The following is a 72,089-nucleotide window of genomic DNA, read 5'->3' as shown; positions in this document are numbered from 1 at the left end:
GAGGGAGAGGATAATCAAACTTCTCGTTGATGTACGAGTTGACGCGACACATCAAAGCACTGCACTCGATATATTTCAATAATTTGCATTTACCGATGCATTAATTACAACGCATGGATGCATGTCGTGACTCTCCTTTTGATACTTGCATGTGTTGATTTAATGCACCTTGAAGTAGTATAAAATATGTGACGGTAAAGCTTTGTAATACCCCGGCCCAAGTCGAGAGATGGTTGTGCACGAGGAGGGCGAGATCATGCAGACCGAACAGGACTCGACGATGGAGCTCTCTAAGGTCTCGATGGACCTCACCGTGCTCCACTGCCCCTTGTGCCTCCGCCCCTTGACGCCTCCAGTGTATGAGGTTCGAATACACCTCGTCCGTTCGGCTGATTGAGCAAGGTGCAGGTTTCTTGATTGATGTGATGTTCGATTGTTTTCTGAAGTGCAAGGGAGGGCACCTGGCCTGTGCGGACTGCCGCATCAAGCGCCCCGGGAACCAGCGGCAGTGCCAGAAGTGCTAGCGCGGCGGTGGCTTCGACGTGCGGAACACGGCGGTGGACTCCGTCCTTTCGTCGGTGAGGGTGGAGTGCCCGCACGAAGGCTATGGGCTCTACGTCACTTACCACAAGCTCCACTACAAAAAATACACTTCCGTGATGATACGTGTTTGTCACAGTAGGTCGCGCTTTTTGTCATGCATGTACATCCATGACAAATTTATGATAGAATCAAGATAGTCATACCTGTGCTGTCGTAGAAGTGTTCCATGACATTACCAAAATTATCATCACGAAAGTGTCCACTTCCATGAAGATAAATCGCGCGTCACAGAAGTGCTTTCGTCAAGGGTGATCGACACGTGGCATCCACCGTAACGGAACGCCGTTAAGCTATCGGGTCGGGTTTTGGATCCGATAACCCGTTAACAGCCCCGACCAATGGGGATTTTCCACGTGTAAAATCATCATTGGCTAGAGGAAACACGTGTCGGCTCATCTTTGGGACAGATGTCATCCACTCACTGGACAGAAGGCGCCTATGATACGTCAACACATGGCACGGCCCAACAGTGGCCCATTCCTGTGAAAAGGCCGGCCCGTTTGACTTGGTCAAAAGCTGGCGGGCCGGCCCATGGAAATCCTATTAACGGCTTGTTCGCATATAGCCCATTTACAGCCTACTAACCCAAGGCCCGTTACGCCCTATCCGAATTAGGCCCAGTAGCGTCATTTGGGCCATCCAATATGATTCCAACCCGTTTTCACTTCTGGCCCATGTATAGCCCATGACGTCTTTCGGCCCATATGAGGCCCTTTGTAACTCTTGGCCCATTAGCGGCCCGTGCTGAAACTGGCCCGTAATGAACATTGTATTACTTTACACCCATTAACGGCCCGTGCTGAAACGGGCCTGTAATAAACAGTGTATCACTTTATACCCATTAACGGCCCGTTATTCCGTTGGGCCGTTTCCAGCCCAAGTTAACTTTCGGCCTTCTGAGGGCCCATTTATTCTTGGGCTCATTTGCAGCATTCGGTTACTTACGGCCCGTTACTGTTATTTTCTGCTTATGGGCCATATTCAGCCCGTCGTTACAGTCGGCCCATTTGTGGACCGTTAGTCTGTTGGGCCATTTTCATAGCATCACCAAATACGGCCTATTAACGGCCCGTTATGGTCAGCCCATAAAACGTATGATTTCCATTAAAGGCCCGTCTACGGCCCATTAAAGGCCCGTACAAGACCCATAAATGAGTCGGCGGCCCATGGATCCTATGAGACGTTGAAGGCTCATGGATCCTACGAGATGTAGAAGGCCCATGGATCCTACGACACGTAGAAGGCCCATGGATCCTACGAGACGTAGAAGGCCCATGGAACCGACGGCCCGTGAAGGGCCATGGTCGGGCGAGTTGGCCCCCGTTTGAACGATATAGCATATTCAAAAAATTATCCTACTCAATACTATCACCTCTAAAAAGCATACACTATACAACAAAGATATCAAGGCATAGAAAGGTAGAATAATCCTACACTATACAATAAAGAAATTACAGCCGATTATACCCACTGGGTATTATGGTTCGGCACAGGTGATAATAAAGCATACAGAAACAGCAAATTACATACACTGGGCAAATACAGCTCATACATCATGGACGCGCATCAACTTAACTCCATTTGAACTATAATCTCTTCAGAAAATAGGATTGGCCGGATTCAGATAGCACAAATTTCAGTTTGCAAAATCTCTAATTCCTTCATGGTTACCTCAGTGTCTTGTTTCATTTTTTTGACTCCTGCATCTAATACCTGCATGTCCAGTCTCAACTTGTTGATTATACGTTGACAATCATGTACACGTTGTCTTGCCACCTCTAGTTGACGCTCGAGAACATCAGCACATTCCAATTCCAATCCATAATCATTTGGCAACGGCCATGCTGCACTGCTCGTAGATCTTTGTGTTGATGTCACTTCATCCTGAAATGTTTCTGTAAGTACACATGACTAGGGCAAAAATATAGTTACAACAGTGAAGTGAACAAGACACTATTTTGTACTACATGGCAAAACAGGACTAACAATAATGTTACACGTCACTTTCAAAAAAAATGTTACACTTCATGAAGCATAAGTAGGCGATATTTTAAAAATTATAAAAAAGATAGTCTGTGCAGCCTGCATAAAGAAATCCCTCTTAGCTCACCAGAGGAGCATGATTTTGGGGCCCAATCGAAAACACAGACAAGTTACAAATTTAGACAACACGTTGCGTATAAGTAAGCAAGCAGTTGGCCATTCTGTGCCTCAATTAAAGTCTTAGGGAGCATAATGAACAACAGAGGGTTTCATACAAACATACTACAACAGGCAAAACTATGCAATCATTAGCGTAGTATAAACTAGATTGTGAGCCTCATGCAATAATAGTTGGTTAATAGACTTCAAAGCTTCAGGCACACTTCGACAGAGTAATTAAATGGTAAGGCCTTTAATTATGTCAGCTAATAGTGATACAAGTACCGAACATCAGGCATGATTATTTGGGCATCTCATTAACTGAGGACAAATAAAGCAATTGAAAAGAGAAAATTAACTATGCCTGAAACAAACAAGGAATTGAACTGTTGAGTTGCATATAGTGACTTACCTTAGCAGGTTGAAGAGGCTCAACACAGCTCCTACTTCTCTTGCAAGGCTCCTTCCTAACATCTTGTACTTGGAAATCCTCAATCTTATCTTCATTGCACCCCCTCTGCAAGGTGACACAAACTAGTTACTCGTCTCCTCGGAAGATAAATATGCATACTTTCCAGTCTGTGAACACAAAAGGATGAGATTATAACAAGACAACACCACATAATGAAACATGCCACATCTCTTGCACTTGCACACAATGAAATGAGCATTTACTATGTCTGCACTATGTAAAAACTAGGCATACCTTCGAACTGGATCTCCAGGTACTCTTGGAGAGCCTACTGTAGTGTACAGCCAAACCTTTATGTCACCTATGAGTTAGACAAGGCCCCACTACAGCAACCCTTAGTGTTTAAATCATTGACAAGCTCTGTTAGAGTGTTAGGTCAAGAACAACAAGTAATCAAAGCAAACAGTCCTAGTATGGCTGGCTGATGCAAACAAGCAATTGAACAGATGTGTGAGAAAATCTTACATATCAAGAAAAGAAGCAAAGAAGGAGGCTTAAAGACCATCACTTGACTGACCAGATTTAAGGGGCATTTAAACATCATGTGCAACGTCTGAACTAACATAAACATTGCATATTCCAGATTCTACAATGGAATGCACATGTATTAGGTTATGCCATGTATGATGATGCCTAAATGTACAGATAGCAGGCAGGAGTGATTCATCATTGCACGCACAATTGAATTGCAGGTTAAGGGCCAGTTCGATTCCGCCTTTTCAGGGCATATTGTCAAAATAAGCCATAAAAGATGTAAACAAGTCATTTTTGAGTTATGGGCTTGGGCTTAACTAATTTCTCTTTGGAGGGGGGTGTTTCGGGTAGAACCTCACTAAAAATTGAAGGGAAGGGGAATAGTGAAATGACTCTATTGTCTGCCTATTACACAAAATGCAACTGATGACGCCCATGTCACACCTGACCCTCAAGTAAAAATAAACACACAAGCATTCATTGCCCTGCCCGCTTGCATCTCCTCTCCCCTTTCCCTCTACCTTGATCCCCTGCCTGCAGCACTAGGGTTCCTCCAGCGAGCCGTCGCCACTGGTCCCATCTGGCCTGGTCTTGGACGATGCTATGTCCAGCTAGGCTACATGGCCAGCGGGTAGGGGCGAATCTCCCTGTCTGCTCCTCCCTCTGGCGCTGCCCCTCATTCTCATGGTCTCCAGCAGCTGCTCCACTGTGGTTCGTCCAACGCACTACTCCGGCGGGCGCTGCACAACTACGGCTGATGCCACACTATGGCAGAAGGCACCTTATTCCCCCTCCCCTCCTCCCAGGCCATGGCCTTGAGGTGCTGTTGAAGGATGAGCTCATCCAACAAGGTGAGGATCTCCTCTGATTTTTTGCCAAATTTTCATTCTGATCCACTATACGATGAATTGCTATGAGCTGCTTCTGCTGCTGCTATATGATGCATTGCTATGAGCTGCTCCTCCTGCTGCTATATGATGAATTACTATGAGCTGCTGCTGCTGTATGATGAGTTGCTATGAGTTGTTGCTGCTTCTATATGATGAATTGCTATGAGCTGCTGCTGCTATATGATGAGTTGCTACAAGCTGCTCCTGCTGCGGCTATATGATGAATTGCTATGAGCTGCTCCTGCTGCTGCTATATGATGAATTGCTATGAGCTGCTCCTGCTGCTGCTATATGATGAATTGCTATGAGCTGCTGTTGGTATATGATGAATTGCATACTGCTGCTGTATGATGAGTTTCTATGAGCTGCTGCTACTGCTATATGATGCTTTCAGGTGGTGCTGCTATACGATAATAACCAGCCACTTGGACCATCGAATTTCAATAAATAATTGTTCTTCATTTAAATGTGGGTCATGCGTTCTTCGTTTAAATTAGGCAATGGGATCTGTATGGAAAACATTGACCAAAGTAGATTGTGCCAAGTAGATGGTATCTACATATCTAATTTAGCAGCCAGTAGTAGAAATCATTGTCTGCACAAAGGGATTACTGGAAGAAAATCCTAGCAAAGCACGCTGGCAGGCACAGAACAATACAAGAGAGAGAGAGATGCGCTTACAAGATCATAGCAATGCCTCAGTCCAGGATCTTGGTTGGCCAAGCTGTTAGATCCAGAAGAAACATCGTCCTTGTAGTATTTGCTAGCTGCATACCAGGTAACAACGACCGGTTAGTATATTTGAAGTACATCGGGCAGGTGATGCTGGACGGGTTTAAAGGTGACAAGTACCTAGGCCGCGATGGGTGCTTGGCATCTCTCCAGATGGTGGGAATCGGGTTAGAAACGTCGAGGGTGATGACGCTGCGCTGGCTGTCGGGGTCGGGTAAGGAGATCTAGAACCGTCGAGTAGGGTGTTTGTGGAGCGGCTCCGGTAGGGTGGACTACGGTGTGGGTGAAGCGGATCTGTGGCCGTGGACGAGGGCGTAGGTGAAGCTGCTTCGGTGGTTGGGTTAAGGATGGTGTCGACGACGCGGATCTGCGGCTGTGGATGGGGCGTCAGAAGCTGCTCCGGTGGTTGGGTTAAGGATGGTGTCGACGATGTGGATCTGCGGCCATGGACGGGGCGTCAGAAGCTGCTCAGGTGGTTGGGTTAAGGGTGGTGTCGACGATGCGGATCTGCGGCCGTGGATGGGGCGTCAGAAGCTGCTCCGGTAGGTTGGATGAGGGTGCGAGGAAGCGGATCTGAGGCCGTGGACTTGTAAGTTGGCAAAGCGGCCCCGGTAGGGTTGAGAATGGTATAGGCGAAGCTACTCCGGTAGGGTTGACGATGGTGTCGGCGAAGCGGCTCCTGTAGGGTTGAGGAAGGTGTCGGTGAACCGGCTCTGGTAGGGTTGAGGAAGGTGTCGGTGAAGATGATCAGAGGCCGTCGACGGGGGCGTCGGTGGGGCGGCTCCGGGGGGTGTGGACGAAGCGTCTCCGGTGGGGAGTACGAATGAGCCGCTGCAGATGCGCGGCGGTTGACGAGAGTACCGGCAAAGCAGATCCGGCGCCGTGGACAAGGCTGACACTGAATGGGCTGTGGTACAGTGGTGGATGAGCAGTCTACTTGTTTCTAGGAGAGGTGGGAGGGGTAGATGCGGCCGCAGAAGCAGATCCGGCGAGGTGGATGCCGCTGGCAGTGAATGGGCTATGGTACGCCGGTGGATGAGCAGTCTAGGGTTTCGAGAGGGGAGGGGAGAAAGGGCGATGAAGTACGGACGACATGATGTAAGATGCTCTGGTGTTGTGGAGTTAGTCGTTTTTGCGGGAGGGGGAGAGGAAATGGGGGTGCCGTGTAGTGGGGGAGCCGGAAGTTACCAAAGCAGCCCCGACCTATCATGTAGATGAGGGCAGTATTGTAACTGTTGGTCTCCGTGCACCAAGGACAAAAGGGGGATTTCGCATGCTAAAGACTAAGGTGGCGGAAATTTTAGAAGGAGGCGGGAGATTTTGCCGCTCGCGGGATCGTTCGTATCTAGTTTCAACTAATTTTGGACCGTGCTAGCGGGAAGATCATGCTAGACTATGTACACGAGGCACGCGTCAACAGTTAATAACTGGTGTGAAGTCCACCCCAGAAAAAAAGACAATAACTCGGGATGATGCGCCGATAACTTGGACGTTCACACGGGCACGGCCAATCGTACGGGTGTAGTGGCGCGTTCACAAAAAAGGGATCAAACGCTCAGCCTATGTATTTCTCGTGTAAATAGATAATTTAGTGCCATTGGTTATTTACTTTAAACTTAATGCATTGACATGTTAGTGTAGAGGCGCACAAAAAAATGGATATTGTAGTCAGCTACTTAAAAGTGTTACCTCATATTATTACATAGCCTCCATTTCATAAATTGCGTACCCGTTGAATTCATATATGAATATTACATATATTACTTCAAAATAGAAACTTAAATCATCCAAGACTAATGAATTTCAATGCAAGAGTAACAATGGTGCATGTACATGATAGCTACATTGGTTGTTTGAAGAAACATCACTGTAACTTTTGGCATGCACAACTGAAAAGGTTTATTTAAATAGAAAAAATGTGATATGTGACTGTCCAATCTTTATAGCGTTGAATCGATATTGTACCTTTGGCCACGATATGAAGTAGATATTGACTTATGTTCAAGCGATGCATGTCCACGATCACTAGATAGTGATACGTGAATGAATTGTGCAATCTCTCTCACACGCATACATATCTCATTTCCCTGTGGGCATCGGAATCACACACGCGCACTTCGTGTATTTCTCTCCCTCCGTCAGGGTTAAATTCGTCTTTCTACCCCATCCTACAAGTCTCTCACACAGAAACACACACACTCTCTATGTCTAACACGTCCACCCCTTTAATTCCGCCCACCCACAGCCACTAATGTCTCAAAGTATAATAATGTCTCTCGCACATATGCTATCTACCTATCCCTTAATATAGCTAGATACGTGTCACACAAACTCCTTCTCCCTACTAGCAAGATGCCCATGCGTTGCACGGAACATCAGGATGCATTTGTATGAGAAGTTTATCTTGTGGGAGAAAAGGATGAACGAGGGAATGCCTTATTTGCAAATGCGGAGAGGGGTGTGGGTATCTTTTTGCAAAATTGCCATAGTTTCTTTCCTGTCGGATGGCCTATATTGCAGGATGGCAGGAACACCATCATCACCAACTCTGTTTTTTTATAAGAGTAGAGATATGTGAGTGTCACTGCCCCCCCCCCCACACACCCACACTTCCCAACACCGAAGGAGTAGGGTGACTGTAACGCCCTCGATGCGGCTATATCTCCCACGTGTCGAAGCATGACTTAGAGGCATAACCGCATTGAAAGCAATGTCGCAAGTGAGGTAATCTTCACACAACCCATGTAATACAATAAGGGAAAAGATACATAGTTGGCTTACAATCGCCACTTCACACAATACATGAATAAAGCATTACAACATCCAAATACAATCAAGGTCCGACTACGGAACCAAAATAAAAGAAGAACCCCAAATGCGACAAGGTCCCCAATCGACCCCAACTGGGCTCCACTACTGATCAACTAGAACGGAACAACACAAAGGACAAGATCTTCATCGAGCTCCTCCTGAGCTTGGTTGCGTCATCTGCCCAGACTCATCGGCACCTGCAAGCTGGTTTTGGAAGTATCTGTGAGCCACAGGGACTCAGCAATCTCGCACCCTCGCGATCAAGACTATTTAAGCTTATGGGTAAGGTAAAGGTATGAGGTGGAGCTGCAAAAAGCGACTAGCATATATGGTGGCTAACATACGCAAATGAGAGCGAGAAGAGAAGACAAAAGCACGGTCGAAAATCTATGATCAAGAAGTGATCCTAGAGCAACCTACGTCAAGCATAACTCCAACACCGTGTTCACTTCCCGGACTCCGCCGGAAAGAGACCATCACGGTAACACACGCGGTTGATGCATTTTAATTAAGGTCAACTTCAGGTTTTCTACAACCGGACGTTAACAAATTCCCATCTGCCCATAACTGCGGGCACGGCTTCCGAAAGTTCAAATCCCTGCAGGGGTGTCCCAACTTAGCCCATCACAAGCTCTCACGGTCAACGAAGGATATTCCTTCTAGCAGGAAGACCCGATCAGACTCGGAATCCCGGTTACAAGACATCCTCGACAATGGTAAAACAAGTCCAGCAAGACCGCCTGATGCGCCGACATCCTGATAGGAGCTGCACATATCTCGTTCTCAGGGCAACACCGGATGAACACTACGTACAGCTAAAACCAGCCCTCAAGTTTCCCCGAGGTGGCGCCACAAGTGGCTCTGTTTCGGGCCAACACTTAGACAAGCACTGGCCCGGGGGGGGGGGGTTAAAATAAAGATGACCCTTGGGCTGGCCTAACCCAAGGGAAAAAGGCTAGGTGGCGAATGGTAAAACCAAGGTTGGGCCTTGCTGGAGGAGTTTTATTCAAAGCGAACTGTCAAGGGGTTCCCATTATAACCCAACCGCGTAAGGAACGCAAAATCCGGGAACATAACACCGATATGACGGAAACTAGGGCGGCAAGAGTGGAACAAAACACCAGGCATAAGGCCGGGCCTTCCACCCTTTACCAAGTATATAGATGCATTAATTAAATAAGATATAATGTGATATCCCAACAAGTAAACATGTTCCGACAAGGAACAACATCTCCATGTTCCAACAAGGAACAATCTTTAATCTACACCTGCAACTAACAACGCTATAAGAGGGGCTGAGCAAAGCGGTAACATAGCCAAACAACGGTTTGCTAGGACAAGGTGGGTTAGAGGCTTGGTTCAACAATATGGGAGGCATGATAAGCAAGTGGTAGGTATCGCAGCATAGGCATAGCAAAAGAGCGAGCAACTAAGCAAGCAAAGATAGAAGTGATTTCGAGGGTATGATCATCTTTCCTGAAACCCCGCAAGGAAGAAGAACGAGTCCATGAAGAAGACAAACGGACGTAGTCGAACGGATCCTCACACACGCGACGTTAACGAAACTAAACCGGCGAAGCAACACCGGAAAGAAGCAAACAACATAGTAAACAACCATCACATAAACATGGCATGATGCACAATCAAGTATGATGCATGTCCGGTTTAATGAAGCATGGCATGGCAAAGGGCACAAACAAAACTACAAGTTAAGTGGAGCTCAATATGCAACGAGTTGCATATTGATGGAACACCACATCAATTATTTAGTTCTCTCTCGTTTATGTACCCAACAATATTAAATGTTGTTAAACATGGCAAGAGGTGAGGCATAACAAAACTACACCATCTAAACAATTTAAATGGGGCCGGATATAACAAACAACGAATCCGGTAAATCCCCATATGCCTTAGTGATTTATTACAACAACAATTTAAACATTTTAATTGTTGTTATCATGATGCGGATGACATGAACAAGTTTTATGCAATTTTTATTAGAAGTTGATAAGGGCATTATGAAGCATTTTTTCATCGTGGCGGAAACGAAAAGGGGTGCCATGGCAATGATAACAATAACGGTTCCGGTACTTATTTGAGATACCGATGCAAAGGGGAAGTGTGCGGATGCGTGCAAAAGATGGTGGGGCGCTCCTGGATTCTGGGTGTCCCACGAGTTGGCGACAAGGAAAACGAGTGACACTTTGGACACGGTGCAAACACGAGCATCTCAAACATCGCAAGCATACGTTCACGGACGTCGTCTCGGGGTTATACCTTCGAAGTGTGCAAACGGGACGGTTCTCGTTCGGTGCCAGGTAGAGGAAGTAGACGTTCTCGGGACGTTCGTAGTGGAAGTAGGAGTACATGACGACGGTAGTGGTTCTCGTGATCTTGGCGGCGGTAGTCGTTCACGTTCTTAGTTGCACAATTTTCCGTAGATGTTCGGGATCATGACGAGGGACTTGACGTCCACGGAGGCTTCGAGGGTCGACGGTAGTTGTTCTCGTACCATCGCGGAAGTAGTCGTACCCAGCGATAGTGGTACTTGGCGTTTCATCATGTAGCCGTTTGTCATAGTCGGACTTGACAAAAATGCACACCGGCTGTAGTCGTACACGTTCGGAGAAGAACTTGTCGTCTAGGGACTTGGCGGTTCCGGAGACGGCAGAAGACGAACTCAGCGGTCCTCGTTGACCTGGTACTTAGCGTTATTACCTGTTCGGGGGTCGAGCTTGACGTCAACAACAACAACAAATGGAGGTGCAAGACGCGGGGCGTGCACATGAGCCAAAAGTCATCGGAGCCAAACAGATGACCTTGGCAGCCTTCGACGGAGCCAGCAGCAGAATAGGGGCTCGTGGAGACAACGATGATGAACAGGGGTGCGGCACCGTGGCACAACAGGCGGCATGCCCGTTTCGTTTGACACGGGAAAACAGCGGCAATAGCAAGGCATCCCAGGAATCATGGGGCGTGGTGAAGAGCAGCAGCAGCGAGGTAGGGAAGATCCTGTGAGGAGGCAGCAAAAGTGCGGCTCCCGAGCAGAGGAGTCACGGCCATGGGGGGGAGCGGTGAGCTGACGTGGCTCCGGTGGAGCTGCTCGCTGGCGGTGGCCGGAAACAGAGGCGAGGGCACAACGAGGGAGGCGAGACACATAGAGCAGAGGTTAGCGGCGGGGTACGACGCGGCATCTGGTCGTGATCGCCGGCGGAGAAACAAGGCGCGATGGCGAAGCTATGGGCCAGCATGGTGGTCTCCCTGGCTGGCGACCGCGCGGGTCTCGCAAGATGAAGGAGCGCCGCGCGAGGCATCGGCAAGCTTGAGGGCCAGCGACGCGCATGGAGGTGGAGGGGATCGGCGTGAGAGAGAGACCAGGGAGGCTGAGGCGGCGCTGGAGGGAGAGAGAGCGATCGAGGGAAACGGTAGAAAGGAGATGGGGATTGGGCTCCTGGCGGCGCTGGAGGTTAGAGCAGGGGAGCGAGAGAGGTTTTTCGATCGGGCTAGGGTTGCGGTCGGGCTAGGTTTAGCAAAGTGGCGGCTGGGCCTTGGCCTTGGGCCGAATGGGCCGGCCTAGCTACCGGTTGCGGCTGGCGCAACAGGGGAGGCCCAACTAGCTCTCTTCTCTCTCCTCTTTCTTCCGAAAAAAACAGAGAAGTAGAAGAAAGGAAAAAGGAGAGAAGAGAAGGTTGGAAGAGGAATTTGGACATGCGGTTAATTTTCTTGGACTCCCAAAAATAAGTTTGACCCAAGAAAATTAGAAAAGGCAAGATTGAAAGATATAAATTCAAACTCATTTGAATATGATTCAAATGGTTTTGAACTGGGACTCGGTAAGAGGAAGGTCCATAAATGTTGAGAATTTAGGTGGAGCTCCGGAAAATGAAGAAAGGACATATGGCAAAGTTAGAGGCCAAGAGTTGCGATAACAAAGGCATTTGGATTTTTGCAAGTGTGTTCATGGGTGATTTCGAAAATGGAATATTTAATATAACTCCCTAATATCGGGAGGATATGTTATAAAGAGAACTCACCATGTGAATTCCCTCAATTTGAATGGACCGAACATCCATACGATTTATTTAGTTGATTTGAGATGCAAAGATTAATGACATGATGGCATGATGACATGATGCAATGCACATGATGCAATGATGAAAGCAACAAGCAACAAGCTAATCACCCAGCGAATCTCGAAAACCCTGGAAGGCACCTGAAGCTCCGGTCTTGGGGCATCACAGTGACACCTCGATCTTGATACTAATCTATGGACTGGCTTCTCTCTCAAACACACACACACACACACACTACCCGGCACCGAAGGAGTAGGGTGGCACATCGATCTTGATAATAATCTATCTACTCCTCTTTCAAACACACACACAATCGCTAATTGTGCCTCTGTGCCTACCGCGCACACTCTCGATACATCTTTCTCTCCCTCCCCCTTTAACAATGACAGCAGAAGGGTGACAACTTGATCTGATCATAATCTGTCAATTGGTTTCTCTCTCAAACATTGTGTCTCGGTGCGTCGCTCGATAGCCCCCTCGATATGTAGACTTCTCGCGCGCGCACAGCTGTAGTGACGATGACGCTAAACCCAGTGTGCCTTGTTTTTACCGGCCTCATGTGATAGTTTTCACCCTGTTTTCTGTTAATTAACAAGGCAACCTTTTCTTTGTTACTACTAGTGAATCTGAAATCATTCGGGGCAGACATAAAATATATCACTTCAACCCAATTATCGCAGCAACTATTTTAAAAGAAATGAGCTAGTTGCCCGTGCGTTGCACGGAACATCAAGATGCATTTGTATGAGTAGTTTATCTTGTGAGAGAAAAGGTTGAACAAGGTAAGGCCTTATTTGCGAACGTGGAGAGACGCGTGGGTATGTTTTTGCAAAATTGCCATAGTTTCTTTCCTATCCGTTAGATATAAATCCGACGGCCTATATTGCAGGATGGCACGCACACCATCATCACCAACTCTGTTTTCTACTCCCTCCGTCCAAAAATACTTGTCATCAAAATGGATAAAAAGAGATGTATCTAAAACTAAAATACGTCTAGATACATTTCCTTTTATCCATTTTGATGACAAGTATTTCCGGACGGAGGGAGTGTTTGTCTTTTTAGAGATTTCAACAAGTGACTATGACCGGACCTTACCAACATAATCAAAAAAGTAGTCCATAATTTTGATGTTACCCTCTTTTCTTGGCGGTGCAGTGCCATCTAGATACCTCATAAATAAATCAAGGACAAATCTGACCCCTTCCTGAAAAGACATACGGAGCAAAATGAGTGAATCTACACTCTAAAATATGTCTACATACACATCCGTATGTGGTAGTCCATTTGAAATCTGAAAAAGACAAATATTTAGGAACGAATGGAGTATATATAAGAGTAGACATGGAGATATATCTCCAGCATGGTCTACAACAAAAATGTGCTGGGCTGGTTAGCGCCGGATGCTCGCAACGCGATGACATGAGTTCGAATTCTGTCTTTTAACTTTATATTTTTATATTATATATTAATCTACTTATTTAATATATACTTCTTTCACTACTGTACTGACAGTGGAACCCACAGAGTACTTAGAATACAAGATTAAGGATGGACTCGTTTCTTTTTAACTTTCTGTACGAAGCTGTAGCCACCCTGCAAGTCATGTGTACACTGTACATGCAATCAACTTTTTATAGAGGGACAATCATACAGGCAATTAAGTCAAATGGATTGGATGTCACTCTATTATTTCCAGCATAAAGATCATCTCCAACGGCAGCCGGCAAATTTCCTCCAGCTTCCTTAAGCGGAGGACGACATCAAACGCCAGCGACATACATTTTTACAACTCTAACCAACCAGATGAAATTCATGCAAACACGGACTGATTTCATATAAGCATGAAGGATTTCGTATAAAAAAGCCGGATCTTCATATAAACATGATGGATTTCATTACATTTACATGAACCAAGAGGTGCCAATCCGGCTCTCTTGTATAATTAATACTCCCTCCGTCCGGAAATACTTGTCCTAGAAATGGATGTATCTAGACTTATTTTAGTTCTAAATGGCCGCCCGTGAATCCCTTTGTCTTCCTCATGTCCGTCAGACACTTGCGGGGTCGACGAAGGTCCTCGGAAGAGATGAAGCAGCAAAGAAACCACCTGAATCTGCGGTTGTCGCCTCGGCGGTGGCCTTCATGGGTCCCAAGTGGCGGCGGCCTCCCGTGTTCTACTTCTCCTTGATGATGGCGGCGGACACGGAGAAGCTGGCCACCGACTCGCCGCTCTCCACGCACCATGCTTCTGTCTCTGCCTGCATGGCGCTGCCGCAGGCACGGGAGGCGCGCCCACAGACACGGGAGGCGCGGCCACCGCAGACACTGGTGGCGCGGTATGACGCGGCAGCGACGGCGCTCGTACCGGTGTGCTCGCCGGCAGCAACTCGCCACTCCTCATCAAGCTGAAGTGGAGCGGCGAGTTGCTGAACCACGCGCCTGCTTGGGGCGGCAACTGGCTCCATCGGGCCAAGCGAGGTTGGTGAAGCACCGAGCGGCCTCGCCCATATCCGGAGGGCTCGGCGGGCCACCCAGCTGGGTAATATGCCGGAGAACGGCTCATCGGAAGCCATCGGAAGAGTGGAGAAAATGGTGAAGGAGGAGATGGGGGAGCGATGGAGGGGTGCGATTCTTGCCCGCTATCTGTCTGGCCTCGTGTAAATAGAGGGCGGACGGTAGGAGCTTGGCCGGCGTCTGGCCTCGTTTAAACTGAGGGCGGACGGGAGGAGCTCGGCCGGTGTTGCGTTTAATTCCGGCCCGCTCATGAACGGACGTGTGGCCGGAGTAGGATTCTCGGTTTTCATGCGGGTTTAACGGAGGGGTTTAATGGAGGCGGCGGGCGTGCAGCGGGCGGCGCAGTACTATTCGATTTGACAGTAGTAATGAGCCGTCAAATCACAAAGGCCCTCGCCTCTCGTGAAATCGGTCGAGCTAGACTGCCCCGCCCTCTAGCCTTTTAAAAAATATATATACTCCACTTTTGTACAGTAGTAGTATCGATGGATTGCGCCATGGAGCAAAACTTGAAATTAAAAAAAAGGTGGTACATATAGAGAGGGAGTATTTGATTTGACAGCGGGCGGCGCAGTTCCCGATACGACTTTAATGCAGACGAGGGAGGGAGTAGTGGTTCCCGATATGTTGAACGACCAATGCATCCCCCTTCAATTAATGCATGAGGGAAGTAATGGGAGGAGATCCGGGAAAAGAGGCTGCACGATGTGAATGCAACGTAGTTTGCCCTCATATAAAGGCGCCCCTCCATTCCAATGCATCTACCACATCGTATGCACCTAAGCATTTGCCTAAGCACCTACACTAAGCGCAAAAGAGCTCACTCCAGACCCATGGCGGCGATGCGCATGAGCGGCCAGCGGCTGTGCCAGATGGTCCACGACGCCGGCCTGTGGCATGGCGCCGAGGATCGTCTCCAAACGGTGTTGGAGACCGGCTGGTGGATGGCCGCCGTCGACGCCAACTACGACTCTCAGTTGGACCAGATGATCGTTGCCACCAGCAACAAGTTCACTGTCCTCAAGAAGCTCGCGGACGACATCACCGTACTCCTCCAGCCCGCGTGCCCGGGCTCCTCATTGCCTACCACCCTAATCGGCCTCCATGGCTGGAACCTCTTTCAAGCACTGGTGGCCCTGCGACTGCCCGCCGACGCCACGAAGAATGTCCACCTGGAGGTCGCGCTTGCCGCGAGGCGCCTCGCCCTGCAAGAATTCGTCGACCTACACATCCACGTGTATGAGGAAATCGTGTACATAGGTATCTACAAGGCCAGTGAGGACGCTACGACGTTGGCCTTCCTCAACCGGCTGGAAGCCTTGGATGCCTTTGCTGAGAAGCACCTCGACCTCCCCACAAAAGCCGCCGCTCCTTAGCCGCCGGTTGGTGGCCCGGCGCACTAAGTTGAGGAGGAGGAGTTCGTACGTTCGTGGATCCATCTTTCTTCTTGCCTTCTGTAACCACCACTGCGATCGCATCATCGTGGCCTTAATTCTTATTGTGCCGTTGCATTCTCGTTCCAGTCAATACCGACATGTGCGATCCCTTTTGTTAATTATATGCATCACTGTAACTAGTACTCCATCCGTCAATTTATAAGTTGTGCTTACCTTTTCCATCAACTTCGTGCAACGCGCGGGCATCTTGCTAGAAACACTAGAATATGTCTATATAATCCGTATGTGATAGTCCATTTGAAATCTCAAAAAAGACAAATATTTAGGTACGGAGGGAGTAATATATTAGGAGTATATCAAAACAATAGTGATTTCTTTCAAGTTTGTGAACAAATACTACTATTATACTACTTTGGATCCGTCGCAACGCATGGGCACATTGCCGGTAAAAGGAAAAGGCCTGCCGCGTTCGTGTCGCACCCCCACACGCCCGGGAATCGGGAGTACAACACGACCCATCCGGCACGACACATAGCTTAGGGAAGGCATGTTGCCTAGCATTTTCACTTTCATGTGGGACCGCCGTTGAGCAAATCGACACCTCGCCCGCCGCTGGGTTGGAAAATAGAAATGAGGGGAAGATCTAGCTGTAGCACGGAAGCCAAGAAATTTGGTGTCAGACGGGGCTCGTTGATAGAGTAGGAGCATTCCGTACTAGTACTACTCCTACTAGTACCAAGTTTGTACTCCTAATACTATATTACTAGTACTACCACTATACAACTAGTAGGCATGTGCACGGCACAACATCGTAGGAACAAAAAAGGGGAAGATCTTGTTTTGGGTGATTTATCTTTTTTTTCAATCAACGTAGTATGAATAATATGATGTGGGGGGCACCCATGAAGCTTATGTGGCTTGGTTGCATAGCTACGGAAGGTTAGAGAAAAATAAATAGATAATGTGTTTAGAGTGCGGACTTTAAATGCGGCTGGCCCACATGTCATTCTCATGGTGGTGGTGTGGTTCGTGACTCACTCGTTCGAGATGAACCGGCCGGTGGTGGCATGGCCGTGGCGAGGGTGCCACAGCTGGGCGTCGGGGCGTTACGAGGCATAGATGGCCACACCGGCGGGTACTACCTGTAGTACATAAGTACTCCAGCTGAGGATTGATGCCCGGGACGAAATGTGTCACAGCCGCTGGATGAAAATTCGATGGTGCGGGAGTACGGGTCGGAGCACAGCAGTGGAGCAGGCAAACCGCGTCCAATCGGGTGTGTCTGTGGTAGAAAGTTGATGGTCGCTGCAGTTCAGCTGGCCTGCATGTCATGCACACAAAGGCAGAGGAGCAGTGGGGCCGAGAGGGATGAGGGGCACGTCGGGGTGATGAGGATCCCCTGACGCGAACAATCCTACCATTCTGTCACTGATATGTGGGACCCATAAGCGTGGGTCCCACCTGTCAGCGAAGGAAAGGCAGGGCAAGGCAGTGATAGCCACGTCAGAGGATCCATGTCCACGTCGGGGGACGTCGTGCCGTGGGTTGGAGCGGCGTCGTGGGAATTGCGTGTGGGTGTGGTAGTGGTAGAAACAAGAAATGTGATGGTCACTGTGGTTCAACTTCCATGGACAAGTTGTCATGTCTGCTGACACATGTATATCAAAACTAGAGTGTTTATATTTCAAGCACGTGAACAAGTATTATTCTACTACTTTGGATCCATTGCAACGCACGGGCCAGCACATTGGTAGTAGTAGTGTCCATCTCTATCTCTAGAGGCCTTCCCTCATTCATCCTTTTCTCTCACAAGATAAACTACTCATACAAATGCATCTTGATGTTCCGTGGAACGCACGAGGATGTTTCCTTGGGGGTCTCTCTAGCGCGGCGTGGCCGTAGTTGCAAGTTGACGCCCCTTGAGATGCCGACGTTGAGGGGCACTCGGATTTCCTCCGATGAGCAGGTAAGATGAGTTTGATCATGTAGTAAATGCATTCTAAAGACTACTTCCGTGTCCATTTCCTAATTCTCCCCCTGCCCACTGTTTCACAGGTTAGGCTCGGTGCGAGTGGAGATTGGCTTGCATATGTACGGGAGGGTACCAACATCAATTTGCACAACATTTACAACGGTGACACCGTTCTCGTAGAACATTTGTCCCAACATTGGGATCAGCCATGCAACGGGCCATCGCATGAATTGGTACGATCGAACCACGGTGAGATTGAATAAGATAGCATGAACCTTGCACATGGCGGTCAAAGGCGGACCATGCTGTCTATGGCCGATTTGTTGCCGTACGAGTAGGAAGACGTTGTGCTCCTTTCTAACTGCATCTTCGCGGTGACAAACCAGGGGACTTATTTTGTATGGGACACATCCTACGATATACTCCCTCTCTCCCAGTTTATTTGTTTTGAATCTTTCCATTTTATAAGTTTGAAATTCAAATTAAGAGCTCCCCATCACATGTTGAGATTACAATGTCCATTAAATCGTTGCATGCATGTATAGTAAAGAAACAAATCTCGAGTTTGGCACGAGTTCGTGCTGCGGGAGCACCACAAGCCCTGGCGCAGGAGTTACATTTCCCTCTCAGGGCCGTCGGGACTGAACTTCAGCGCCTTACTACACCTGCCTTTGAGTCAATAACATGTGGACCCGATAGGTGACTGGTCCACATGTAATGCTCCCGTAGGCAGAGGGGCAGTGGGGCCAAGAGGGGTGAGCCGCAGGTCGGGGGACGTGTGGTTTCATGGGTTCGAGCGGCGTCGTGGGAATCGCGGGTGGCTGTGGTAGAAACTTGATGCTCGCCACATTTTAGGTGGCCCACATGTCATGCACACAAAGGCAGAGGGGCGGTGTGGCCGAGAGGGGTGAGGCGCACGTCGGGGGCATGGTGTCGTGGTGCCGTGGGTTGGAGAGGTGTCGTGGGAATCGCGAGATGAAACATGATGGTCACCGTAGTTGAACTTCCATGGACAAGCTGTCATGTCTACGGACACATGCACTGCAGTCGATCACTGGAAGGAGTAGCAGAGAAAGCTATATATGCGGATAAATAGTTCCTTATAGTCAAGCAGACCCACGCTACTACTCTGTTCCAAAGACATGCACACCATCGAAATAGTCCATCTATATCAATATACAATGAGAGGGAATAATTTTTTTTACAAGAGAGGAAATAGTTCATCCATCCATAATGCCCTCCTGCTGGTGCAGCCTTTTCTTCTTCTTCTTCTTCTTCTTCTTCTTGTTCTCATTCTCTGTGGGAGACAGCTTCGCAACAAGCTCTTTGGACCTTGCAGCTATCTCGAAACTCATAGGGGCATCGAGGGAAGCATATTTTATCCGCTCGTACGTCAAGGGATAATTCTCCCATCCAGACGACCTTAATGCCACCGTCTCATCACCCTTCTGAAGATTTGTACCGAGCACAAAATTTGCTACGTCGAATAGGGATGGTGTCTGTTTATCACAATATTCTACAGGAATTTTGATTCTGGTTTGTAGGTCAGCGATGCTTTTCAAATCAAGGTTGTACGGTTCCAGCTTCTTTTTGTCCCCTTCGATGGCTGCCCCACAGAAGTATACGTCCTCCCGAGACAAGAAATCGTGAAGCTCACGTGGTATGGAGGGCGAGTGTATGATGTGGTACACCAAAACATCATCTTCGTGGCACAGCTGAAGGACGGCGGCGCGCTGGATCTTCCCAGGGGCACACTCCGTGTACTCTGCGTCGAGACCGATGACCCTCGTCTCTACTTTTTCGAGGGAGTTGGATACATTGTTGATCCACTGCCGAACAACCCTTGGGTGGACGGTGACGGTGGCAACTATGCGCATCAAGCCTTCGATGAGGACATGTTGGACGCTAAAAACCTGCCTCTCGATCTCTTCCGCCATTTGGAACCGCTGGAACGGAGGGCTATGGTTTTGGAGAATTAGGATTAGATGGCTAGTCTAATTGAAGTAGTAGATGATTATTTAAAGAGGTTAAAACAATGTGAACGCAGTGGGGTTTGGATGCAAATGAAGACGAAGGGGAGGTGAAGAAGCCAAGGAGAATCGGTTCCCGATGGAGAAGTAAATGGGAGAAGTGGCGTGCAGGCAGTTGATTAGACGGCTAGGTAGACTAAATGAAAAGGCTATGCGGGTAGACTAATGAGTCGTACATGTTTGTGTATGTGCCCATCCTTCGTGATAGGTGGGACCTATGCAAATAGATAAAAAATGTGTCATAGTTTTTTTTGAGCGCGTGAGTGGGAGACACAACATTCTCTGGTTAAGGAATACTCCCTCCGTTTAGGTGAGTATAAGTCACCTTATGAAAATCTGGTTTTCCCAAAACCTTTAGGCGTGGAGCATTAAATTCCTGCTCGATCCCCTCCCAGCCTCGTTAGCCAACGTTCTCTTCCTCTGCTGTCGCGTTCTACCATTCCATTTTTCCTCTTCTGAAGTGTGGAACGATCTGCATGCCGTCCTTGATTCACCAAAATGACCACTGCATGCATCACGGCAGAGCGTTGATTGGGCATGCGTGAGAATTTGGTTAGTCCTGCTTCGGTCGCTGCGTGCTGTTGCTCAACAGTGGCATGGCGGCGCTTGACGACCAGTTTGCCGGCAAAGTGCTGATGGTAACCATCAACGGTGACCAGCCTCCCGTCTCGCTGGACGACCTTGTCAAAGCTCTTGGCATTGCGCATGACATCCAAATAAGTGACTTGCTCGTCGAAGTCTGTCCGCCACCAGCTGATTTCTTCGTCAGGTTCCGGACAACTTTTGACTGCAGTCGTGTGTTCGAATCTTCCCGGCGTTTGTTTTGTGATGGCGCGCTGGTGAGCTTTGATCGGTGGCACCCAGGATGGGGCTCGGTGCCCTCTGAGCTTGAGTTTTTAACAAAGCTTACCTTCCACGGCATGCCTCGACATGCTTGGAACAGCGAGTCCATGAACGAGCTTATCAACGACCTTGGAGGTGAGCTCGCAAGTATGTTTGTTCCTCCAGACAGCTGGGCTCTGACGGTTATGGCATGGATGAAGAAGCCGTCCACCATACCGAAGGTGATTGGTGTTAAGATACTGGTGCAGGAACCGGGGTTATACTATTCGTCGCCACCAAGGCCGCCGCGGACCACGTTAGGGATGTACCTGTATCGAGTGTTCGTGCATGTCGGAGAAGTGGTCAATCCATCAATCGAAGTCCTGCCGCCACCGCTGGTGCTAGGGTCCATCAACGACGTCCATTACAGGACTCAACGTCAGACTTTCCCCGTGTTGCTCGGAACGATGGATGGCACACGGCCTACTCCATCGCACGGCGGAGGCCACTGCTTCTTTGGGAGAAGAGGCAGGGCTGGCTGCCTAGATGTGCTCTAATTTGAGGTAACAACTGAATCTTGTCAGATACTCCCTCCGTTCTAAATTACTCGTCGCAGAAATGAATGTATTTAGAACTAAAATACATCTAGATACATCCATACCTGCGACAAGTAATTCAGAATGAAGGGAGTACTAGTTAAATCCGAGCTATGGGTGTGAAGCACTGATATGCCAGTACATTTGATTGTGACCTGTTCTAATTTTGTACCTGAACTTTTTTTAGAAAGGGATGTACGTCAACTTAATGTGCTAGCAAAACTTATTGTGTTGTCTGTCTATTTTCTTTGCACAACATTCAAGGTATTTCCCCATCATTGATAAAGACGATGAACCGTTATGTACGACTTCGTTGGTTTCAACATAGCCCTTCCCATAGCGATCCACTGCTTCCATCCTGATTGTGCCGCCTGCTTGAAATTTTTGTATGCAAGTTCAGTGTGCTATGATGTTCTATATGATTGTGTCAACTATATAAGTTTTTACTGAGCATCAGCAATGCATATGGCTGAAAGATGTATTTACGAGCATCGACCGATGGGTCTCTCTCTCTCTCTCTCTCACACACACACGCACACACACACACGCACAAGTGGGACCCGTTGAATTATTTATTTGCTCGTGACAGCTTTTAATTAGGTTCCACTATAATCTAACTTTTTTCTGAAGTTATTAATTGAGCTCAGTGACTTCAAAAAGTTGTACAGAAGCCTTGTTTGGGCCTTTCCGACATCGCTGAATGTGGGCCGAGTAACCATGTTAGGTTGTACTGTACTACACAGGCCTTTTTTTCAACATCAGCAATGCAACTGGGCCGACAGTTGTACACAATATCCGGGTCAACTTGTTATTCTCCGCCCCGCTGGGCTGCAAACTTTCCTAGGAGGTATGCATTAGGCTTAACAAGAAAATGGACTTTAAGAAATAATAAATGGGATGTAATTATAATAACTGGCAGTTACTATGCACCAAACACGTAGTTAGTTTGAAAATATATTATTTTTGGAATTTGAAAATTTTAATTTCATTACTTGTTGCATGCGCAATATTTCATTGGATTTTAACGTAATACAACTTTATTTTCAAATTATATTTAACCTGAATAGAAATTTCGGATAAAAATATTTCGGATCCCATCAAAATGTGGGAATTTTTTTTGAATTCTGTTTTGAGCGGTTGTTTGAAATTATTAATCGTTGTCCTAGCTAGAAGTTGGGCTTTACTTTTAACAAACTGTAAATGGGTTGTAGTAAATTCCATTAGAATTAAAAAATGGGCTGTACATTCTTACAAATCGCAAATGGGCTATATGTTCTCTGCCAAATGCGAGCTATGGGCCTACTAAGTTGACGCGTACCAAGGGCTTTGTCAACTTAGTCAATATAAACGATTCTAGCTGCAGTGATCGTACGATGTCCATCCAACGGCCGTAGTGCTTCTTCAACCTCTAGTCTTCTTGCTCCAGCCGCCCAAAGCAGCGCCGGTCGTGTCGCGTGCTCCTGCCTCCCGTGGCCGGCAGTGATGCCGCGGAGGCCTCACCGCCCCATACTACTCCCACCGCTGGCCAGGCCATCCCTCTACTCACCCACACCCCCTGTTATTCTGCGGCAACGACAGCCTCACACCGCAGCCAAACCAGTGAACCCTCATACTCCTCTCCGCGCGGGCTTCCACTGCTGCGTCTTCCCTGGCTCCGCGTCGTCCCCTTCCTAGGCCTCGCCGTCGTCCAGACCAGCGCCCTGGTGCTCACGGCGCGGCGTGGTCAACCTGGTCAACGACCGACTTCCATCGGAAGAGTACTGTATGTGGAGAGGCTGACAGCTGGGTCCAGGCGGCCGCAAGGAAGTGCCTCCTTATTACACACAAAATAATTATTCCTCCACCTGACAACAGGGACCCACTGGACGTGCCACCTTATTTCGTGAAAAAAATGTTTCCCCTGACTGCTGGGACCCACCGGGCGGGCCTGCGTATTTCGCGAAAAAAACGTTCCCCCCGCTGTCAGCTCGGACCCACCGGAAGTGCCTCCTTATTACGCACAAAAAAATGAATACTCCCCCTGCTAGCTAGGACCCACCATGGTGGGAGGCTGACTTGTGGGCCTACTAAATTGACTGGGACGGGGGCCTTTGTCAACTTTAGTCAATATGAACGATTCTAGCTCCAGTGACCGTACGATGTCCATCCAACGGCCGTAGTGCTTCTTCAACCTCTGGTCTTCTTGTTCCAGCCGCCCAAAGCAGCGCCGGTCGTGCCGCATGCTCCTGCCTCCCATGGCCGGGTGTGCTGCCGCGGAGGCCTCACCGCCCCCTACTATTCCCACCGCTGGCCAGGCCCTGCGGTGACGGCAGCCTCACACCGCAGCCGAACCAGTGAACCCTCGTACTCCTCTCCGCGCGGGCTTCCACTGCCGCGTCTTCCCCGCCTCCCCGTCGTCCCCTTCCTAGGCCTCACCGTCGTCCACCGCCCTGGTGCTCTCGGCGCGGCGTGGTCAACGTGATCAAGGAACGACTTCCATCGGATGTGGACTGTACGTGGAGAGGCTGACAGCTGGGTCCACGGCCGCAGCAAGGAAGTGCCTCCTTATTACGCGGAAAATAATGATTCCTCCACCTGACAGCTGGGACCCACCGGACAGGCCACTGTATTTCGCGAAGAAAACGTTTCCCCCTGACTGCTGGGACCCACCAGCTACATCTTCGCATGCAAGGAAGTGCGTTCGGGCAAAAAAAAATGATTCGCCCCCCTGACTGCCGGGACCCACCAGCTACATCTTCGCAGGCAAGGAAGTGCCTGACAGTCGGGACCCACCTGGTCGAAGCGTACGTAGCGTTGTCATTCTGGTCGCGAACGTGTACCTACATATATACTGGTGGATGTAGAGGCGCGCACGTGTCGTAGTAGAGGCGCGTACGTGTCGTAGTAGAGGCGCACACATAGCATGTACACGTACGTACAGCGGCCATGGTGCAAGAAAGAAAATACGGCCACGTATGTGTACATACGGGCGGGGTCTCGAACGCCTACTCGCACATACGTACGGCCAGGGCTCGTGTACATGGCTGGGTCGGAACAGAGAAACAATATCGTCGTCGTGTTCATGGGGAGGCAACGGAATGCGTCGTGTTCATGGGGAGGCAAGGGAATGCGCCATGTTCATCAGGAGGCAACGGAACACGTGGGAGCCAACTGGCTAGGTCGGAATGGAATGCGTGGTCGTGTTCATTGGGAGGGCTTGGACGAAACAGGCGATGGAAACGAGGCCTGGCGTACTGCACAACGGAGGAAACGGACCTCCTACGTTCGAAACGGGGTCTTGTTGATCGGGAGGGGTCTGGCGTACCGCAAAACGGAGGAAACGGACCTCCTACGGTCGAAACGGGGGTCCTGTTGATCAGGAGGGGTGTGGCGTACCACAAAACGGACGAAACGGACCTCCTACGGCGAAACGGGGGTCCTGTTGATCGGGAGGGGTGTGGCGTACCACAAAACGGATGAAACGGACCTCCTACGGTCGAAACAGGGATCCTGTTCATCGGGAGGGGTGTGGCATACCGCAAAACGGGACTCCACGGGATACTGTTCATCTCCACCGTCGACCTCCTCCAGCCTCCACAGGCTACCGTCGACCTCCTCCGGCCTCCACAGGCTCCTGTTCATCCAGCCTCCACCGCGCGCTACTCCACCGGCTATTGTTCAACCACCCCTCCACGGGCACCCCTCCACCGTTTATTGTTCATCCAGCCCTCCACACCACGGGGTCCTGTTCAACCACCCCTCCATGGGCACCCCTCCACCATCTACTGTTCATCCAGCCCTCCACCACACCACGAGGTCCTGTTCATCCAGAGGCAACACCACCGCTCACTGTTCATCCAAACCCCCCTGCAACACTCACTGTTCATCCCAGAGGCAGCATCGATCGACTTCAGTTAGCAGCAATAGCGAAGGAATCGCTCGATCGGGTTCAGTTAACAGCCATCGATCGATCGCTCGGGTTCAGTAACGCGTAGCCTGCAGTGCAATCGCTCAGGTTCAGTTAGAGCCCAACGCATCACTTGGGTTCAGTTAGAGCCAACGCCTCGCACACACGCGCGTACGTGTAGGAGAGAAACGTGCATCGCTCGGCCCCCGACCTCCCACCGTAACCGGGAACTCCCCGAAATTTTCCTCGCCCTTGCTTCTACCACGGTTTTTTCCGTCATGGACGGCCCAAAGAATGTCATGCAGCTGCGTCTCTGGCCCGCCCAGGACGAAAAGCCCATTTTCTGTCATGATTTTTTGTCATAGAAGTATTAGCCCACCACATCTATGATGATACCAGGTTTTGTCACAATTATCATCATAGAAGTGTCATATGTATGACTGAAAAAAAATTCGTTCGGCCCAAAATGTCGATGTGTCTTTTTTTGTAGTGCTTGTCGATCACCAGAGCGTGTGTCTGCTCGCGCCCTGCAAATGCCCCGTGCCCGTCTGCGGCTACGAAGGCCCGCCGCCGGTGCTCTACCACCACATCAGCACCGCGCATCCCATGCCCGTGCACAGGATCCAGTACGGCAAGGTGCTCCAGCTGCAAGTGCCACTGTCGGAGCCACGTCTCTTGCTGTTCGCGGAGGAGGACCGCCGCATGTTTTTCTTGGTCGGGCGGCGTGCTCGACATCGGCGCGCCTATCGCCGTGTCGGTCGTCTGCATCAGAGCAGGGGCGTCCCCACTGCCGCACTACGTGGCCAAGCTATGGCGAACGGCCCGTCGGGAGAGCCCAAAGGCACGACCGACGCCGTCAAGGTGGAAATGGAGGTGACAAGCAGCAAGGGTCCCGGCAACATCGATGTGCAAGAGCTGACCTTCTTGACAGTTCCGCCCAAGCTGCTGACCAGGGCTAAGCTTGTGTCCCTCCACATTTAGATTGACAAGCTCACGTCCTAAATGTTTCTACAGTGCCTTCTGTTTATCTTAGTAATATGCTAATATAGGGATTACCTTGGTCTACTTTAGCTTAAGAAATGGTGGGTTTTGGTGGCGATGCAGCAATTACTTCGACATCAGATCAGTAATCTGCAATAGTCGAACGGATATTTTGTGTCTGTTGGATATAAAGTTCCTTTGCGTAAGAAGTACTACTTGTCATCAAAATGGATAAAAGGAGATGTATGTAGACATATTTTAGTTCTAGATACGTCCTGTTTTATCCATTTTGGTGACAAGCACTCCCTCCATTCCACAATACATGCCTTCCATTTGTCAAAATATAGATGTATCTAGACATGTTTTAGTATATAGGTACATCCATGATAGAGCCAATCGGATGGTTGAGAACACTACAATTCGTAGCTACAGATGCGTGTGTGACTCCCAGATGCAGAGGCCGGGGGTCATCATCCTCCTTTTCGAGAAAAAATAGACACGTGTGTGAGAGGACGAGTGCGTGCGTGCACCTCTTCTCTTCCTGTATAACGTACTACTAAACTCAGAGTACAAGTTTTTGTGGGTGGCACGATGGTGCGTGCGAGAAGTCCCGAGAGATAGGTTTAATGCGTCTGAAAAAAGACTAGCCTAGAGCTCGCCACGCGGCTATTCCTGTCGAACGCCCCATTAACCGTAAGATATGTATACGACGGTGCCAGTTATTGCACGTACACAACAGTACTCCCTCCTTTCCGGTTTATAGGGCTTAATTCAAAAATCCCACTAACCAAGATGGTGAGTGGTGGAATATTTTTTGTAATTTGCAAAAGCACCTAATTAATGCTCTTGTTTTTCTCAAAAAAATATGTTTATCAATGCATTAATTGCAATGCATGCATGCACAAAGTACATGCATTGGTCAATTTTCTCTTAATACTTGCATGCAATGATTTAATGCACCTTGGAATCTGAACATGTGTTGGGGAACAACCAAATTGAGCCTTATAAAATGGAAAAACTAAAATTTTGAGATAAGCCCTATAAACCCGGAAAGGAGGGAGTAGAAAAAGAAGTACCCCATCCAGGAATAGTGCCACACTTCGAAACTAGAACCATCAATAAATTTTGAGCTTGTGTCTCGTCACATTCCAAATTACTCCACGCTATATTGAATTGCAAGCCTGTTCACACCGATCACAACCTAAACGGTTTCCCACTTAGGAGCGTATTAGTACTCGGTTATAAATACTAGTATGCCAAGATGACTGCACATTCCTCCTCAACTCCTCATCCACAAAAACAAATAAGTCATTCAGCATCCTTCCCTTGCGTCTGCTGATGACCCACAAGTATAGGGGATCTATCATAGTCCTTTCGATAAGTAAAAGTGTCGAACCCAACGAGGAGCAGAAGGAAATGATAAGCGGTTTTCAGCAAGGTATTCTCTGCAAGTACTGAAATAAGTGGTAACAGATAGTTTTGTGATATGATAAATTGTAACGAGCAACAAGTAACAAAAGTAAATAAAGTGCAGCAAGGTGGCCCAATCCTTTTTGTAGCAAAGGACAAGCCGGAACAAACTCTTATAATAGGAAAAGCGCTCCCGAGGACACATGGGAATATCGCCAAGCTAGTTTTCATCACGTTCATATGAGTCGCGTTTGATACTTTGATAATTTGATATGTGGGTGGACCGGTGCATGGGTGCTGTTCTTACTTGAACAAGCATCCCACTTATGATTAACCTCTATTGCAAGCATCTGCAACTACAACAAAAGTATTAAGGTAAACCTAACCATAGCATGAAATATATGGATCCAAATCAGCCCCTTACAAAGCAACGCATACACTAGGGTTTAAGCTTCTGTCACTCTAGCAACCCATCATCTACTTATTACTTCCCAATGCCTTCCTCTAGGCCCAAATAATGGTGAAGTGTTATGTAGTCGACGTTCACATAACAGCACTAGAGGCTAGACAACATACATGTTATCAAAATATCAAACGAATACCAAATTCACATGACTACTAATAGCAAGACTTCTTCCTTGTCCTCAGGAACAAATGTAATTACTCACAAAGCATATTCATGTTCATAATCAGAGGGGTAATAATATGCATATAGGATCTGAACATATGATGTTCCACCAAGTAAACCAATTAGCATCAACTACAAGGAGTAATCAACACTACTAGCAACCTACTAGCACCAATCCCGGACTTTGAGACAAGAATTGGATACAAGAGATGAACTAGGGTTTGGAGATGAGATGGTGCTGGTGAAGATGTTGATGGAGATTGCCCTCTCCCGATGAGAGGAGCATTAGTGATGACAATGGTGATGATTTCCCCCTCCCGGAGGGAAGTATCCCCGGCAGAACAGCTCTACCGGAGCTCTAGATTGGTTCCGCCAAGGTTCTGCCTCGTGGCGGCAGAGTCTCGTCCCAAAAAGTTCCTTCTTATTTTTTTCTCATCGAAAGACTTCATATAGGATAAGATGGACGTCGGAGAGCCACTAGGGGGCCCATGAGGTAGGGGGCGCGCCCTTGGGGGGGGGGCGCCCCCACCCTCGTGAGCAGGGTGTGGGCCCCCTGGCCTTCATCTTTGGCGAGGATTTTTCTTTATTTGTTTTAAGATGTTCCGTGGAGTTTCAGGGCTTTTGGAGTTGCGCAGAATAGGTCTCTAATATTTGCTCCTTTTCCAGCCCAGAATTCCAGCTGCCGGCATTCTCCCTCCTTATGTAAACCTTGTAAAATAAGAGAAAATAGCCATAAGTATTGTGACATAAAGTGAAATAACAGTCCATAATGCGATAAATATCGATATAAAAGCATGATGCAAAATGGACGTATCAACTCCCCCAAGCTTAGACCTTGCTTGTCCTCAAGCGAAAAGCCGATAACAATAAATATGTCCTCATGTTTAGAGGTAGAGGCGTCGATAAAAATAAAATATGATTATTCTCATAATAGCAACATATATAGATTTTGTCATATGATTACTTATGTTCAAGTGATGATCTATTCACAATGAAAAAGTATAAATCATAAACCTTATTGGGCTCCGACAAACTATAATCTCAGTCATTGAAGCAATTGCAATTTATCATAACATCGGAAAGAGTCTATGTCAGAGCTAAAAAGCAAGTCCACATACTCAACTATCATTTAGTCCTCCATAATTGCTAACACTCACGCGATACTTGTGGTTACGGAGTTTTAATGGGACACAGAGAAAGATAGGGGCTTATAGTTTTGCCCCACAACCTTTTACCTCAAGGGTAATGTCAACAATAATGGTTCATGCTCCCCTACATCCAATTGGATATATATATATATCATGTTCTTTCCAACATGCTGAGCTTGCCAAAGGATAAAATGAAAAAGAAAATGTGAAGATCACCATGACTCTTGCATAAGGTAGAATATAATAATAAAGGATAGGCCCTTTGCAGAGGGAAGCAAAGGTTGCCATGCGCTTTTATGGTTGGATGCATAAAATCTCAATGCGAAAGAACGTCACTTTATATTGCCCCTTGTGATATGAACCTTTATTATGCAGTCTGTCGCTTTTATTACTTCCACATCACAAGATCGTATAAAGCTTATTTCTCCCACACCAATCAATCATACATATTTAGAGCAATTTTTATTGCTTTGCACCGATGACAACTTACTTGAAGGATCTTACTCAATCCATAGGTAGATATGGTGGACTCTCATGGCAAAACTGGTTTAAGGGTATTTGGAAGCACAAGTAGTATTTCTACTTGGTGCTGAGAATTTGGCTAGCATGAGGGGGAAAGGCAAGCTCAACAAGTTAGAGGATCCATGACAACATACTTTATCTCAGGTATAAGAAAGACATAACTCATTACGTTGTCCTCCTTGTCCAACATCAACTCTTTAGCATGTCATATTTTAATGAGTGCTCCCAATCATAAAAGATGTCAATGATAATATATCTATATGTGAAAACCTCTCTTTCCTTATTACTTCCTATTAATTGCAACAATGACCAAAGCTATGTTTACCAACTCCCAACAACTTTTAATCATCATACTCTTTCTATGTGAAGTCATTACTCTCAATAAGATCAATATGAACTCTTTGTTTCTTTTTATTCTTTTTCTCTTTTCTTTTATTCACCCAAGATCATGGCAAAATAATCAAGCCCTTGACTCAACACTAATCTTTATTATATATAGCTCACGGACTCGATTACAAAGAGAGATCATAAAGCAAACTCAAAACTAGATCATGCCATAAACTTTATTCTACTAGATCAAGATACTACTAATAAGATCGAACTAAGAAAAACGGTAAAGATAGGAGTTGTGATTGTGATATGATATCGGGGCACCTCCCCCAAGCTTGGTAGTTGCCAAGGGGAGTGCCCATACCCATGTGATTATATCTCCTTTGTCGGTGAAGAAGGTGGTGGTAATGTTGGCTTAGTTGATGGCTTAGGCTTCTCCCTTAATTTGCGCTTGAGGACGACATTTTGATCCCTCAGATCATCAATCTCCCACTCCAGGGTTAATATCTTTTTGCATAGGTCCTGCTTATTTTCCTGCAAGAGACGAAAAGGGATAAACTCGAACTTGGGTTTCTTTACCCTATCAGGGATACTTGACTTTTTGAACTCCACATGCATGTCCTCAGGTTGAGGTAATGGTGCTTCATCTTTATCTGAGCTCGTCTCCTCCTCCCCCTTGGGTTCATAGTCCTCTTCTTCCTCCGTGGTCCATCCATCGTGTTCCACATCTCCATAGACCTTTGGATTTGCTAAGTAATCATCCACATAGCTTTCTCCTCCAAATACTAGGAAGACATGTTGATTTAATCTGCAACGGGACAGCTCGAAACGAAAACAGAGGATATTTGCTTGATACGGGAGTCAAAACCTTCGGGAGGTTATATGATGAATTTTTACCAACCAAAATACGTATCATGCAAGAAAACGGAGTCAGGAAGGCACACGAGGTGCTCACGGGGTAGGGGGGCGCGCCCACCACCCTCGTGTCCTTCCCAGACTGCTACTTATTTTTCTATTTTTCTAAATATTCCAAAACGGAGAAATATTGCCTTAAAAATTGTTTTGGAGTCGGTTTACTTACCGTACCACATACCTATTCCTTTTCGGGGTCTGAAACGTTCCGGAAAGTGTCCCTTATGTATTCCTCCGGGGTTACGGTTTCAATAATATTGGTTTCAACATTTATGGGATTACCTGAGATATAATGTTTAATTCTTTGACCGTTTACCACCTTCGGATTTGTGCCTTCAAAGTTGTTGATCTTTATGGCCCCGGAACGATAGAACTCTTCGATAACATAGGGGCCTTCCCATTTAGAGAGAAGTTTTCCTGCAAAAAATCTTAAACGAGAGTTGTATAGCAATACATAATCACCCACATTAAACTCACGCTTTTGTATCCTTTTGTCATGCCATCTTTTGACTTTTTCTTTAAACAACTTGGCATTTTCATAAGCTTGGGCTCTCCATTCATCAAGTGAGCTAATATCAAATAACCTCTTCTCACCGGCATGTTTAAAATCATAGTTAAGCTCTTTAATAGCCCAATATGCCTTATGTTCTAGTTCGAGAGGTAAGTGACATGCTTTTCCATAAACCATTTTATACGGAGACATACCCATAGGATTTTTATATGCAGTTCTATATGCCCATAATGCATCATCAAGTTTCTTAGACCAATTCTTTCTAGACCTATTAACAGTCTTTTGCAAAATTAATTTGAGCTCTCTATTGCTCAACTCTACTTGACCACTAGACTGAGGGTGATAAGGAGATGCAATTCTATGATTGACATCATATTTAGCAAGCATTTTACAGAAAGCACCATGAATAAATGTGAACCCCCATCAGTCATTAAATATCTAGGGACTCCAAACCTCGGGAAAATAACTTCCTTAAGCATTTTAATAGAAGTGTTATGATCAGCACTACTAGTTGGAATAGCTTCTACCCACTTAGTAACGTAATCAACAGCAACTAAAATATGTGTGTATCCATTAGAGGCAGGAAAAGGTCCCATATAATCAAAGCCCCAAACGTCAAATGGTTCAATAACAAGTGAATAATTCATAGGCATTTCTTGATGTCTACTAATATTACCAATTCTTTGACATTCATCACAAGACAAAACAAACTTACGGGCATCCTTGAAGAGAGTAGGCCAATAAAAACCAGATTGCAATACCTTATGTGCAGTTCTATCTCCAGCGTGGTGTCCTCCATAAGCCTCGGAATGACACTTGCGTAGGATCTGTTCATGTTCATGCTCAGGTACACAACGTCTAATAACACCATCTACTCCTTCATTATAAAGATGTGGGTCATCCCAAAAGTAATGTCTTAAATCATAGAAAAACCTTTTCTTGTGCTGGTATGTGAAGCTAGGTGGTATAAACTTAGCAGCAATATAATTAGCATAATCAGCATACCATGGAGTACTACAAGAAGTACTTATAGCATTTAATTGTTCATCAGGAAAGCTATCGTTAATAGGTAGTGGGTCATCAAGAATATTTTCTAACCTAGACAAGTTGTCTGCAACGGGGTTCTCAGCTCCCTTTCTATCAACAATATGCAAATCAAATTCTTGTAGCAAGAGAACCCATCTAATAAGTTTAGGTTTAGCATCTTTCTTTTCCATAAGATATTTAATAGCAGCATGATCAGTTTGAATAGTTACTTTAGAATCAACAATATAAGATCTGAATTTATCACAAGCAAATACAACTGCTAAAAGCTCTTTTTCAGTAGTAGCATAATTTCTTTGAGCATTGTCTAGAGTCTTACTAGCATAATGAATAACATTTAATTTCTTATCAACTCTTTGCCCTAGAACATCACCTACAGCATAATCACTAGCATCACACATAATTTCAAAGGGTAAATTCCAATCAGGTGGCTGAACAACAGGTGCAGAGACTAATGCTTTCTTAAGTATTTCAAATGCTTCTACACAATCATCATCAAGACAAATGGTATATCTTTTTGCAATAAATTAGTCAGAGGCTGAGAAATTTTTGAGAAGTCCTTAATGAACCTCCTGTAAAATCCAGCGTGACCAAGGAAACTTCTTATACCTTTGATGTCCTTGGGACATGGCATCTTTTAAATAGCATCAACCTTGGCTTTATCAACTTCAATACCTCTTTCAGAAACTTTGTGCCCCAAGAAAATACCTTCAATAACCATAAAGTGGCACTTTTCCCAATTCAAGACAAGATTAGTTTCTTCACATCTCTGCAAAACTCGATCAAGATTGCTCAAGCAATCATCAAAAGAGGAACCATAGACGGAAAAATCGTCCATGAAGACCTCACAAATCTTTTCACAAAAGTCAGAGAATATAGCCATCATGCATCTTTGAAAGGTAGCAGGTGCATTACATAAACCAAAAGGCATACGTCTATAAGAAAAAGTACCAAAAGGGCATGTAAAAGTAGTCTTTGATTAATCTCTAGCCGACACATGGATTTGAGAGAAACCAGAATAACCATCTAGAAAGCAATAGTGTGTATGTTTGCATAATCTTTCTAGCATTTGATCAATAAAAGGTAAGGGGTAATGATCTTTCTTAGTATCTTTATTTAATTTGCGGAAATCAATTACCATCCTATAACCTGTGATAATTCTTTGTGGAATCAATTCATCTTTATCATTAGGAACAACAGTAATACCTCCCTTCTTAGGGACACAATGGACAGGACTTACCCACTCACTATCAGCAACAAGATAGATTATACCTGCCTCCAGAAGCTTGAGTATTTCTTTTCTTACCACTTCTTTCATTTTAGGATTCAGACGTCGTTGAGGATCACGAACTGGTTTGGCATCTACTTCCAAATTTATTTTATGTTGACATAGAATGGGACTAATTCCCTTAAGATCATCAAGAGTATATCCAATAGCAGCACGATGCTTCTTCAGAGTTTTCAATCATCTTTCTTCTTCATGCTCTAAAAGGTTAGCACTAATAATAACAGGATATATCTTCTTTTCATCAAGATAAGCATACTTAAGATTATCAGGCAACAGTTTAAGCTCAAACACGGGATCACCCTTGGGTGGAGGAGGATCCCCTAAGATTTCAACAGGCAAATTGTGTTGCAGAATAGGTTCCTGTTTAAAGAATACTTCATCTATTTCCCTTCTTTCATTCATGAACATATCATTTTCATGGTCTAGCAAATAGTGTTCTAAAGGATCACTAGGAGGTACGACAATAGAAGCAAGACCAATAATTTCATCCTTACTAGGTAATTCTTCCTCACGATGTTGTTTACTAAATTTAGAGAAATTAAACTCATGAATCATATCATCCAAGCCAACAGTAACAACATTCTTTGTGCAATCTATGGTAGCATTGACGGTATTTAAGAAGGGTCTACCAAATATAATGGGACACAAACTATCTTGTGGGGAATCAAGAACAAGAAAATCAGCAAGATATTTAGTTTTCCCACACAAGACTTCAACATCTCTAACAATTCCCATTGGTGAAATAGTATCTATATTAGCAAGTTTAATAGTAACGTCAATTTCTTCTAACTCAACAGGTGCAATGTCATGCATAATTTCTTTGTATAAGTCAATAGGTATTGTACTAGCACTAGCACCCATATCACATAAGCCATGATAACAATGATCTCCTATTTTAACAGAAATAACAGGAACGCCTACCACAGGTCTATGTTTATCTTTATCACAAGGTTTAGCAATTCTAGCAGTTTCACCTTCGAACTGAATAACATGCCCATCAATATTATCAGACAAGAGATCTTTAACAATAGCAATATTAGGTTCTACTTTAACTTGCTCAGGAGGTGTATAAGTTCTAATATTGCTTTTACGAACAACAGTTGAAGCTTTAGCATGATCCTTTATTCTAATAGGGAAAGGTGGTTTCTCAACATAAGAAGTAGGAACAATAGGATCATTATAAGTGACAGTCTTTTCTTCAACTTTAATAGGTGCAGCTACTTTTACTTCTATGGGAGGATGATATTTAAACCACTTCTCCTTAGGGAGATCAACATAAGTAGCAAAAGATTCACAAAAGAAGCTACCATCTCAGAGTCAAGTCCATATTTAGTGCTAAACTTACGGAAAATATCGGTGTCCATAAAAGATTTAACACAATCAAACTTAGGTGTCATACCTGACTCCTTACCTTCGTCGAGGTCCCAATCTTCAGAGTTGCATTTAATTCTATCCAATAAATTCCATCTGAATTCAATAGTCTTCATCATAAAAGAGCCAGCACAAGAAGTATCGAGCATGGTTTGATTATTATGAGAAAGCCGAGCATAAAAACTTTGCATAATTATTTCTCTCGAGAACTCATGATTGGGGCATGAATATAACATTGATTTAAGCCCCCCCCCCAAGCTTGAGTGATGCTTTCTCCTTTGCGAGGCCAGAAATTATATATATAATTGCGATCACGATGAACAAGATGCATAGGGTAATACTTTTGATGAAATTCCAACTTCAATCTTTTATAGTCCCATGATCTCATATCATCACATAGCCTATACCATATCAATACGGCTCCCTTCAAAGATAAAGGGAAGACCTTCTTCTTAGCAACATCATCGGGTATACCTGCAAGCTTAAATAATCCACAAACTTCATCCACATATATTAAGTGCTCATCAGGATGCTTCGTTCCATCTCCTGTTAAAGGGTTAGCTAGCAGTTTTTCCATCATACCCGAAGGAAATTCAAAAGGAGTTTCATTTTCAATAGGTTCAGTAGGTTGAGGAGCAACTCTTTGCTCTACTGGACGGGGTGAAGATACCTCGAACAAGCCCCTCAGAGAATTACTTTCCATAGTAACAAGTGACAGTGAATTTCAGCACACTATATAAATTTTTCCTTACCAAATTCCACCTACCAAAGGCGCTACACTCCCCGGCAACGGCGCCAGAAAAGAGTCTTGATGACCCACAAGTATAGGGGATTTATCATAGTCCTTTCAATAAGTAAGAGTGTCGAACCCAACGAGGAGCAGAAGGAAATGATAAGCGGTTTTCAGCAAGGTATTCTCTGCAAGTACTGAAATAAGTGGTAACAGATAGTTTTGTGATATGATAAATTGTAACGAGCAACAAGTAACAAAAGTAAATAAAGTGCAGCAAGGTGGCCCAATCCTTTTTGTAGCAAAGGACAAGCCGGAACAAACTCTTATAATAGGAAAAGCGCTCCCGAGGACACATGGGAATATCGTCAAGCTAGTTTTCATCATGTTCATATGATTCGCGTTCGATACTTTGATACTTTGATATGTGGGTGGACCAGTGCTTGGGTGCTGTTCTTACTTGAACAAGAATCCCACTTATGATTAACCTCTATTGCAAGCATCCGCAACTACAACAAAAGTATTAAGGTAAACCTAACCATAGCATGAAACATATGGATCCAAATCAGCCCCTTACGAAGCAACGCATAAACTAGGGTTTAAGCTTCTGTCACTCTAGCAACCCATCATCTACTTATTACTTCCCAATGCCTTCCTCTAGGCCCAAATAATGGTTAAGTGTTATGTAGTCGACGTTCACATAACACCACTAGAGGCTAGACAACATACATCTTATCAAAATATCAAACGAATACCAAATTCACATGACTACTAATAGCAAGACTTCTCCCTTGTCCTCAGGAACAAACGTAATTACTCACAAAGCATATTCATGTTCATAATTAGAGGGGTAATAATGTGCAATATAGGATCTGAACATATGATCTTCCACCAAGTAAACCAATTAGCATCAACTACAAGGAGTAATCAACACTACTAGCAACCTACTATCAACACTACTAGCAACCTACTAGCACCAATCCAGGACTTTGAGACAAGAATTGGATACAAGAGATGAACTAGGATTTGGAGATGAGATGGTGCTGGTGAAGATGTTGATGGAGATTTCCCTCTCCCGATGAGAGGAGCGTTGGTGATGACGATGGTGATGATTTCCCCCTCCCGGAGGGAAGTATCCCCGGCAGAACAGCTCTGCCGGAGCTCTAGATTGGTTCCACCAAGGTTCCGCCTCGTGGCGGCGGAGTCTCGTCCCGAAAAGTTCCTTCTTATTTTTTTCTCATCGAAAGACTTCATATAGGAGAAGATGGATGTTGGAGAGCCACCAGGGGGCCCACGAGGTAGGGGCGCGCCCTAGGGGGGCGCCCCCCACCCTCGTGAGCAGGGTGTGGGCCCCCTGGCCTTCATCTTTGGCGAGGATTTTTCTTTATTTGTTTTAAGATGTTCCATGGAGTTTCAAGGCTTTTGGAGTTGCGCAGAATAGGTCTCTAATATTTGCTCCTTTTCCAGCCCAGAATTCCAGCTGCCAACATTCTCCCTCCTTATGTAAACCTTGTAAAATAAGAGAGAATAGCCATAAGTATTTTGACATAAAGTGGAATAACAGTCCATAATGCGATAAATATCGATATAAAAGCATGATGCAAAATGGACGTATCATCTGCCATGGCCAGCGTGAGTTCTGGGTCGAGAGATTGCCACCAGGGAGAGGCGAGCATGCAAGCGGAAGCACGAGAGATGTCCCGCCTCACTACGAGAGCAGCCGACATGTCCTGCCGCGTGGAAATAGCAGCACAGAGGTCCTGCCGCGCCGCTGAAGCAGCACGGAGGTCCCGCCGCGCCGTCGATGCAGCAGACTGGTCCGGCCGCGCCGCGGAAGCAGCAGAGATGTCCCGCCGTGCCGCGGTGGCCTGGGAAAATTTCTCGCGGGCAGGCGATGACTGTTATAGGCGCATGCATGCGATCGTCCATAGCCAGATGGATCAGATCTTCGGCTGGGCGAGGTTGTAGGACGACATGAAAGCCTCGTTTGAACAGGCTACCGGCATCATCCGACAACTAAGGGAGGGCAATGAGAGGCTCCGGGCCGAGCGCGACCTGCTGAGGGAGAAGATCGTCCGAAGTGCAGACCAGCAGGAGGAGACCAGTGCCTTGTTGAAGAGGACCGGCGTCATCATCATGAAACTTATGGACGAGAATGACATGCTCCGCAACGAGCGCCAAAGGCTGGTGGAGGAATCCGTGGATGTTCTCAAGCAGCGTCTTGAGGACACGAAAGAGCTCATCACTGCTCGCCACGGAGACTAGTTCCCGCGGCCTGCAGCAACACATCAAGAAAGTAGAGATCAGCGAGCCATATCCTTGTCTTCCTTCTTCTTTTGCCCTTGTGTATTTTGGGCGTAGCCGCATGTGGATTTTTTAATTATCTTTCTAATTATGTAAGACAATTAATCGTCCTTATCTTTCTGTGGAAGATCAATGTTGTGAGGCTGGAATGAAGAAAACTCTTGCTGTGGCGACCCTGGCGTTGCTGTTCTTCTAGTTGCTGATGGGCTTCCTTTAGTTTCCTGGTTTCTTTTGATGTAATAATCGGTTTAGGATGTGGATTGTGTCGTCAGTTGTGAAATGTTGGGTTCTAGCATGGATGTTTGGCCTTTGTTGGCCTCTTGGGATGTTGCGATATCAATCTGGTAGCTTTTAGTCCTTCGTGTTAGGCTGGAGTTGTGCTGAACTTCTTGTGAATTGTGGTGGTTTTCAGTAATGCAAAACGGAAGGGGCAAGCCCTTCTTTGATCAAAAAAAATAATCGTCCTTATATATTCATCAGTCTTGCTATAAGTCACAGTAGATGCTATATAGGTCCGTCGAATCTTACATCAAGATCCGTGTTTTCAGATTTTCTTTTTTATCTCTTAAATCTCAGTCGAGTGAGACATAGCCACGCCATTAAACAGAGGCTCGGGCGCCATTAATGGAGACTGTAACGCCCCGAGACCGATGTGCCAGGTGTCGTCCAGTTATTCGTTGTTGTTACCTTGTCATTGCTTGCATGTCTTGCATTGCATATCATGTCATCATGTGCATTTCATTTGCATACATGTTCGTCTCATGCATCTGAGCATTTTCCCCGTTGTCCGTTTTGCAATCCGGCGCTCCATTCTCCTCCGGTGGTCATTTCTACTTTCCTTTCGTGTGTGGTGATTAAACATTTCTGGATTGGACCGAGACTTGTCAAGTGGCCTTGGTTTTCTACCGGTAGACCGCCTGTCAAGTTTCGTATCGTTTGGACTTCGTTTGATACTCCAACGGTTAACCGAGGGACCGAAAAGGCCTCGTGTGTGTTGCAGCCCGACACCCCTCCAAAGTGGCCCAAAACCCACCTAAACCTCTTCCATCATCTCGGTTGTTCGATCACGATCGCGTGGCCGAAAACCGCACCTCATTTGGACTCTCCTAGCTCCCTCTACCTATATATATGTGATCCCCTCTGAAATATTCGCGGTACAAACCCTAACTTCCTCCTCCGCGCGCCGCCGGACATCTCTTCTCCGCGCCGGACATGTCCAGCCGCCGCCGCCACCTCGCTCCGCCCTATCGGGAGCCGCCACCTCAGCTCACCGCCTCCCGCGACCAACCAGGAGGCGACACGTCGCCCCCCTGCCTCCTCCCCGCCGCCGGGCCCGAGGGAGCCCAGATCGGGCCCGCCCCAGGCCAGTTTGGGCCGCCGCCGCCCGGGCGCCCTTCCTCGCACCTCTCGCCGAAGAACGCCGCGCGCCGCCGCCTGGTCGCCGCGCCCCGCCGCCTCGAGCATCGCCGCCGCCGCCTCGTTCTTCGCCGACGTCAAGCGCCGCCGACCGCAGCCCCTTCAAGCTCCGCCGCCGCCGCGGGAGCTCATGCCTCCGCCGCCTCATGGCCTCGCCGGCCGGCCTCACCGCGGCCACAGGGCTCGCCGGCCGCCCTCACCCGCCATCTCCCGGCCTCCTCCGTCCTTCCACGCCGCCTCCCCATCGTCGCCGGAGCTCGCGAAGCTCGCCGGAGCTCCACTCCGGCTGGATCCGTTCGTCGGGATCAGATCTACCACCTCCTCCAACCAAACAGCGCCCTCCGTCCCGGATCTCGTCATCCCGCACCGCTCCGTCCCGTTGACTTTTCCCGGAGAGGTCTATATTTCACTAAGTCCCCGAAATTCCTAGATTCATTTGGCCATGTTCATCGCATCGTAACTTTGCATCCGTAACTCCGTTTTGGGCATATAGCATATCAAAATGTTCATCTCAGAGAGTACATCATTTCATCTCATTGCATCATTTTCATTTGAGTTCATCTTGATGCCCGAAATGCTGTTAGAAGAGAGCTACTTGAGATAATTATCATATCTGCTGCTCCATTTAGATATTTGTCATTTTTTCCATGATTATTGTGTGCATGTTATGCCCATGAGCTCTACATACGTTTTGTTAAGGGTTTTGTCATATTTCCAGAGGTGCAATCCATGTATTTTTGTGATGTGTGTGATAACTAGAACAAGCTTGCAAAGTGAGGCACTTGGTAATGCTGATTTCATGGACTTAGCAATTCCACTAAGTCCTTGATCTGTTTTTCTCATGATGCCATATGTTCATGTTGTTTCCTAGTGATCCGTGCCTCTTTTGAGGATGATCAGTAAGGATGTTTTGTTAATCTTGTAGTGCTATATCCATCCATGCCTTTGTTTGTAATTATGGAGCACCCTAGCTTGAGTCAATCGAGCTCTACTTTTGTCATTTCGTGAATCTGGTCAGATTGTCTACTTGTTAGCGATTTTGCCGAGGATGTTGTAGTTGATCCGTGCATGCTATGCTATTGTTCTTGCCATGTCTAGCTTGAATTTTGTGTATTCTTGATGGGTGTATGCTTAGATTGTCATGACTTGCTCTGTAGTGAGTGCATCGAGCTCGTAAACATGCCTACTTGATATCTGTTTCAGCATGCTCCAGTTTTCACCAAGTCTGAGAACTGATTATGTTTTTGCTATGTTCACATGCTTACAAATGTATTTTCTGATCCCGTTTGGCTCAAGGTCACTAAGGGACTTTTGTTAAGCTCTTTGAGTAGCTTCATGCCATGCTTTACTTTACCATGTTCAGGTCCTGTAGCATATAGTTTTCATGCTCCAAAGTGTGCTACCTGATCTGAAATTCCAGACAAGTGTTAATTTCACTAAGTCTGAGATCTGTTTACCAAATGCATTTTTGCCATGCTTGTTTGAACCTGTTAATGGATGAATTGTCCGTAGCTCAGTGCTTATCTTTTGTTAAGCATCTTGAGTGGATCCCTGCCATGTATTTTGTTGCCATGTTTGGGTGTTGTAGCATGTTCATCTTGTTGCATTTAGATGGCTACTTGCTATATATCGCAGACCGTTGTCATATTTGAATTGCTTGCCATTTCCAAACCGTAACTCCGATTCCGGTGATCTTTATATCGTTTTCAAGCGATTTCATCTCATCTTTCCAGTGGCACACTTCGATTTCCAAGTTGAGGCCAGGTTCTTTCATTCCTTGTCAAATCATGCATATGCATCGCATACCGCATTCCGCATATCATACCATGTTCATGTGTTGGTTGTTTACTATGTTGTGTGCTTCTTTCCGGTGTTGGCTTCTTCGGGTTGGGTTCCGGTAACGTCGCGTTTGTGAGGACCCGTTCATCTACGTCCATTTTTCTTCTTCATGGACTCGTTCTTCTTCCTTGCGGGATTTCAGGCAAGATGACCATACCCTCGAAATCACTTCTATCTTTGCTTGCTTAGTTGCTTGCTCTTTTGCTATGCCTATGCTGCGATACCTACCACTTGCTTATCATGCCTCCCATATTGTTGAACCAAGCCTCTAACCCACCTTGTCCTAGCAAACCGTTGATTGGCTATGTTACCGCTTTGCGCAGCCCCTCTTATAGCGTTGTTAGTTGCAGGTGAAGGTTGAAGTTTGTTTCTTGTTGGAACATGGAGATGTTGTTCCTTGTTGGAACATGTTTTACTTGTTGGGATATCACAATATCTCTTATTTAAATTAATGCATCTATATACTTGGTAAAGGGTGGAAGGCTCGGCATTATGCCTGGTGTTTTGTTCCACTCTTGCCGCCCTAGTTTCCGTCATATCGGTGTTATGTTCCCGGCTTTTGCGTTCCTTACGCGGTTGGGTATAATGGGAACCCCTTGACAGTTCGCTTTGAATAAAACTCCTCCAGCAAGGCCCAACCTTGGTTTTACCATTCGCCACCTAGCCTTTTTCCCTTGGGAGTCGCGCATCCCGAGGGTCATCTTTATTTTAACCCCCCCCCCCCGGGCCAGGCTTGTCTAAGTGTTGGTCCGAAATGGGCAGCCTGCGGGGCCACCTCGGGGAAACTTGAGGGCTGGTTTTTACTCGTAGCTTGACCTATCCGGTGTTGCCCTGAGAACGAGATATGTGCAGCTCCCATCAGGATGTCGGCACATCGGGCGGCTTTGCTGGACTTGTTTTACCATTGTCGAAATGTCTTGTAACCGGGATTCCGAGTCTGATCGGGTCTTCCCGCTAGAAGGTCTATTCCTTCGTTGACCGTGAGAGCTTGTCATGGGCTAAGTTGGGACACCCCTGCAGGGATTTGAACTTTCGAAAGCCGTGCCCGCGGTTATGGGCAGATGGGAATTTGTTAATGTCCGGTTATAGAAAACCTGAAGTTGACCTTAATTAAAATACATCAACCGCGTGCGTAACCGTGATGGTCTCTTTCCGGCGGAGTCCAAGAAGTGAACACGGTGTTGGAGATTATGCTTGACGTAGGTTGTTTTAGGATCACTTCTTGATCATACTTTTATCGACCATGCTTTGCCTTCTCTTCTCGCTCTCATTTGCGTATGTTAGCCACCATATATGCTAGCCGCTTGCTGCAGCTCCACCTCATACCTTTACCTTACCCATAAGCTTAAATAGTCTTGATCGCGAGGGTGCGAGATTGCTGAGTCCCTGTGGCTCACAGATACTTCCAAAAACCAGCTTGCAGGTGCCGATGAGTCCGTGCAGATGACGCAACCAAGCTCAGGAGGAGCTCAATGAAGACCTTGTCCTTTATGTTGTTTCGTTCTAGTTGATCAGTAGTGGAGCCCAGTTGGGGTCGATCGGGGACCTTTGTCGCATTCAGGGTTCTTCTTTTATTTTGGCTCCGTAGTCGGACCTTGATTATATTTGGATGTTGTAATGCTTTATTCATGTAATTGTGTGAAGTGGCGATTGTAAGCCAACTATGTATCTTTTTCCCCTATTGTATTACATGGGTTGTGTGAAGATTACCTCACTTGCGACATTGCTTTCAATGCGGTTATGCCTCTAAGTCGTGCTTCGACACGTGGGAGATATAGCCGCATCGAGGGCGTTACAGAGACCTTGGGAGAGAGGTGGATGGCAGATGGAGGTCAAAGGGCTCTCCTCCCAATAAGCACGCGCAGGGGTCTGATCGCACGCCTCTCGTACTCAAATAGCTACCCTGCACGGCGCCTCCTAGCTAATAAAAAATGGGACGCGTGGCGGCACGTAAATGGTACTAGTAAGTAGAACGCCCACGGTTTCAATAATACTTGTGTTTCCGATTGTAACGTGACAGCACTTGTTCCAAAATGACTTTGTTGATTGTTAATGTGTGCGCCTTCGCAAATCGGACTGCAAATTTACCACATCATGTTGGTGCCATGTCATGGCACCAAGCCAAGTTTCATTATTTTCATGCGTGTTTTGGATTTACAGGAATTAAAAAACTAAGTTTCTCAATGTTTCCAACCCAGCCACGACGCCCAGAATTTTGAATTTCATTCCCATTTCATGCATGGAACCTAGAAATTTACCCGAGGACACACATCTGATTTTTCAACCAACTTTGGTGCACTGGAACATGTGCTTGTATTTCAAATTTGAATTATGCACACAAAGGTGTCACGTTCCCTCCCAGAACCACGAGCCTTCTTGAGAGAAGCTCCGATTTGCAAGAAGCTTATACCAAAATTTGTTCCTATTCAGCCAATTTTTTTTACCACGGCATGGTACTACCATGACATGACACCATACCAAGTTTCATGATTTTAAAACCAAGTTTCTCAATGTTCTCGACCAAGCCACGATGCCCAGATGTTTGAATTTTATTCTCATTTTTTGCATGAGACCTACTCCCTCCTTCCATCTATATAGGGCCTAATGTGTTTTTCAAGACAGCCTTTGACTATTGACAAGATTAATAGCACATGAGATGTATACTATGAAAATTATATTATTGGAAGCTCCTTTGACATACAAATTTGAAGGTATGCTTTGTGTAAGTTGCATGTCATATATTATTGCTCTAACGTTTAGTCAAAGTTAGCCTCGAAAAATGCATTAGGACCTATATAGATGGAAGGAGGGAGTAGAAATTCACCCGAGGACACAAATATGATTTTTCAACCAACTTTGGTGCACGGGAGCATGTGCTTGTAGTTCAAATTTGAATTATGCACATTAAATGACCAAAAACTCAATTAATGTGTAAATAAGGCCAAGCGAAGCCGGAATAATTCCAAAATTTAACAGGGCACTCATGTAGTTCTATGTTGCCTTTGTAAATAAACTCAAGGGGGACAACGTATATCATTTCGCACTCAAAGGTGGCACGTTCCCTCTCAGAACCACGAGCCTTCTTGAGAGAAGATTCGGTTTGCAAGAAGCTTATACCAAAATCCGTTCCTATTTGGCCAATTTTTTTACCCCAACATGGTAGTACCATGACATGACATCCATGCCAAGTTTCATGATTTTCAGACGTGTTTTGGATTTACAAGAATTTTAAAACCAAGTTTCTCAATGTTCTCGGTCGAGCCACGATGCCCAGATGTTTTAATTTTATTTTCATTTCTTGCATGGGACCTAGAAATTCACCCGAGGACACAAATATGATTTTTCAACCAACTTTGGTGCACGAGAGCATGTGCTTGTAGTTCAAATTTGACTTATGCACATTAAATGACCATAAACTCAATTAATATATAAGAAACGACAAACGAACCCGGAATAATTCCAAAATTTAACAGGGCACTAATATAGTTCTATGTTGCCTTTGTTAAGAAACTCAAGGGGGGCAGCGTATATCGTTTCACACTCAAAGGTGGCACGTTCCCTCTTAGAACCACGAGCTTCCAAATTGGCCCAATTTTTTACCACAACATGTTAGTGTCATGACATGACACCATGTCAAGTTTCATGATTTCCACGCGAGTTTTGGATTTACATGAATTTAAAATCAAAGTTTCTCGATGTTCTCGGCCGAGTCATGACGCCTAGATGTTTGAATTTCATTCTCATTTCTTCCATGGGACCTAGAAATTCAACCAAGGACACACATGTGATTTTTCAACCCACTTTGGTGCACCGGAGCATGTGCATGCAATTCATATTTAGATTATGCACATTAAAAGTCCAGAAACTCAATTAATGTATAAAAAGGCCAAATGAACCTGAAATAATTCCAAAATTTAACAGGGCACTCATATAGTTCTATGTTGCCTCTGTAAATAAAATCAGGGGGGAGGCAGCGTATATCGTTTCGCACTCAAAGGTGACACGTTCCCTCTCAGAACTGCGAGGCTTGTTGAGAGAATCTCCGGTTTTGCAAGAGGCTTATACCAAAACTTGTCCCAATTCAGCCAAAAATTATACGTATGAAAACAGGGTTCAGATTATCCCAAACATCTCGCTACCTAGACCAATAATGTACTATGATTTGAATTCAACATAAAATGGATACAAATATTTGAATTGGAGAGCGTATGGTACATGTAGTTCATAGTGAAATATGATTACTGCTATATGTATGTTTTTTGTTATTAAGATAATATTTAAATTATTGTATAACTTGACAACAATCGTATTCAAATAAGGAAAATTGATTCAAATTTAGTCCATATGGTAGACGAGAATATATATGTTCACATGGTGGAGTAAAATGTTCATATATGATGGAAGATCAAAATGTACGACTACATCAATTATAAACCACAAGGTCACCTAACGATATATTCGAATTCAGCATAACGTGGATTCAAAAATTGAAATTCGAGATCATGGCATCTGTAATCATATAAAAAGGGACATTACTCTTTATTTGGTGGGAATTGATTTGTTTTTTGTTGTTGTTGAGGGAAGTGCGAATCAATTTGGCACTGTGCAGGGTAATCTTGTTCTCCCAAATTTTTTACATTTTTCTTGTAGTTTTTTCAATGGCATCTATAGCAATATAGTAAAAGGGGACATGAATCTCTTGTGTCTTATATGAATTGTTTTTTTACATGTTAAGTTTGTTTTGCCGCAAAACTATTATTTAAATGCTTTTAAATATTAAACCATTACCAAAACTATTTCTACTTGGGTAGAAAATTGATGTGGCATTGCATAATTGGTAACCCCAATTTAGGTGCCACTTTGGTATATTATTGAAACTATAATAGGTGGGAACAAAAAAACAGAAAAGTATAAATAAAGGGAAAAGCCAAGAGAAAAGGAAAAGGCTCCCTGGCCCAACTGGCCCAGCTGGCCGATGGACCGGCCGGCCCAGCCAACGCCTCCTTATCCTCCCCTGCCCACTACCAAGCCCTAACCGCACCCACTCCCTCCGCCACGAACCCCACTCACTCCTCCCTCTACTCCCAAACTGGATCGGGAAAACGGTGCCCCGACCCCCATCGCCTCGACGTGCATCGCCGCCCCATCGCGCCTCGGTCCTCCACCGCGGCGCCACCTCGTAGGCGCCGCACCTCCCGACCTCCTTCCTCTCCCTTGTGCACCGCGTCGTCCTTACTCCCGCCGCGCCGGATTGCCCCGTCCCAGCCTCTCCTCGTCGGTCCTCACCGCGCCCTCGCCGCCTTGCCGGACTTCCTCCCCAACGTCGCTATCGTCCCCGACCTCCGCCAAGCCCATTGCCCCGACCTCTGCCTTCCCCTGTGAGCGCCATGCCAATTCCCCTCGTCTCCCCTTTGTTCGTCGTTCCGTTGTGCCACCCCGTGCCGCCGGAGTTCCGGCCAGTGGCCGCGGTCACCGCGACCGTGCCCACCTCCTCGCCCGCGCCCTGGCGCGCTCACCGCGCCGCGGTCATGCCCCTGCTGTGCTTCGGCGCCGCCCGTGCTGCTGCTCCTAGTGGCTGATCTGCTAGCTGCCGCTGCTGCTCGTTTGTTGCTGCCTCCGTCCGTCTTCGGCCGCCTCCGCTCAGGGCCGCGCCCCTGCTCCCCGCACCCGCCTCGCCTTCGTCCGGCCGCACCATCGCCGTCCTAGCGCACGCGCGCCGCTGCCCCTGAGTCACCTCCACCCGCTGCACCGCGACCACACTCCCGGCGCCGGCGCTCCGGCGCACACACGCGCCCGCCCCGTCGCCTCGGGTCCATCCCGATGGGCGCCTCGCCCGGAACGGCGCCCGCACCCGAGCGCCCGAAAACCCAGCGCCCGTTAAGCCCCCCCGGGGCCTATGACAGTGGGGCCCCATGCCCCAGAACGTTAAAAAAAAGAGGCTTTAAAAAATGAATAATAAATAAAATAATAAATAAAATAATAATTAAATAACTAATTAACTTAATTAATCTTGATTAATTAAACTAAACAATTAATTAAAGTAATTAATCATGATTAAGATTAACCAAATGGCTAATTAAGCTAACTGCTGTTAGTTAATTATCTAGTCAATGACAGTGGGGCCCACCCCCCTAATTAATCCTGATTAGGTTAATTAAACTGGATAATTAAATGTGTCACTGAAAGGTGGGACCCACCTGTCAGGTTGACCAGGTCAACTACTGATGTCATGCTGACGTAAGCAAACATTATTCTGGATAATGTTGATTTAATTAATTAAATAAATCCTAAAAATGATTTCAATCTTTTAAAATTAATATAAAATAAACCGTAGCTCGGATGGAAAAACTTTGTACGTGAAAGTTGCTCAGAATGACGATACGAATCCGTATACGCAGCCCGTCCATCCGCCACGCATCCCTAGCATAGCAAACACGCAAATTTCCCCCTCCGGTTCATCTGTCCGAAAACGCGAAACACCGGGATAATTTCCTGGATGTTTTCCCCCTTCACCGGTACCACCTCATACCATGTTAGGGCACACCTAGCATCACGCTTTGTCATGTCATGCATCGTCATGCATTTGTTTGCATTATATTTATTGTTTCTTACCCCTCTTCTCTCGCTAGACATAGAGACCGACGCCGCTGCTACCCAGTACGACTACGGTGTTGATGACCCCTCTCTCTTGCCAGAGCAACCAGGCAAGCCCCCCCTTGATCACCAGATATCGCCTACTCTCCTCTATATTGCTTGCATTAGAGTAGTGTAGCATGTTACTGCTTTCCGTTAATCCTATCCTGATGCATAGCCTGTCCTTGCTACTACTGTTGTTACCTTTACCTGCAATCCTAATGCTTAGTATAGGATGCTAGTTTATCATCAGTGGCCCTACATTCTTGTCCGTCTGCCACACTATACTACCGGGCCATGATCACTCGGAAGGTGGTCACGGGTATATACTTATATACATAATATATGATACTTGTGGTGACTAAAGATGGGTCGGCTCGTAGGAGTACCCGCGAGTGATTCATGGATTGGGTTCGAAAGGACGTTTGTCCCGACGGCCCTCTGAGTGGATCTTTGTGGCAGAGCGACAGGCCAGGTTGAGACCACCTAGGAGAGAGGTGGGCCTGGCCCTGGTCGGCGTTCGCGGTTATTTCAAGATAACACGTTTAACGAGATCTTGGTATTTGATCTGAGTCTGGCCACTGGCCTATACGCACTAACCATCTACGCGGGGATAATTATGGGCACTCGATGTCGTGGTATCAGCCGAAGCCTTCGTGACGTCAGCGACTGAGCGGCACGCATCGGATTGGACTGGAATGCCTGCCAGGCTATGTCTGCTTCTGGACGCCCTCACAACGTGCAGGTGTGCAATGGGCGATGGGCCCAGACCCCTGCGCCATAGGATTTAGACCGGCGTGCTGACCTCTCTGTTGTGTCTAGGTAGGGCTGCGACGTGTTGATCTTCCGAGGCAGGGCATGACCGAGGAAAGTGTGTCCAGCCAAATGGGATCGAGCGTGTTGGGTTATGTGGTGCACCCCTGCAGGGAAGTTAATCTATTCAAATAGCCGTGATCTTCGGTAACAGGACGACTTGGAGTTGTACCTTGACCTTATGACAACTAGAACCGGATACTTAATAAAACACACCCTTCCAAGTGCCAGATACAACCGGTGATCGCTCTCTCACAGGGCGACGAGGGGAGGGTCATCAGTTAGGATTATGCTACACGATGCTACTTGGTGAACTTTCTATCTACTCTCTTCTTCTGCTGCAAGATGGAGGTCACTAGAAGCGTAGTCTTCGAAAGGACTAGCTATCCCCCTCTTATTCTGGCATTCTGCAGTTCAGTCCACCTATGATACCCTTATTCCATTTGATACCAATGCATACATATGTAGTGTAGCTCCTTGCTTGCGGGTACTTTGGATGAGTACTCATGGTTGCTTTGCTCCCTCTTTTCCCCCTTTCTTTACCCGATTGTTGCGACTAGACGTTGGAGCCCAGGAGCCAGACGCCACCGTCGACGACGACTCCTACTACACCAGAGGTGCCTACTACTACGTGCAGCCCGCTGACGACGACCAGGAGTAGTTTAGGAGGATCCCAGGCAGGAGGCCTGCGCCTCTTTCGATCTGTATCCCAGTTTGTGCTAGCCTTCTTAAGGCAAACTTGCTTACTTATGTCTGTACTCAGATATTGTTGCTTCCGCTGACTCGTCTATGATCGAGCTCTTGTATTCGAGCCCTCGAGGCCCCTGGCTTGTATTATGATGCTTGTATGACTTATTTTATTTGTAGAGTTGTGTTGTGATATCTTCCCGTGAGTTCCTGATCTTGATCATACACGTTTGCGTGTATGATTAGTGTACGATAGAATCGGGGGCGTCACACCCTCCCCCACCTTCTCCTCTGTCGATGACATCGGCTTAGGGCTTATGCTAAATTCTTTGTTGTCACCACTGCTATTGCAATGCATCAATCAGTCATCGGCGAGCCCCATGTGACCGAAATGAAGCCACATGAGGTTGGGGAAGAGGTAGGAGCCTCGCCCGCGAGTGCATGCAGGCCGACAGAGTGAAATAGTCCTCTTTATTACCACTGCCATCGGCTTGAACATGACCTCCTCGTGGTGGCATGCCCACTCGGCGGTTCATCGCACCACAGTAGCACCTTTATCGGATCCACTCGCAGATCATACACCGTTGGCATGGATGCCGCCCCAAATCTAGCGAGCCCCTTCCCTCCTTACTCCTTTGCAGCTGCAATACCACATTGTTCAAAAAACCTGACACACACCTAAGAACCCCAAGCGAGACTTCTTCGCTTGTGGGGCCGTGAAAGCAAGGTATAACACAAATCCCTCTGTGTTAGCAATTTGGTATATGAATCTCGTTGCTCAGAACATTACACACATGCAAAGAGGATTCACTTGCAGCAGATGGATATGGGCGATCTTTTAAAGCTTTACGTAAACCAAATGCTAGGTTACTATTAGCGACCACCGAGAGAAAAACTAGATGTTGCGCTGATAGATACACACGAGAATTAAGTCCAAATCAACGAAAAGCAAGTCCAAATCAAGGAGATGCAAGCTCAAGTCAATGAGATGCAAGCCCGGAGAAGAAAGTGTAAGATGCTTCAGCTTGCACTCCATTCGTTCCAAACTAAGTGAATCCTCTGCTGATCCAGAACATTACACATATGTTGTTGTAATGATTTAATCCATTCTCCCTTGGATCAGCAACAACATTTCTTCTTATGGGAGCCATTGCAATTTTAAGCACTTAGTTATAGAAACTACTATTCCCTCCGTCCCAAAATAAGTGTTTTAACTTTGTACTAGCTCTAGTACAAATTTGTATTAAGCTCAAGACACTTGTTTTGGGACGGAGGGAGTATGTTCTTACTAATATGCACCTTGAATCAATAACAAAAGTTCTTACAGCTCGGCATTATATTTCGTATGTATCCTATATCAAGTTTAGAATTAAACATGTTATGAAAACATATGCCCAAATAAAAGCTTGTATACAAACATTTGAAAAGGAGTAAAATATTTTTCTTTTTTGAAAATCAAGATGTAGAGGATCTACGAGATGAAGAAATTTAATCTCCTAAAAATAACCTTTTTGAAATAAAGCATACGATTTGGATTTATTTAAAGGATACAAATTGGATTTATAGGATATGGAATTTGTGAACCCTCCCGCAAAAAAGAAGAAGAGGAATTTGTGAACCCGCCGGGTTTTGGTACAGCTACCTGCCCGTCCCGTTTTCTTTCACCCCGCCTTCCTCCATCAATCCAGAGTCCAGACACGCCACGCGCTTGCCTCCTTTTCCCCTCTCCTCGCGCACCTTCCCCTTCCTTGTCCACCACCCTCCAGACCAAACTTCCCCGTCCAAGCAAACAATCGAAAAAAAGGGAGGGCGAATTCCGCGCGCCGACGACCTCCCTCGCCGCCGTGTTGGCACTACATGGCCTCGTCGCCCTCGGCGCTCTTGTCCGACTGCCGCCTCCGCTCCTCCGCCGCCTCGCCGAGCACCGTCCGCAGCCTGCATCAGCCTCCTCCTCCTCCCCCGCCACAGCAGCCTCGACTCGTCGTCGTCCTCTGCTAGGTTTCTCGCCAGCCGCGCTTCCCCACCCCACCCCCCGGCGCGCCAATTTGGCGGGCGTCAGGAGTCTAGGGTTTGCTGCCTCCCGTGTTTGATTTGATGACTAGGGTTGGTGCCACCGGCGAGGAGTTCGCGCTGCTGGGCAGATTCCTCACGCTTGCTTCCATTCCCATGGCTGGAAAGATACGAATACGACCGTCCGTGTTAGGTTCTATTCGTGTACTACCAGTTACAGTCTCTTTTTGTTAAGAAGCTTGCAATCTTAGGGCTCGGGAGGAAACTAAGATCTCAAGTGCGGTGACTTTTTTTTGTGTGTGGAAACTTGAGAGAGTTTCAAAGAGGGAAAATCAGTGTTGGAGGTTGATTTGGAGGGATTTGTAAGCCAGAGAGGCGGAATAGAAGGGACTGGTGGTGGTAAATCGAGGGGATTTCACCATGGTGGGGAAGGATTTGGTGCTGCAAAGGAATGCTCCTGTGGATATCCGTGAGATTGCTGCCAAGGCCACGCTTCGGGAGGTGCGGCAGAATGGGCACACCTATGTGGAGCTCCGGCGCGTCGGGAAGCGCGTCATCTTCTTCTGCACCATCTGCCTCACCGAGTGCTTCAGCGACAATGTGCTGTTTGATCACCTCAAGGGGAATCTGCACTCACGGCGGTATGCCGAGGCCAAGGTCACCCTGTTTGGGCCCATGCCATGGCCGTTCAATGATGGTGTGCTCTTCTTCAACAACTCACGCGAGAATGATCCACTCTTGCTGGACTCAAGCTCGCATAACACCAGCGAACTTGCTCTGGTTCCCCATCCTGACTTTGCAGGGAATGGCACTGAGGTGACATCAAGGTTGAGAGATGGTTCGAGCTCCCACAATGGTGCAAAAGGCTCATTCAGTGGTGCAAATGGACGTCCGAATGGTAGATCTTCTGCCATAACTGAAGATAGTGCTCTGTCAAACCGCAGCGAAACCGATGGTCCGCTTGTTATTCCTAGCGTGTTGATAAAGGATGTTGTGTTGAATTTGCCTGTGCATCTCCTGGGTTATGGAAACATTGCGTACAAGATTGCTGAAACTAGCGAAGGTCGTAAGAAGATCAGCAAAATCTGGTGTGCTTGGGTAGGAGAAGAAGCCTCACAGGGCTCTGAGGCATGTACCATCTATGAACAATCTGGTTTTGCCATAGTCAACTTCTCTTATGCATATGAGTTGGGAAGGAAGTGGCCTTCTGAAGATCAGGACCTTCCCATCTCTGCTGGATCTTTCTTTGTCATTGATGAGGCTGGACATCGTGGAAAGCGAAGGAAGAAGTCGTTTTCTGATCAAGAAGCATCTTCAGAAGAGTCTAATGGCCATACCCATGACAGCAGAAGTCAAGCTATTGTTACTGGCTCCCCAACAGGTACCTCATGCAATCTTCAAGTCAGCCCCTTGTCCAGCAAGTCTATGAGGAGAGAGCTGAGGAAGCAGAAGCGACTTGCTGCTGAGAAAGTTTGTGATATTTGTGGGCGATCAATGCTTCCTGGAAAGGATGTAGCCACCTTGCTGAACTGCAGCACAGGAAACCTAGCTTGCAGCAGTAGAAACTCCAGTGGGGTTAGTAATTCCAAACACTTTCTGTTTCATTTAGGCAAAGCGAGCCCTAATTGCTTCTCTTTATAGAGGAAAAAACAGAAAGAAAATAAAATAAGAAAGTTAGGTCTTGAAAAAGTCTTTTGTGAGTAGAGACATAACTATGTTTAACTGTTATCTGAGATTCCTTAGTACAGTACAAACATATGCTGCTTTCTTTTCAAACAAATTTAGCTAGATAATTCCATCTTTAAATTCAAAGCCTTATGCTGTGACAACATGTTTTTTTTCCAGGCTTTTCATCTATTCCATACTTCATGCTTACTTCACTGGACAATTTTGTGCCAATACGAGGTGCTGGCTGATCAAATTGCAAAGATGGGAAAGAGCAAACGAGGAAGAAAGGCGAAAACAGCTCCAAAGAGCAAAATAATGTCCATCCTTTGCCCAGAATGTCAGGGTACAGGGATTCACGTCGAGGGAGATGAGCTCGAAAAGCCAACTATTTCGTTGTCTGAGGTTTGGAGGAGCACATGATCAGCTACTGTCTACACTTTGAGCTTTGTGTGAATAAGATGGTCCTGAAAACTGGATTTATTTTTGCAGATGTTTCGCTACAAGCTGAAGTCTATCGAAGCCCACAAGGCGTGGATGAAGACCCCTGAGGTGCTGGAGAACTGTTCCACTGGGCTCCATTTCCCTGCGGAACATCTGGAGAACGCCGAGGTATCATCAGTACACATTTAAGCTCCCTTTGTTTGCTGTTTTGCTGACGAGTCTACTTGGATCTGAACTCACCACAACCACATTCACATTCCCTTTGTTGCAGGAGCAGGTGATGCCACTGAAGTCACTTCCTTTCTTTGCAGCTGATGGATATATGGCATAATTCGTGGGTTAAGCTCATGGACCAGGCCTCGCTAACGCCAGAAATGAGCTATACTTTTCTGCCAGAGCCTTTGTAAATCTACTAGAACAGCTGTAAATAAGCATGCATGACTATACTGGGAACAGTGTATGCTAGAGATGCTGACATTTATTTTGCTTGTAATCGTGCTGTATCTATGATGTTTATGTTCGCAGACACGCCTGTCTGCCAACCAGGTACAATCCAGCAAAACTGCTAGACTGGGTTGTAGTAACCATAAACAATATACATGTTCCACTGCTCACGATCTTTATTTTGCTTGAGACATGGCCACATTATTTCTCCACTATCGCTTGGTGTATTCGTGTTGTCAACCTGGTTGTGTACAATATTGATGCTGATTTGAGGAGTGATTGTTCATAGGAAATTGGATCAACGGAAACTTATCCTAGTGCTGCTGCTTATCTGAATAGTAGTATCCATAAACAATATACATGTTGCACTGCTCACGATCTTTATTTTGTTTTAAGATGTGGTTAAAATGGCTACATAATTTCTGAACCATCGCTTCGTGTAATCATGTTGTCAAACTGCTTGTACAATGTTGATGATGTTGAGCTTGATTTGAGGAATGATTTTGTTCGTAGGATATTGAATCAATGGAAATTGATCCGAGTGATGCTTCTTATCTGATCGTGAATTTTTAGATACATGGCTTCTCACAAACGTTAGCTGAGAGGGGAATTCTTTGGCAAGTTTAGTTGGTAAGAGGCGGCAAAATCCTGCTCCTTTTTGCCGCAAAAGCTTTCTAACTAGAAAATGTGATGTATTTCTGTAAATACATACAACTAAACTAGCCACCTAAAATTATTGCGGTCCTTTTTCTCTGCTTTTCTATGCAATTTTTCAAAGAGTGCTAGCGAGAGAGGTTGAGAGATAGAACTTCATAACACTGATCTCCCTTCTAACTTTTCAAAGTAACATCCAGAGGAAAACAGGCCAAAGAGACAAAGGAAAACAAAAACAAAAGGCATGCGAGGTTGCCTGCGCCTTGGATCTCAGCGAGATAATGGTGTCATCAGGAAGCCGCCGCTCATCGTGGCGGCCTCACGTTGATCAGGAAGATAACGCAGTATTTCTACAAGAGCATCACCGATCCAAACCATCGAGCAAACTCACACAAACCTCAAGAGAATCAAACTGAAAAGAGTGAACGGAAGGTCAGGAGACCATCATCAGGCCCAGATCTGTTGGTGGAGGCAGCGTGTGGGATTCAGGAGAAGGGTTTTGTGGCAACTACTACTAGGGTTTCGTTTTTGGCCGCCCGAGGGCAGCTGAGAAATGCTTCGGATTTATATAGACTCGTCGGCCGGGGCGAGGGGAGGGGAGGGACCCCCGGACGGCGGCTGGACCCCGCCGCCGCAGCAGCCTCTGGCTTTTTGCCGGGCCGGCCGCGTGGGTCCGCGTCATCAGACCGATTCTTTTGTCTCTTGGGCCGTTAGCCCGCTCCGGCCAGGCCCAAACAGCCTAGGTCGGTCAGTTCCGGGCTTCCGGCCCCTTCTGGAATCTTCCGTCGCCGTCGCACCGCACGGGGCTGGAGAGGAAAACCCCAGGTCGCAACCCCTCGGCACGAGTCATCGTCCGTCGTCTCTCTCCCCGGATCGCCCCCGCTGGTAGCTACCATCTCAAGCGCTCTCGCCGTCGATTGCTGTTTTTTGGTGGGGAAGTGTGAGGGAGCGGAGGCGGCGATGGCGAGCGGCGGCGGGGCGGTGAGGGAGGTGGGGTCGAGGGCGGAGCTGGACGCGGCGGTCGGCGGCGCGCGGGCCGCCGCGGTGCACTTCTGGGCGGCCTGGTGCGAGGCCTCCAAGCAGATGGACGAGGTCTTCGCGCACCTCGCCGTCGACTTCCCCCACGCGCTCTTCCTCAGGGTACGCACGCGCTGCCTGCTGCACTCTGATTCCCCTCATGTAGTCGCGGTAGATTTGGGTTCGGGCCGGTTTCCGGTGGATCGTGATCCTTCGGCGGCGGTCTAGGCCCCTGGGTACAGATTCGCGGTTGGCGTTTAGGGTTCTGGCGCGTGATTCATGCTGCTGTCCAAGTTACTTTTTTCGCATGTTTGATTATTATTTATATTGTGATTATTCATGTTTATTTAGTTATTATGCGATGCGAGAAGCACTATCTGTAGTGTGTAGTTAACATGTGATGTGTATGCGGTTGATTAACTTGAATCCAGCCCCACTTGTGCTTGCAACGTTTCCCTCCCCACATTAGGTATGGGCTCATGAGATAACATATAATTATGATCCATTCTTTATCGTCTGCTAATGACACACCATTTTGTAATTTGGATATCTGAATCCTTTTCTTGTTTATCCTCGTCATGTTGGTAACTTCTGTCAGGTTGAGGCTGAAGAACAACCGGAAATTTCAGAGGCATATGGAGTTACAGCAGTGCCATACTTTGTTTTATGCAAGGTATTTACTGTTTACAGTTGTCATGCAACATGATTTGTTCATGCTAATAAACCTCTTTACATTGTTTGTACTTGATATCAAATCCTGGTAGGGTCACGGACTCACGGTACCCTTCTTCCTTGTTAAAGTTGAATTGCACGAGTTCTCTTGTCCAGTTTTAAAGGGAAAAAAATCAAGCATGTGCTCTGCCCTCATGATGAGGCGTGTGTTGATATTATTGTTAAGAATGATGTATTCTGCAAGCAATGACATAACTTATGTGTGCCCATGCCCCATATACTGTGGGATAATGAAGTTAGATACACACTCCTGCCTACCCTAAAGATTTTGCATGACTGTACTAGTTAATTGGTTCATCCTAGCATGGACGTCTGTTTCTTTTGGTACATGTCATTATAGTGTTGTATGGACAATGAAATGTTCTGTACGACTAGAACCAATCTAATGATATTGCGATGGGGCCTCATGAGGTCGGCGATGTCTTTGTTTGCTAGGCTAGTTAATCAGGGCTTCACTTGGCATTTTGTTGTTATCGTGAGATTCCTTTGTAATGCCAACCTATGTGTCACACAGCCTTGGGATGCTGTGTTTGCCCTGCACATATGTGAGGTTAGGCTGTGAAAAAGGTGATATTTGCTTAGCTCACTACTCCCTCCGTCTGAAAAAACTTGTCCCAAGCTTGTCTCAAATGGATGTATCTAGCACTAACTTGGTGCTAGATACATCCATTTGAGGGACAAGCTTTTTCGGACGGAGGGAGTATATTTTATCGAATGCTTTGGAAGTTTTCTATATTGCCTTCTTTGTAAGAGGTTGTCATCGGTTCATGGTTTATCTCTTTTCAGGAAGGCAAACCTGTTGATACCTTGGAGGGCGCAAACCCAGCCAGCCTGGCCAATAAGGTTGCAAAGTTAGCTGGGCCTGCCAATGTTGCTCAGTCTGCTGCACCTGCTAGCTTGGGGGTGGCTGCTGGGCCTGCTGTACTCGAAAAGGTCCAAGAAATGGCACGGCAAAATGGATCTTCTGCTGCTGAAAGTACACTGAAGAAGCGTTTGGAGCAGCTTGTCAACTCCCATCCTGTCATCTTATTTATGAAGGGAAATCCAGAAGAACCAAGGTGTGGTTTCAGCCGAAGGGTGGTTGACATTTTGAAGCAGGAAGGTGTTGAATTTGGGAGCTTTGACATCCTTACAGATAATGAAGTACGTGAAGGACTGAAGAAGTTCTCTAACTGGCCAACTTTTCCTCAGTTGTACTGCAAAGGTGAGCTGCTTGGTGGGTGTGATATTGTTATTGCCATGCATGAAAGTGGTGAACTGAAGGATGTGTTAAAGGAGCACAACATTCCTCTCACGCAACAAGGAAGCAAAATTGAGGAGCCAGTGATGTCTGAATCTGCAAATGAACAGAGTCCTGAGGCAATTGGGCTTACGGAAGCTCAGAAAGCTCGTTTGGAGAGCCTCACTAATTCTAACCCAGTGATGATATTTATCAAAGGTTCACCTGAGGAGCCCAAGTGTGGATTCAGTGGGAAGGTCGTTCATATTCTTAAGCAGGAGAAGATTCCTTTCTCAAGTTTTGACATTCTTTCAGATGATGAGGTTAGGCAAGGTCTAAAGGTTCTATCAAACTGGCCTAGTTACCCTCAGGTGTACATCAAGGGTGAACTGGTTGGTGGTTCGGACATAGTGATGGAGATGCATAAGAGTGGGGAACTGAAGAAGGTTCTGACTGAGAAAGGGATTATTCGGAAAGAGAGCCTAGAGGACCGACTCGAGGCCCTAATTTCCTCATCCCCAGTGATGCTGTTCATGAAGGGCAACCCAGATAATCCACGTTGCGGCTTTAGTTCGAAAGTGGTGAATGCCTTGAAAGGAGCAGGGATAAGCTTTGGGTCCTTTGACATTCTATCTGATGAGGAAGTTAGACAAGGTCTGAAGACATACTCGAACTGGCCCACCTTCCCCCAACTCTACTACAAATCAGAACTGATGGGGGGCTGTGACATTGTTCTCGAGCTGGAAAAGAGTGGAGAGCTGAAGTCCACTCTCTCGGAGTAGCGGATATTCTGGCGCTATATTGTCGTCGTCTTATGGTGTTTCTGAGCATCTGTCCTATATCGTATTGCTCTATTGATGGCATTGTTATGCCAATGTATTTCGTAGATCCATCTTTTAAACTTGGATATCGTAGTGCTACGTTTGCTGAAGTCCACTCTCTCGGAGTAGCGGATATTCTGGCGCTATATTGTCTGTCGTCTTATGGTGTTTCTGAGCATCTGTCCTATATCCGTATTGCTCTATTGATGGCATTGTTATGCCAATGTATTTCGTAGATCCATCTTTTAAACTTGGATATCGTAGTGCTACGTTTGCTTGAAATGTGACAGCTGCAGAAGAAATAACTTATAAGACCTCTTAACTCAATATAAGCAACCCAAGCCGCGAAACCCTAATCGATACACTTACTCTTCGCGTCGCCGCTCGGAGCAAGCGCCGCAGGGGACGCCGCCATGTCGAAGCGCGGTGCGTGTAGCCGCCTCTCTCCGCCCTCTTCGGAGGCTCCTGCCTCCGTTCGTGTATTTCGTTAATCTAGCCTAACACACACTTGGTGGGAAATTTTGCAGGGAGGGGAGGATCGGCGGGGAACAAGTTCAGGATGTCGCTGGGTCTGCCGGTGGCAGCGACGGTGAACTGCGCCGACAACACGGGCGCCAAGAACCTGTACATCATCTCCGTGAAGGGCATCAAGGGAAGGCTCAACCGCCTGCCGTCGGCCTGCGTCGGCGACATGGTCATGGCCACCGTCAAGAAGGGGAAGCCCGACCTCAGGAAGAAGGTCATGCCGGCGGTCATCGTGCGCCAGCGCAAGCCATGGCGCCGAAAGGACGGTGTCTTCATGTACTTCGAAGGTAACGATGATTCCCAGTGTTGTTTTATGAGATGCTGTGTTAGTTCTGATTAGAAGATCTGGATGCTTGTGATTCCGCATGACTCCCTTAGATCCACGGTAAACAGTACAACGCCGTGAAGAAACACCAGAAACGATGAAAGGTTGTCGAGTCTCTCAAATTTCCAAGGAAATTGTCTTAGAACGCCTTCATACTGCTCATTTCTTTTATGCCGTTGTCACTGTTCTGTATGGAATTAAGGAGTAGTATAATTATAGTGCCCGACGTTTTTGAAGTATGCTGTTGTCAAAATTCCTCCATGTCGAAGTCTAGCATTATTTGATTGAGCCATGTAGCTTTCGTTGCTGCATCAAGGTACTTTGGTGACGATGGGCAATGAGGTCCTTCATCAATATCTGGAGCGAACTTTTAATGTTTGCGTATTCCTTTGTAAACACCACAAAATAGCCTTCTAGGTGTTTCTATTCAAAGAATATAATCATCATCATCGGAATTCCTCCATCTGGAACATGGTCGCATATTCTATGGCCTTATGTTGCAATGGAACTCTGGGAGTTGCATCTCACACCATGATTCCTTCTGCTTGGTTCTTTGTTGCTCTACTGTTGTCTTTTATAAACACTAATAACAGTATGCTGGTTAGTTATGTTCTCTTTATAAGAATTTGTAGTTTGTACGTTGTACTTACTTTACTCCAGTTATGTAATTTGTTTATGCACAAAATTATTTATCTCTAGCAGGGGAGCAGATAGAGTTGTAGCTTCTTTATGCTTTTAGTTCCTTTTGGATGTTCATAGTACTATGAGAAACCAATCACATATTGGTATGTATACTGTGAGATCTTCTCAAGTTGCATGATGTACAACATCTATGTGCATGTCATGTATGTAGCATATTATTAAGTGTATTCCCCTACCATTTCATTTATGTTTTTCTCAAATTACAGAAGCTGTCAACTTAACCGCTATGATACATTGTTTGCAGATAATGCTGGGGTGATTGTGAATCCTAAGGGTGAGATGAAAGGTAAGACTGTACTTTATTGCTGTGACCACCATTGTGCATTCTATACGACCTTGAGAGGCTAGAACTGTGCTGCTCAGGTTTTAACTTGTCATTTGCTCTGTTATGCAGGATCTGCTATCACAGGACCCATTGGTAAGGAGTGTGCTGACCTCTGGCCTAGGATCGCTAGCGCAGCAAATGCCATTGTCTGAGGAGCTTGATTGGGATAATGATATGTTTCCTTAGTTTCAGATTTGTCCTGGATGATGAATGTACCTGAATTATTTGTTTGCCAGATATTTATCCGAATGAGGCTCAACCTCTTAACTCTTTTGTTCTCTGGGTTAAAAGATCTCTTTATCACTTATCAGCTTCTTTGCTATAACTGTTTGTGCACATGCTCCAAAGGTTGTGATATCGACATCATAAGAAATGCTCTTCCCTTTAAACTTGTGATGAAATGATACTCCATGCGTTGCCCAGCTTTCAAATCCATCCATTTGTTAGCATGACAAGATGACAAGAAAATCGTGAGCATGATCACCGTGCATGTGCCCTCTTTCTTGAGGCGGCTTTCAATTCCATCGCTACTTCACGCTCGGTCTGGTGCGCAATGAGCAGATGGTGAGAATGTGCATCATGGTTTGGGACAGCAGGCCCTCCAAACTTAGATATATTGCCACATAGCCATGGGGTTAAGGACACCCCTAATGTCTGTGATGTCCTCCAAAAAAGTGTGGGAAATTCCATGATCCTCGTAGGGGCAACAAACACACTCTGCTTGTTACACAAGAATTGCATGTCAAAGCCAATCCCAAGGACGAGGGGGTTGGTGCACATCTTCCAAATCCATTGGACCCGAAGGATGATCACCTTCTTGGTGAGGTCCGGGATCCCTCCAACTGCTTGAGGACCTCGTTGTTGACCGCAAGAAACATAAGCTGGCTTCCAAGTGGCGTGCCGACGAGGAATAACTTACCAATTAAGGTGGCTTCCAAGTGGGAACTCTAGTGCCCCACCGGAAGCTTTCCTAGTCGAGGGTGGAATCCCGAGGTGGAATGGGGCTAACTCGTGCCGTTCACCAATGCCGCCCCAAGGCCCACATCCTCCAAACAACAAATTGGGGTCACCAAGCACCAAGCATTTGGCGAAACTGACGTGTAGTCTAAGTGTGATCAAAAAGTGCAAGCACGAACAACAAGCAGCATTAGGATGGCAAAAGATAACCACATCATCTCCAAAGAGTTGATGAGGACATCAATACCATTGTTACATCCACACCCCTGCTGCTATACACACTGGACCGATTACTAGAGCTCGCGCACGCCAATTGAATTATCAGGTACTTTCGTTTCTTGGTAACGATTCTAATGTTCATGAGAATATGATGCTGCCTAAATTGAATACATTTGTTTTGCTTACAAATGAAGGGCCTAGCTTGGACAAGAAAAATGAACCTTGGAGCAAGTTCAAGCATGGAGATGATGGCATGCGCAAGGGGAACAAGAACGGAGTTACAAGTGATGATTCCAGGACTCTAAAGCCACCATAATGAGTGCATGAAGCATGGGACGAAATATACAAGATGCCACTTCATAAATTTTGTCCAGAGGCTATTTTAGGTGCCGCGTCACCTTATTATTGGGCCAGGCCCGTGTATTTTCGAAGTACTTAAGTATAGGCTGTTTTTAGAGTCCGTATGTGTGGAAAACAAGAGTTAGGGTTGGTTTCGGACCCCTCCACCAAGGGCCACGAAATTCCCCCTCTCTCCTCCATATATACAGCCCTTAGGGCATCGTTTAGGCTTTGGGTTTTGTTTAGATTAAAAGTTCGCCATAGCTGCAACTTCGCGTACTTCGTTTGTGTCCAACGACCAGACCAAGACGTCACAGAACCCCACCTTAATCAATAAAGCTTTCATCTTATATTCGCAATATCCAGATTGCAATCTCAGTTTCTTGCTTGTTCTTCATTTGCTCGCAGGAAACAGACCCTCGTGGTCAGGTTGATCGTGCACCGGCGTGGTCAATAACCCTCGGAAGTTGGTTTAGCGATTGCTAAGGCGCGACGTCTCGCACGTTCGTAGTCGGATCGTCAAGGTCGACTCCCACAGAAAACGATAGCCACCATCTCATCGAAACATCGGGACACCTTTGCCTCTATCAAGTGGTATCAGATTTTCAGATTGCTCGGTGAGATTTTACAGTTTTTCGTAGATTAGATCGAGTCTGTTCTTCATACCTACAGTCCACGAAAAAGCCAAAAAAAATTAGGGTTAGTTCGTCCTATCCGAACCAATCTGAGCCTTTGCATAATCTTTTCTGTATTTGCTTTGTTGAATTTGCGGTTGCATCGTCGTGTCAAGTTGCTCGTCTTAGCGTCTAGTCCTTTAGAGTTTCGAGTTCTGTTTACAGGTTGTCACTCCGCCGCCGCACCATCGTCATCATCATTACCATATACCACCACCCCACCATATACATCGCCGTTGCCATATACAACCACCAATCCGAGTCCACATATACCATCGCCATATACCACCACCAATCCGAGTCCAGATATACCATCGCCATATACCACCACCAATCCGAGTCCAGATATACCACCACAGTCCGAGTTCCATCAGATTCATCTTTGCCACCAGTCCTAATCCGTGTCCAGTATTTGTTGCTTTGTTTTTGAGTTCTAGATCACGCCATACTCCGAGTCGTGAGAGAATAGGACTCCTGAGATTCCGTGCTACCCGCAGAAGAAAAATAGTTCCAAACTAAAAAAAAATCTGGCTAGGCAGTTTTTAGACCATTTGTAAACTTTTTCAAAAAAAAATTTTGTTGCGGAGCAAAAAAAAAGAGGAAAAAAAGTGCAAAAAAAAGTGAAAAAAGAGAAAAAAATTCAGAGTGTGCTCCTCCATTGTTTACGTGCAGCGCCGTGATTTTGTTAGTGTTCTAGGCTCGCGTCTCTAGCACGGTCTAGCCAAGGACCAGCACAGTACCGTCGTTGAGCGTTTATTCAACTTTGCATCTCTGAATTGATTATTGCTGACCCTTTTTGCTACCATATTATAAGCCTTCCCAGCTCCACATACATCTACGTCGTGCGTTTGACTCTCCCTGGTAATCGCTTTATCCAAGCTTTGAGAGTTTTGACTACGACGGTTGCCGATCACCGCCTGCTGCTGGGTAAGAACTGGTAAGAATTTGAGATTGGCTTGACGGATTTGTGACACCACCACCACCTCTTGTTATTATTCTGTAGGATCATATTCTTGTGTGTTTCTATTGTTGCTAACCATGGCAGGATCACAAGCCGACGAGACTGACTGGGAGAACATGACGAATAAGGAGTTGCATGATAAATTTCAGCAAATGATGAGTGGACAGGTGCAAGATGTGCTAAACAGATTTGAAGAGGCCATGGAGAAGATAGATGGCATGGAGAAGACGTTCAAAACAAAGCTCGATAACATGTTTAATGAATTGCTCGCACGTCTTCCACCACCACCACCGGCTGCACCTAACGCACCTCTACAACAACAAGAACGACTACCTACACATCGTGAAACAGCCCTCCGCCGAGCGAGCCGTCTCCCTCTTGCACCTGGCCAAACTGTTGGTGCTGCTGTTGATACTTCTGTGGCTCCTGCTGCTGATGCGGAGGAGGATGATTTTGCCGGCGATTACGAGGATGAGGTTAATCAAAATCAGAACTACGTGCCGCCACCAGCACAGCAACCACCAGGTCGTCCACATGCAAATAATGGCAATGATAGGGCTCACCCTCAGGTACGAGATCATGACCATCTCCCTAAACTAAAATTGAATATTCCATCATTTGAGGGTAGATATGTTCCTGATATATATCTTACTTGGGAGTTAGAAACTGAACAACGATTTACATGTTTACAATATCCTGAGGAGAGACGTGTTCCTGCTGCTGTTTGTGCATTCACTAGTTTTGCATGTGTTTGGTGGTCTGAGCATTGTAGATTATATCCTATTCCTGCTACTTGGGCTGCTTTGAAAACTGCTATGCGTACTCGTTGGGTTCCACCATATTATCAACGTGAATTACTTCAAAAATTGCAGCGTTTAAGACAAGGAAAAAAATTCTGTAGAAGAATATTATCAGGAATTACAAACTGGCATGATTAGATGTGGTATTGTTGAGGAGAATGAAGCTATGCTTGCACGTTTTATGGGTGGATTAAATAGAGAGATTCAGACCATCCTAGAGTATAAGGAGTATAATAATATCACTCGTTTATTCCATCTTGCTTGTAAAGCTTAACGTGAAGTGCAGGATCGACAGGCATTGGCGCGAACTAACTTTTCTACAGGTCGATCTTCATCATGGACACCACGTGCATCCTCTACTTCCACTCCACCAGCACCTCCAGCATGTGCCACCTCCAGTCGTGATACAAGAAAGCAGGCAAAACCACCACTATCTGCCAAGAGCACACCCGCTGGACCTGCGCAGAGCTCTTCTTCTTCCATGGCATCAACAGGGCACACAAGTGATATTATTTGTCGTCGTTGTAAGGGAAGAGGACATTTTGCGAGAGAATGCCAATCTCAGCGTGTGATGATTGCTACTGAGGATGGTGGGTATGAGTTCGCTAGTGACTATGATGAGGAGACATTGGCTCTTATTACACATGAAGAACACGGTGGAGATGATTCTGATCATGAGACGCAAAACATGGCTCCTAAAGATGTTGACAGGTATGAATGTTTAGTTGCTCAACGTGTTTTGAGTGTGCAGGTTACACAAGCTGAGCAAAATCAGAGGCATAATTTGTTCCATACAAAGGGAGTTGTAAAGGAACATTCTGTTCGCGTCATCATAGATGGAGGGAGCTGTAATAACTTGGCTAGCATGGAGATGGTGGAGAAGCTATCTCTCATCACAAGACCACATCCACATCCTTACTACATCCAATGGTTGAACAACAGCGGCAAGGTTAAGGTAACACATACTATTCATGTGCATTTTAGTATCTCTACATATGCTGATTATGTTGATTGTGATGTGGTACCTATGCAAGCATGTTCCTTATTACTTGGTAGACCATGGCAATTTGATAAAAATTCTGTACACCATGGTAGAAACAATCAGTATACTCTTGTTCATAAGGATAAAAATATTACTTTGCTTCCTATGACTCCTGATTCCATTTTGAAAGATGATATTAATAGAGCTAATAAAGCAAAAACAGGAGAAAAATAAAAGTGAAAATCAGATTGTGGCAAAAGAATTTGAGCAACAAATGCAGCCTAATAATAAACCATCTAGTGTTGCTTCTGAAATTAAATTGAAAAGTGCATGTTTACTTGCCACCAAATCTGATATTGATGATTTAGATTTTAGCAAATCTGTTTGCTATGCTTTCGTGTGCAAAGAGGCATTATTTTTCATTCAAGGACGTGCCTTCCTCTTTGCCTCCTGCTGTCACTAACATTTTGCAGGAGTTCGCTGACGTCTTTCCACAAGACGTGCCACCGGGATTACCACCTATTCGAGGGATTGAGCATCAAATTGACTTAATTCCCGGTGCATCATTACCCAACCATGCACCATACCATACCAATCCAGAGGAGACGAAGGAGATTATGCGTCAAGTACAAGAACTGCTCGACAAAGGTTATATACGCGAATCCCTTAGTCCTTGTGCTGTTCCTACCATTTTAGTGCCGAAAAAGGATGGTACGTCGCGTATGTGCGTTGATTGTAGAGGCATTAATAATATTACTATTTGTTATCGTCATCCTATTCCTAGGCTAGATGATATGCTTGATGAATTGAGTGGCTCTACAATATTCTCCAAAGTTGATTTGCATAGTGGATACCATCAAATTCGTATGAAATTGGGAGATGAATGGAAAACAGCATTTAAAACTAAGTTTGGATTATATGAGTGGTTAGTCATGCCTTTTGGGTTAACTAATGCACCTAGTACTTTCATGAGGTTAATGAACGAAGTTTCACGTGTTTTCATTGGACGATTTGTGGTAGTTTACTTCGATGACATATTGATTTATAGCAAATCTTTGGAGGAACATTTGGAACATTTACGTGTTGTTTTTATTGCTCTTCATGATGCACGTTTGTTTGGTAACCTTGGAAAGTGCACCTTTTGCACCGACCGAGTATCTTTTCTTGGCTATGTTGTTACTCCATAGGGAATTGAAGTTGATAAAGCCAAGATTGAAGCTATTGAGAGTTGGCCGCAACCCAAAACGGTCACACAAGTGAGGAGTTTCCTTGGCCTCGCTGGTTTCTATAGGCGGTTTGTGAGAGATTTCAACACCATTGCTGCACCTCTCAACGAGATTACAAAGAAGGATGTGCCTTTTGTTTGGGGTACCGCACAGGAAGAAGCCTTCACGGTATTGAAAGATAAGTTGACACATGCTCCTTTACTCCAACTTCCTGATTTTAATAAGACTTTTGAGCTTGAATGTGATGCTTGTGGAATTGGATTAGGAGGTGTGTTATTACAAGATGGCAAACCTGTTGCATACTTTTCTAAAAAATTGAGTGGGCCTAGTCTGAACTATTCTACTTATGATAAAGAATTATATGCTCTTGTTCGGACCTTAGAAACATGGCAACATTATTTATGGCCAAAGGAATTTGTTATACATTCTGATCATGAATCTTTGAAACACATTAAAAGTCAAGCAAAACTGAACCGTAGACATGCTAAATGGGTTGAATTCATTGAGACTTTCCCTTATGTCATTAAACACAAGAAGGGTAAAGAAAATGTTATTGCTGATGCATTGTCTCATCGTTATACTATGCTTTCACAACTTGACTTTAAAATATTTGGTTTGGAGACCATCAAAGATCAATATGTGCATGATGCTGAATTTAAATTTGCATTGCACAATTGTAAGGAAGGGATAACTTGGAACAAGTTCGTTCTTAACGATGGATTTGTGTTTCGTGCTAACAAGCTATGCATTCCAGCTGGCTCCGTTCGTCTTTTGCTGTTGCAGGAGGCGCATGGAGGAGGATTAATGGGACACTTTGGCGTCAAGAAGACGGAGGATATACTTGCTACACATTTCTTTTGGCCAAAGATGAGACGGGATGTTGAGCGTTTTGTTGCTCGCTGCACTACATGTCAAAAAGCTAAGTCATGACTCAATCCTCATGGTTTATATATGCCTTTGCCTGTACCTAGTGTTCCTTGGGAGGATATATCAATGGACTTTGTTTTAGGTTTACCTCAAACAAAGAAGGGGAGGGATAACATATTTGTTGTCGTGGATAGGTTCTCGAAAATGGCACACTTTATACCATGTCATAAAAGCGATGATGCTGTTAATGTTGCTGACTTGTTCTTTCGTGAAATTATTCGCTTGCATGGTGTGACAAATACTATTGTTTCAGATCGTGATACTAAATTTCTTAGCCACTTTTGGAGATGTTTATGGGCTAAGTTGGGGACTAAACTGCTTTTTAGTACTACTTGTCACCCCCAAACTGATGGACAAACTGAAGTAGTCAATAGGACATTGTCTACTATGCCTAGGGCCGTTTTGAAGAATAACAAGAAAATGTGGGAAGAATGCTTGCCTCATATTGAATTTGCTTATAATCGTTCATTGCATTCTCTACTAAGATGTGCCCTTTTGAAATTGTGTATGGTTTCCTACCTCGTGCACCTATTGATTTGTTGTCTCTTCCATCTTCGGAGAAGGTTAATTTTGATGCTAAGAACGTACTGAATTGATTTTAAAAATGCATGAGTTAACTAAGGAAAACATTGAGCGTATGAATGCTAAATATAAACTTGCTGGAGATAAGGGTAGAAAACATGTTGTGTTTGCACCTGGAGATCTTGTTTCGTTACATTTGCGTAAGGATAGATTTCCTAATTTGCACAAATCAAAGCTAATGCCATGTACTGATAGTCCTTTTAAGGTGTTAGAGAAAATAAATGATAATGCATATAAACTTGAGCTGCCTGCAGATTTTGGGGTTAGTCCCACTTTTAACATTGCAGATTTGAAGCCTTATTTGGGTGAGGACGATGAACTTTCGTCGAGGACGACTTCATTTCAAGAAGGGGAGGATGATGAGGACATCAATGCCGCGTCACCTTATTATTGGGCCAGGCCCGTGTATTTTCGAAGTACTTAAGTATAGGCTGTTTTTAGAGTCCATATGTGTGGGGAAACAAGAGTTAGGGTTGGTTTCGGACCCCTCCACCAAGGGCCACGAAATTCCCCCTCTCTCCTCCATATATACATCCCTTAGGGCATCGTTTAGGCTTTGGGTTTTGTTTAGATTAAAAGTTCGCCATAGCTGCAACTTCGCGTACTTCGTTTGTGTCCAACGACCAGACCAAGACGTCACAGAACCCCACCTTGATCAATAAAGTTTTCATCTTATATTTGCAATATCCAGATTGCAATCTCAGTTTCTTACTTGTTCTTCGTTTGCTCGTAGGAAACAGACCCTCGTGGTCAGGTTGATCGTGCTCCGGCGTGGTCAATAACCCTCGGAAGTTGGTTTAGCGATTGCTAAGGCGCGATGTCTCGCACGTTCGTAGTCGTATCGTCAAGGTCGACTCCCGCAGAAAACGATAGCCACCTGTTGGGGAACGTAATAATTTCAAAAAATTTCCTACGCACACGCAAGATCATGGTGATGCATAGCAACGAGGGGAGAGTATGATCTACGTACCCTTGTAGATCACAACGGAAGCGTTGACACAACGTAGAGGAAGTAGTCGTACGTCTTCTTCCCGATCCGACCGATCCAAGCACCGTTACTCCGGTACCTCCGAGTTCTTAGCACACGTACAACTCGATGACGATCCCCGGGCTCCGATCCAGCAAAGCGTCGGGGAAGAGTTTCGTCAGCACGACGGCGTGGTGACGATCTTGATGTTCTACCGACGCAGGGCTTCGCCTAAGCACTACAACGATATGATCGAGGTGGAATATGGTGGCAGGGGGCACCGCACACGGCTAAAGAACGATCTCAATGATCAACTTGTGTGTCTAGAGGTGCCCCCTGCCTCCGTATATAAAGGAGCCAAGGGGAAGGGGTGCGGCCAGCCCTATGGAGGCGCAGGAGGAGTCCTACTCCTACCGGGAGTAGGACTCCCCCCCAATCCTATTCCAAATAGGACTCCCAAGGGGGAAAGAGAGAGAGAGGTGGCCGGCCACCTCTCCTAGTCCTAATAGGACTAGGGGAGGGGGGGGGAGGCGCGCAGCCCACTATGGGCAGCCCCTTTCACCTTTCCACTAAAGCCCAATAAGGCCCATATGACTCCCGGGGGGTTCCGGTAACCTCCCGGTAATCCGGTAAAATCCTGATTTCACCCGGAACACTTCCGATGTCCAAACATAGGCTTCCAATATATCAATCTTTATGTCTCGACCATTTCGAGACTCTTCGTCATGTCCATGATCACATCCGGGACTCCGAACAACCTTCGGTACATCAAAATGCATAAACTCATAATAACTGTCATCATAACGTTAAGCGTGCGGACCCTACGGTTCGAGAACAATGTAGACATGGCCGAGACACGTCTCCAGTCAATAACCAATAGCGGGACCTGGATGCCCATATTGGCTCCTACATATTCTACGAAGATCTTTATCGGTCAGACCGCATAACAACATACGTTGTTCCCTTTGCCATCGGTATGTTACTTGCCCGAGATTCGATCGTCAGTATCCAATACCTAGTTCAATCTCGTTACCGGCAAGTCTCTTTACTCGTTCCGTAATACATCATCTCACAACTAACATATTAGTTGTAATGCTTGCAAGGCTTATGTGATGTGCATTACCGAGAGGGCCCAGAGATACCTCTCCGACAATCGGAGTGACAAATCCTAATCTCGAAATACGCCAACCCAACATCTACCTTTGGAGACACCTGTAATGCTCCTTTATAATCACCCAGTTACGTTGTGACGTTTGGTAGCACCCAAAGTGTTCCTCCGGCAAACGGGAGTTGCATAATCTCATAGTCATAGGAACATGTATAAGTTATGAAGAAAGCAATAGCAACATACTAAACGATCGGGTGCTAAGCTAATGGAATGGGTCATGTCAATCAGATCATTCAACTAATGATGTGACCTTGTTAATCAAATAACAACTCTTTGTTCATGGTTAGGAAACATAACCATCTTTGATTAACGAGCTAGTCTAGTAGAGGCATACTAGTGACACTCTGTTTGTCTATGTATTCACACATGTATTATGTTTCCGGTTAATACAATTCTAGCATGAATGATAAACATTTATCATGATATAAGGAAATAAATAATAACTTTATTATTGCCTCTAGGGCATATTTCCTTCACCACCATCTCATCGAAACATCGGGACACCTTTGCCTCTATCAAGAGTGAGACACCGATCACCAAATCCGTAGGTGCAAGCTATTGTAGCACCCTAACCACTCTCGCCTTTGCCAGGAGCCGGTTAAGAGTGCCCGTCGCCAACACAGACAACATCTCGTGGCCCCTTGTGGTGCCACACAAGAGGCCCTAGTTTTCCATTCAACATCACCCTCGTGCTCTAGATGGGAAGATGATTGCGATCCACCACAGAAGCGTGGAGTAAACCCACGAGGCACAACACCTCAAAGAGGAGCGTCCTAGAGACCAAATTAAATGTGTGTAAAATATCCTACTAAAAGAATGACAACAGGGTTCCTTGAGATGGTGAAGATATCTCACTGTGTTGCACATCCTGAAGTAATCATGGATGTATTGGGTTCACTTTGTTTGGGATAGAGTCAAACAGTTGGGGGTTTCTAAAGGCATTGCACCTTGCTATATGTGCAAATCATTATGTCTTGCAAGGATAATTTGGGTAATATTATCCTTAGCGGTCAATGGCCTCACCTTTTTTCTTGTTGTCATAAACTCTTGTTCCAAGACAATATGACAACCAATTTCATCTTCCTCTTTCTCACTAGGTGTTTGCTCAATACCAAGAGCTAAAGCTGGTTGTTTCTTATCGAAGCGATGATCATGATAATTGAAGTTTTGCGCTGGCTACTCTACCAAAGGAGTTCATCAATTTCTGCTAGACCCGTTTGGTTGGTTTTGGAAATCATGTTGTCAGCTTGAGCACACGGTTTTCTTCTTGTTGATGTTGGTTCTCGGGTTAACACTAGGAAAAATCATTGCTTGCACACATATTGTATTTTTTTCGTGCAAACACGGGAATACCAGTGCAGAGAAACATGATGTTCAGATTAATTTTAGCATTTGTTTCATTGCATCCTTAGAAACCAAT

At 46.0% G+C, this 72,089-nt stretch overlaps 3 protein-coding genes across 3 annotated transcripts; all 3 read left to right on the top strand.

Moving 5' to 3' along the window:
• The first annotated feature begins 51,653 nt into the window (after positions 1-51,653).
• Positions 51,654-54,736, top strand: LOC125506513. Its single transcript, XM_048671319.1, has 4 exons — positions 51,654-53,569; positions 53,840-54,064; positions 54,152-54,271; positions 54,375-54,736. The coding sequence occupies exons 1-4, from the start codon at positions 52,415-52,417 to the stop codon at positions 54,432-54,434; spliced, it is 1,560 nt and encodes a 519-aa protein (XP_048527276.1). The 5' UTR covers positions 51,654-52,414; the 3' UTR covers positions 54,435-54,736.
• A 1,253-nt stretch (positions 54,737-55,989) lies between these two features.
• LOC125506525 (monothiol glutaredoxin-S11) lies at positions 55,990-59,193 on the top strand. The gene is made up of 3 exons (XM_048671327.1): positions 55,990-56,341; positions 56,817-56,891; positions 57,737-59,193. Exons 1-3 carry the CDS (start codon positions 56,162-56,164, stop codon positions 58,949-58,951), a joined length of 1,470 nt encoding a protein of 489 aa, XP_048527284.1. The 5' UTR covers positions 55,990-56,161; the 3' UTR covers positions 58,952-59,193.
• A 110-nt stretch (positions 59,194-59,303) lies between these two features.
• LOC125506536 (60S ribosomal protein L23) lies at positions 59,304-61,140 on the top strand. The gene is made up of 4 exons (XM_048671334.1): positions 59,304-59,416; positions 59,518-59,802; positions 60,787-60,828; positions 60,937-61,140. The coding sequence occupies exons 1-4, from the start codon at positions 59,404-59,406 to the stop codon at positions 61,017-61,019; spliced, it is 423 nt and encodes a 140-aa protein (XP_048527291.1). The 5' UTR covers positions 59,304-59,403; the 3' UTR covers positions 61,020-61,140.
• Positions 61,141-72,089: the final 10,949 nt, after the last annotated feature.

This window comes from Triticum urartu, chromosome 1 (assembly GCF_003073215.2).
Source record: "Triticum urartu cultivar G1812 chromosome 1, Tu2.1, whole genome shotgun sequence".
Taxonomy (NCBI): Eukaryota; Viridiplantae; Streptophyta; class Magnoliopsida; order Poales; family Poaceae; genus Triticum; species Triticum urartu.
The sequence above is the reverse complement of the archived record's forward strand: the minus strand, read 5'-3'. Positions and strand labels throughout refer to the sequence as shown.

What these genes read in the sequence shown, in the direction of transcription:
- LOC125506513 (XM_048671319.1), top strand. Translation starts at nt 52,415, where the DNA reads ATGGTGGGGAAGGATTTGGTGCTGCAAAGGAATGCTCCTGTGGATATC. An exon ending in GCAGTAGAAACTCCAGTGGG is followed by an intron (nt 53,570 to 53,839) that starts GTTAGTAATTCC and finishes TTTTTTTTCCAG; the next exon opens with GCTTTTCATCTATTCCATAC. An exon ending in AACATCTGGAGAACGCCGAG is followed by an intron (nt 54,272 to 54,374) that starts GTATCATCAGTA and finishes CCTTTGTTGCAG; the next exon opens with GAGCAGGTGATGCCACTGAA.
- LOC125506525 (XM_048671327.1), top strand. Translation starts at nt 56,162, where the DNA reads ATGGCGAGCGGCGGCGGGGCGGTGAGGGAGGTGGGGTCGAGGGCGGAG. An exon ending in CCCACGCGCTCTTCCTCAGG is followed by an intron (nt 56,342 to 56,816) that starts GTACGCACGCGC and finishes AACTTCTGTCAG; the next exon opens with GTTGAGGCTGAAGAACAACC. An exon ending in CATACTTTGTTTTATGCAAG is followed by an intron (nt 56,892 to 57,736) that starts GTATTTACTGTT and finishes ATCTCTTTTCAG; the next exon opens with GAAGGCAAACCTGTTGATAC.
- LOC125506536 (XM_048671334.1), top strand. An exon ending in TGTCTTCATGTACTTCGAAG is followed by an intron (nt 59,803 to 60,786) that starts GTAACGATGATT and finishes CATTGTTTGCAG; the next exon opens with ATAATGCTGGGGTGATTGTG. An exon ending in TCCTAAGGGTGAGATGAAAG is followed by an intron (nt 60,829 to 60,936) that starts GTAAGACTGTAC and finishes TCTGTTATGCAG; the next exon opens with GATCTGCTATCACAGGACCC.